At 43.7% G+C, this 70,911-nt stretch overlaps 3 protein-coding genes across 7 annotated transcripts; 1 reads left to right on the forward strand and 2 right to left on the reverse strand.

Annotated features, from left to right (window-relative positions):
* Window positions 1-21,831: 21,831 nt before the first annotated feature.
* ZNF181 (zinc finger protein 181) lies at window positions 21,832-38,298 on the reverse strand. Of its 5 annotated transcripts, none has more exons than XM_043600644.1 (5): window positions 37,243-38,298; window positions 36,513-36,587; window positions 31,498-31,618; window positions 31,174-31,260; window positions 21,832-29,974 (listed from the first exon to the last, which is right to left on the reverse strand). In XM_043600644.1, exons 2-5 carry the CDS (start codon window positions 36,519-36,521, stop codon window positions 28,497-28,499), a joined length of 1,695 nt encoding a protein of 564 aa, XP_043456579.1. In that variant the 5' UTR covers window positions 36,522-36,587; window positions 37,243-38,298; the 3' UTR covers window positions 21,832-28,496. The 5 variants fall into 5 exon arrangements, with proteins under 5 accessions (XP_043456579.1, XP_043456580.1, XP_043456581.1 ...); XM_043600645.1 differs by having other exon boundaries at window positions 37,249-38,011; XM_043600646.1 differs by having other exon boundaries at window positions 31,174-31,257; window positions 37,249-37,990.
* Window positions 38,299-41,117: 2,819 nt separating this feature from the next.
* LOC122494117 (major allergen I polypeptide chain 2) lies at window positions 41,118-43,392 on the reverse strand. Its single transcript, XM_043599055.1, has 3 exons — window positions 43,283-43,392; window positions 42,588-42,769; window positions 41,118-41,341 (listed from the first exon to the last, which is right to left on the reverse strand). Exons 1-3 carry the CDS (start codon window positions 43,341-43,343, stop codon window positions 41,255-41,257), a joined length of 330 nt encoding a protein of 109 aa, XP_043454990.1. The 5' UTR covers window positions 43,344-43,392; the 3' UTR covers window positions 41,118-41,254.
* Window positions 43,393-47,001: 3,609 nt separating this feature from the next.
* LOC122494118 (major allergen I polypeptide chain 1) lies at window positions 47,002-48,796 on the forward strand. The gene is made up of 3 exons (XM_043599057.1): window positions 47,002-47,110; window positions 47,267-47,454; window positions 48,646-48,796. The coding sequence occupies exons 1-3, from the start codon at window positions 47,050-47,052 to the stop codon at window positions 48,673-48,675; spliced, it is 279 nt and encodes a 92-aa protein (XP_043454992.1). The 5' UTR covers window positions 47,002-47,049; the 3' UTR covers window positions 48,676-48,796.
* Window positions 48,797-70,911: the final 22,115 nt, after the last annotated feature.

The following is a 70,911-nucleotide window of genomic DNA, read 5'->3' on the forward strand; positions in this document are numbered from 1 at the left end:
TTGACCATTTGCTTCGGACCTGAACATTTCACATCATTACCACCAGCAAGGAAAGCGTCTTCATGACAATGATGGCCACTTCCTAAATAAAGCCCGAGAACGTAATCTAACTCAGCAAAAAAAGAAAGCCACTTAAAAGTGAAATGAGAATGGTGGAATATTGAAAATGTTTTTAAGAGCATTTAAAGACATTAAACATACATATAAAATGAAAGGTAAAATTTTAAAAAGAATGTGAATCTCTTATTGTTCTTGTAATGTGTCTAAAAAGGAATATATATATATATATATATATATATATATATGAGATGGGGGAGCATAAGGCAGGATGAGGGCAACATACAAGCTCGCACACCCCACCCCCACAGGTGGGATCTGTGTGATATCCCTTAGTCACTGCTGGCTGCCCCAGACCAAAGGAAAGGAAAGAAAACAAATGGTTAACTGATAGAGATCACGGTCCTGCAGGACGGAGGGGGGGGGGGGGGGTCTTCCTTAGTTTACACATATCTTAGTAAATTACAAGAAAAAGGCAATCTTATCAACGGCCAGCCAGCGGATCTCCAGAGCCCTATAGACTCAGTTTCCTGGAGCCCCAACCTCACCCTCCCCTCCAGAGTGATGTAGGGAACAAAGGCAAGAAGGGAATGGCAGACAGTGTTGAATTTCCTTATAACCTGGGGCCCGTTGACAAATACTTGAGGCTGGCAGAGGAAAACATTTCTCCGGGGACTCTCTACCTACTTGATGTTAATGCTTTGCTAGAGGAAAAACCACCTTAGCTTGGCAACAGCAGGCCTGCACTGATCTCTGAGTCTTTAGCATTTGAAAGTCCTTGGAAACTTCCCTTTTTTGACTTTTATGAAAGTCCTTGGAAACTTCCCTTTTGTGACTTTACCTCCCTCAAGTCCATGGTATATATAACCAGCCTTTCTACACAATCCCACCGCAGCCCTTCCTGCCAACACGGGCCCGGTCCTGTGCTTTAATAAAATCACCTTTTTGCACCAAAGGTGTCTTCTAGAATTCTTCCTTGGCTGTCATCTCCGGACATGTGATGAGGTTTTGGAGGGTCCGGAGATGACACATATACCTGACCCATGGTCTGGAATTCATCTACCCTTACCACAGAGTATTCTTAGAAATGGAGGTTTCCCTAAAGCCAGGAGTTCACCAGAAAGATGTGGTCTCGGGGCGCCTGGGTGGCGCAGTCGGTTAAGCGTCCGACTTCAGCCAGGTCATGATCTCGCGGTCCGTGAGTTCGAGCCCCGCATCGGGCTCTGGGCTGATGGCACAGAGCCTGGAGCCTGTTTCCGATTCTGTGTCTCCCTCTCTCTGCCCCTCCCCCGTTCATGCTCTGTCTCTCTCTGTCCCAAAAAAATAAATAAATGTTGAAAAAAAATTAAAAAAAAAAAAAAGAAAGAAAGAAAGATGTGGTCTCCAAGGACTTAGAGGTGGATGGGATGCGCTCCAGCTCTGGTGTGGCCCCTCTCTCATCATCCTGCCACTGCCACTGCCACTGCCACTTTTCATCCTTGTCCTCGCCCTTCCAGGTGTCTCTCAGGTCAGCCTCCTTTGGAAGAGGGTCTGGGAGAGTGACTGGGACAGCAGAGCTTCATAGAAGTTCCTCTCCCCCGGTGGGGCAGGAGGGCTGGCCGAGGAGAGTATTTGCGCCCTTGGGGAAGGATCTTTATCCTTCCTGAGCGGCGAACACACTGGAGGTGCCAGCAGACACAGTGGCTTCTCTCTGGGAGTCCCGCCTGCTCACCGAGCAGGGACCCCGAGGGGAGCCGCGGGGCCGCGGGGTCAGATACGGCCTCTGGGGGGCGACCCAACAGCGAGGGGTGCAGGCCCAGGAGGCTGCAAGCATCCGAGGTGAGGGGCGGGGCAGGGGTGACCCAGGATCCATGGGGACACTGGGGGGCACCGGCGGGCGGGGGAGCTGCCTGCACAAGGTGTCACGAAGAGCCGTCCGCTTGCGGGCGAATCCCTGGACTCTGTAGAAAAGTCAGCGGGGTGTCCTAGCTTGCGACCCCTCGGCGGCCAGCGCGCCCTTCGCCCCAGGCTCGCGAGGGCCACCGGGACGGGTGACAGAGAACGGGCGCGCAGCGGGCCACGCACGGGCACCAGAAAAGTGGACGAGGGCAAAGGGCGAGGCCAACGGTCTGGCCCCGCGGGACTCGCTAGCCTCTGGCCGCGCGCACCGGGCTGCAGTTGGAGGGACCAGGCGTCGCCTCGCTCGGTGGGACCGGCCACGACCGCGGCGTGGGCGCCCAACCGCCGCCTCAGCGCCCTGGGTCCTCCGCCCTTTCCCTTGGGTCCCCGAGGGCGGCGCCTGTCGCACGCGAGTCCCGGCAGCCGGGACCCTCCGATGGGGGACCGGGCTCAGCGGCGGGGCCAGCCAGGTTCGGCCGGATGAGGGGGACGTGGGGGAGCTGGCCCCGGGAGGGAGAGCCCCAGGTCGCCGGGCAGGCGGCTGCGGGGCCAGCGTCCAGGTGCTGAGCGACACGGGACAGAGCGGCCCCGGGCGCCAGAGCCCCCGGGCGCGTCTCTCCAAGCGTCGCCGCAGAGGACAGCAGTTAGGCCGGCGCCCCGCCGCCGTGTGCGGGTGGCCCAGGGCCCGGGACAGCCACCTCCAGATGCTTCACGGGGTGGCCCGGCATCCCGGAGCCGGCGGCGGCGCGGCCGCCCGGGGAAGCTGAGCCCGCGGCACCCGCAGCTGGGCCGCCGGGATCCTGCGGTGGCACCCAGGTGCCCCGACCTGCCTGCCCGCCGCCCCCACGTCAGCCGGTCCGGGAGGGCAGGGCCTCTTCACTTAGCTCTACGCATGTGGGCACACGGTCTTCAAGGCCCGGAACTTGCCTCGGCTCGCCCAGGTGGTGGCGGCCCTGCCAGGGCTTGACCAGGGCTGCCTGGCACACCTGGAACCATCAGATCCTGGCGAGTCCTCGTCATGCGCACGTCACGAATGACTTCGTTGTGTTCTGTTTCGATGGTCCTTAGGGCGCTCGGCGCCGGGGCACACGAGTGATGGATGAGCGCCCCGGAGGGCCAACTCGGGGGCACTTGCAAGTGCGCCTTGGGCACACCGGGCCTCCGTCTCTCAGATGAGGGCGGGGCCACGCGTGGTCAGAACATCTCGGTGGCAGGTTGCTCCCGGAACTGAGTCGCGCAGCAAACCCCGCGGCTGTCAGTGAGGCGTCTTCTCCCAGGTGCAGGGACTGGGGTGCACATGGGGGAGGGGGAGGGGCCCAGGGTCCCCTGCCCCGGGAACTCCTGCCCGGAAGGCACCGACAGTTCTTAGAATCAGTCCATAGACCAGGCTTCGGAATCCTAGTCCGACTGGGCAGTTTACTAACGCTAATTTATCCAGGCGGCAAAGATGCTCTGTATCTCCATCTATTCAGGGCTTTGGAATTTTCTCTCGGCAATATTTGGTACTAGGATAACACTGAGGCCTGTGGGCTAGATTCCACACATGGCCTGTGTTTGTAAGACCCCAGAGCTAAGAACCGTGCTGGCAACTTTAGTTGTAACACCCCTGCACGCGCGCACGCACGCGCGCACACACGCACACACACACACACACACAGAGAGAGAGAGAGAGAGAGAGAGAGAGAGAGAGAGAGAGAGAGACAAATATGTGACAGAGATCTGTCATCCACAAAGCTATAATATATATTTATTATCGGGCTTTTTTTCGAGAAAGTTTGAAGCCACTGCTCTATGGTTTTGGGACTGTAGGTCTTCCACGGCTTTTGCCAATTTGTTTGTAAGTACTCGATGGGGTTTGTGCATCAGTAGAGGTTAAATCTGGAGCTTGTACTGGGACTGCCAGATTGCCCATAGGGTGAGAGCTAGCAAATCTATCGGGGGGGGGGGGGGGGGGCGGGGCATGTCACATGGACCCTGGGAGGGGCTTTGTGGCCATATCAGTTTCATCAGAGGCAAAGGCAGGCTTGCTTGGAAGCCCAGGTGGCTGAGGTCCTGACCGCTGGAAAGCAGGTAACTGCGAAACCAGTTACGGATCGACTGGTACAGACAGACACTGGGGAGAGTGCCTCTCTGCTACTGCCCATCAGGGCCTCCGAATGTGACTGAGGGGTGGCTCCTAGGCTCAAGGAAAGGCTCAGAATTGGGGGTAGGGCTCCTGGTCGTAAATGCAGTGGACTAGTAGAGACTGGACGTGTTGCACACTGAATTTTCCTGCATCAGGAGGAGATAACTCACAGCGGATCCCGGGGGAATCAGGAGGTGAATGCCTGGAAATGGGGAGCCGAGCTCATTATGTTCAATATATGTTCAATAGTTATGTCAATTATATGTATAATATAAAAGCTTTTAACTTTCTCCAATATAAGCTTTTAATTTTATTTGTTTTTGAAATTGTTTCTTTTTATGTAAGGAAACCCAAAAACATCTCATTTTCTGCTTCTTTAGAAAAGAAGTTGCAAAATGGAAAGACTGTAGTGGAGCATATTAACAACTCCCACTCCTCTTCCTCCTCCTCCTCCTCCTTCATCTTTTTCTTCTTTCTCTTCTCCCCCTGCCCATCTCCTGCTTTTATAATGGCTTGAAATTACTGTACTGAGCAGTACACTGTATGAATGAGGCTTTGTTCATTCAGCAGACTCCCTGTTGTTGAACATTTCAGTGGTTTATAGTTTATTTCACTTTAGAGATATTACTTCAATGAGTAAGTGTTTGCATGGTTCAGGACAGATTATCAATGTTAATTTTAAATGGGAAACGTGGGTTAAGTATTAAGGGAATAAGGAAGATGTTAGTATGATATTGTGATTTTCCTCTAGATTTCAATGAGTAAAATTAAAATCCATACTCCCTAGATATTAATGTGATGGATTTGACCATTTTAGAAACGTGGATTATTTTCCTCACTTAGATGAAAGCTGGAATCCTGAGAAACTTCACTCTTCTTTTTATAACATGAGTGTGTTTACTAGAGACAACCTGAGACCCACAGACAATATTGTTAATCAGCTGGTCTTGGCTGTTCTCCATAGGGATCCTTCAGACAATGGAAACTTTGGGAATGAAACACTTTCTGGTTGATGTCAACTTGGCTTCTATTGACAGAGAGGGATGGGAGTTTTTCCTCAGAAGGGGACAGTATGGATCCATTCTCAAAGAATTGTGGTTGTGTGTTTTGACCCCCCTGAAGCTCTCAGAGGGTTTGACACAGGGGTTTATTTGCCTTTCTTTTGGCAGACTTGGGATTTTCTCAGGGCTGGAACAGCCTTCCAAGCAACACTTGCCAAAAACAACTAAAAGCATATACTAGCCACTGTTGCCATGGATAGAGAGAACAGACATTGGAAGCAGTAGACAGACCAGAATTTCTAGGAAGAAGCCAGTTGGAGAAGGAGGTACAAGGAGTACTAAGGGCTTTGAAAAGTTCCCACATATACGAGAGAATCTAGAAGGCCATGTACATTCCCAGGGCAAGTGCATGCTTAGAAAATACCCGAAAAGACCCCAAGCTTTCGCTTCTGGGTGATATTTAGGCTCCACACAAAGGAAATGCAGGCTGAGGCAGGAATGTAAAAGGCATAGCCAAGCATATTAGCACTGCTTGAGCATAAAATAGTTGAAAGCTTTTAAAATACTTGACTTTGGAAAACATGATTCTATTAAAAGAGAATATTCACTGGTATCAAGATCATAACTAAAGTATTCAAATTGGGAAGTGCTTAGTTTATTAGGTTGGGCAAAATGAAATTGCAGATATTTGGCTCTTTTTGACCTAAATGAATGATAATTTCATGTGGTTCACCTAAAATAAAGTGTGAAGAAAGTAGTATGCTATCCTATTATTTCAGTAGAAACGTGTGATATGTTTTTACACGAGCTTTTGAAGCAAAGCAGAATGAGAATTAGCAAAATGTCTGATATTTGATATGGTTTCTTACCAACAAAAATGCGTTTTCCATTTAAAAAGATGCTTATTGGGGCGCCTGGGTGGCGCAGTCGGTTAAGCGTCCGACTTCAGCCAGGTCACGATCTCGCGGTCCATGTGTTCGAGCCCCGCGTCGCGCTCTGGGCTGATGGCTCAGAGCCTGGAGCCTGTTTCCGATTCTGTGTCTCCCTCTCTCTCTGCCCCTCCCCCGCTCATGCTCTGTCTCTCTCTGTCCCAAAAAATAAATAAATGTTGAAAAAAAAATTAAAAAAAAAAGATGCTTATTACTTAACTGCTATTTGGAAAGATTAACATTCCAATTTGACATAAGGTCAGAGAGCAAAGTCCACAGCTGAGAGTGTTGACGCACTGGAGGAATAAAAAAATGACTCTCTGATGACTACACTGATGGCTTGTCCTACAAACTGACAAAATGCCCCCCACCCCCCCCACCGTCCCATTTTCTCTTTTCGGATGCTCAGGACACACATTCCAGCTTCTCTTACACATGATATGGAGCCATGTGAAAGAGTTGTGGCTAATAAAAGATTGTGAAGTGTTATCTTCACTACATTTTCTCTTTTGTGCTCGAGTTTGCTTCCTTGACCCTAGTAGTTTTGTTTTTTTCACTTTAACATGATTTAGTGCTCCCTTGGGGAATGTAGTTTCCGGTCATGCTGATGGGGTCTCGATGAGGAATGGGACCCACTGCCCCTGAGCTGGACGTCTGGGCTATATCACATTCACACATTTGTAACTGTGCCTGACTATCCTGAAGCCAGCAGGAAGACAGGAGAAAGAGTGAGGCCCTGGTTCCTGGGAATTAGAAATAAATAATGACCTATCAGCTTATCCCACAAACTTGGAAACCATGTCAACTTCCCTGTTTACTTGGGCCTCTGGGCACTTAGTCCTGATCTTCCCAAGTATTGAATCATATGGTTCTGAATGACTGAGGAACAAGCAACAGGGCCAACAAGTAAGGGTTTCATGCCATTATTCATGGCTAGCCTTGACAGTGGGAGCCATTGAAGGTCTGGAATGGTACTGAATCCTGCTTATATTTGCCAAGCACAACCTTGATGTCATGTGGTGAATAACACATAGAGAGGCCAAGGAGAGATTTATGGCATGAGGCAGGGAGGTGGTGGTGGTGGCTGTGGGTCTGGAAATATGAGAGAGGTGCCATCTGAATGTGTGTGTGGAGAGAGAATAAACTGATGTTACCAGGGCCTGGGCATTGGGGAATTAAAGGTGAAGAAGGGACCCAAGTGTGGTTGGATTTAGGAGGCACCATCTTGAAGACCTTCTGGGAATTGCCTGGCAGGATGGGTGGAGCCCTGCATGGCAGGCCCAAAGCTTAAATGATGTCTATGTGCCCACCTGCCTAATGTTGCTGAGGGCCAGACATAGGAATTAATGATGCATGAGGTCTCATTGGCACCAGGGTGATAACTCATGTGAGTTGTGCAGCTTGGGAGAATGTTGAGCATGGTGTCAATATGTGGGGAGATGGATTGGGGGTCTTTGGGAGAGATACTGTTCATGGCTTCAGCTCTCCCATCATGGCAGGCAGTGTAACCTGTGAGGACATGGCTGTGTATTTTTCCTGGAGGAATAGGCTCCCCCAGAGGAGGCTTAGAAAATCATATATTGCAGTGTGATGATGCTGAAAAACTTGGCACTTATGGCCTCTCTAGGTAAGACTCAGATCCACCCCAGTGCTTCAGGCCAGGCTCTGCCTTTCCCTTTTCCCTGTGGGACAGATTAGTCAGAACCATGCACAGTGCTTCCTTCCCCAGTTCCCTGGGTAGGTGCTCTGGTTGTTGGGGAGTTATTTGCACTGCCCTATCCTCTTCTCATGCAGCCCCATTACCGGCTGCCACAAAGCCTTGCAGGAGGGAAGGGGTCAGGAATCTTGCAGTCAACCTTTTGGATCCCACCTTGCTTTCCCTCTCTGGCCAGGTGGCCTCTCTGCCCCAGGTTTTGATCCCCTTTTTTAGCTGATATATTCCTATATCTGCCTAGTCTAGGAATTATAGTTACTGACATCGTTGTTAATACTTACGTAGCTCATGGGCTATTCTTGAAATGTCCTCCTCTGAGGTTCTTTTTGTAATATTTAGTTTTCTTTCCTATGGTCTGTTGCTCTGAGTTGCTCTGGGACAGCCCTGGACACTCACCTGTCACCAATACGAGGGTCCTGTTGACATTATTTCATATTCTCTCTGCATGTGCACATTGTTTTTTAACCTGTGCCTCTCTCATATGTCAGACCCCACAGCCACTACCACCACCTCCCTGCCTTAGAACTTGCATCATCCACAGAGAAAGAGGATCTCTTTTGCACTGCTGGTGGGAATGCCAACTGGTGTAGCCACTCTGGAAAATGGTATGGAGGTTCCTCAAAAAACTCAAAATAGAACTACCCTACAACCCAGCAATTGCACTACTAGGTATTTAGCCAAGGGTTACAGGTGTGCTGTTTCGAAGGGGCACGTGCACCTGAATGTTTATAGCAGAGCTATCGACAATAGCCAAAGTATGCAAAGAGCCCAAATATCTATCGACAGATGAATGGATAAAGAAGATGTGGTGTATATATACAATGGAGTATTACTAGGCAATCAAAAAGAATGAAATCTTGCCATTTGCAACAATGTGGATGGAACTAGAGAGTATTATGCTAGGTGAAATTTAGTCAGAGAAAGACAAATATCATATGACTTCACTCATATGAAGAATTTAAGATACAAAACAGATGAGCATAAGGGAAGGGAAGCAAAAATAATATAAAAATCGAGAGGGGGACAAAACTTAAAAGACTCTTAAATATAGAGAACAGAGGGTTGCTGGAGGGATTGTGGGAAGGGCGGATGGGCTAAATGGGTAAGGGGTGTTAAGGAATTTACTCCTGAAATCATTGTTGCACTATATGCTAACTTGGATGTAAATTTAAAAATTAATTTTTTTTTCGGGGCGCCTGGGTGGCTCAGTCAGTTGAGCGTCCGACTTCGGCTCAGGTCATGATCTCGTGGTCCGTGAGTTTGAGCCCCACATCGGAGCCTGGAGCCTGTTTCAGATTCTGCGTCTCCTTCTCTCTCTGACCCTCCCCCATTCATGCTCTGTCTCTCTCTGTCTCAAAAATAAATGTTTTAAAAAAAATTTTTTTAAGAGAAAAAAAAAGTGCACTCATTTTCTCCACATCCTCACCAAAGCCTGTTGTTTCTTGTGTTGTTGAGGTGATATTTCAGTGTAATTTTGATTTGCATTTCCCTGATAAGTGAAGATATCCATCTTTTCATGTGTCTATTAGCCACCTGTATGTCTTCTTTGCAGAAATGTCTGTTCATGTCTTCTTCCCATTTCTTAATTGGATGATTTGTTCTTTGGGTGTTGAGTTTTATAAGTTCTTTATGTATTTTGGATATGTCATATGCAGATATCTTCTCCCACTTCGAAAGCTGCCTTTCAGTTTTGTTGATTGTTTCCTTTGCTGTGCTTTTTATTTTGATGTAGTCCCAGTAGTGTATTTTTTCCTTTTATTTCCTTTGCCTCAGAGACATATCTAGAAAGAAGTTGCCATGGCTGATGTCAAAAGAAGTTACTTGTGTTCTCTTCTTGGATTCTCTCCTCACATTTAGGTATTGAATCCATTTTGGTTTTATTTTTGTGTATAGTGTGAGAAAGTGGTCTAGTTTCTTTGTTTTGCATGTTGCTGTCCAGTTTTCCTAACACCATTTGTTAAAGAGACCATCTTTTTCCCATTGGATATTCTCTCCTTCTTTGTTTAAAACTGACCATATAATTGTGGGTTTATATCTGGATTTTCTATTCTGTTCCATTGATCTATGTGTCTATTTTTGTGCCAGCCATACTGTTTTGTTGACTAGAGCTTTGTAATGGAAATTGAAGTCTGGAATTGTGATGCCTCCAGCTTTGTCTTTCTTTTTCAAGATTGGTTTGTCTATTTGGAGTCTTTTGTAATTCCATACAAATCTTAGGATTGTTTGTTCTACTTCCATGAAAAATGCTGTTAGTATTCTGATGGGGTTACCTAAAATGTGTGGATTACTTACGGTAGCACGGACACTTTAACAATATTTGTTCTATCAACCCATGAGCATGGAATGTCTTTCCATGTCTGTGTGTCATCTTCAGTTTTTTAAATCAGGGTTTTATAGTTTTCAGAGGACAGGTATTTCACCTCTTTGGTTAGGTTTATTCCTAAGCATCTAATTATTTGGGGTGCAATTGTAAATGGGATTGTTTTCTCAATTTCTCTTTCTGATGCTTCATTATTGTACAGAAATGCAACAGATTTCTGTAAATTGATTTATGCCCTGCAGCTTTACTGAATTCATTTCTCAGTTCTAGCTGTTTTTCAGTGGAGACTTTCAGGTTTTCTATAGTATCATATCATCTGCAAATAGTGAAAATTTTACTTCTTCCTTACCTATTTTGATTCCTTTTATTTCTTTTTGTTGTCTGATTGCTGTGGCTAGGACTTCCAGTACTGTGTTGAACAAAAGTGGTGAGAGTGGACATCCTTGTCTTGTCCTAATATTATGGGAAAGGCTCTCAGTTTTTCCCCATTAAGGATGGTATAAGCTGTGGGTTTTTCATATATGGCCTTTATTATGTTGGTGTATGTTCTCTTTAAACCTATTTTGTTGAGGGTTTTTATCATGAATGGATGTTGAACTTTGTCAAATGCATTTTCTGCATCTATTGAAATGATCGTATGTTTCTTATCCTTTCTCTTATTGATGTGATGTATCACATTGATTGATTTACAAATGTTAAACCACCCTTGCAACCTAGGAATAAATCCCACTTGGTCATGGTGAACTTTTTTTTAATAAGAGAATGAATTAGTAATTTATTTTTAATTTTTTTCTAAGTTTTAATTTAAATTCCAGTTAGTTAACATATAGTGTAATATTAGCTTCAGGTGTAGAATTTAGTGATTCGTCACTTGCATACAACACCCACTGTTCATCACAAGTACCCTCTTTAACACTCATCACCTGTTTAACCCATCCCCCGACCACCTCCCCTCCATCAGTTTGTTCTCAGTAACCATCAGTTTGTTCTCTATAGTTAAGAGTCTGTTTCTTGGTTTGCCTCTCTTTCCCCCCACTATATCCACTTGTTTTCTTTCCTTAATTCCACATATGAGGGAAATCATATGATATTTGTCTTTATCTGACTTACTTTATTTAGCATAATGCTCTAGCTTCATCCACATCTTTGCAGATGGTAAAATTTTATTCTTTTTTATGGCTGAGTAATATTCCATTGTATATATGTGTGGATATATACATATGTATATACATATATGTATATGTATATATATGTGTGTGTGTGTGTATATATGTGTGTGTGGGGATATATATATATATCCCCATCTTCTTTATCCATTCAACAGTCAAGGGACACTTGGGCTGTTTCCATAATTTGTCTATTGTTGATAATGCTGCTATAAATGTTGGGGTATTTTGTTTGTTTGTTTTTTTAATTTTTTTTTAACGTTTATTTATTTTTGAGACAGAGAGAGACAGAGCATGAACGTGAGGGGCAGAGAGAGAGGGAGACACAGAATCTGAAACAGGCTCCAGGCTCTGAGCTGTCAGCACAGAGCCCGACGCGGGGCTCGAACTCACGGACCGTGAGATCATGACCTGAGCCGAAGTCGGACGCCCAACCGACCAAGCCACCCAGGCGCCCCATTGAATCAATATTTTGTATCCTTTGGGTAAATACCTAATAGTGCGATTGCTGGGTCATAGGGTAGTTCTATTTTTAACTTTTTGAAGAACCTTCATACTGTTTTCCAGAATGGCTGCACCAGTTTGCATTCCCACCAGCAGACTAAGAGGGTTCCCCTTTCTCTACATCCTTGCCAACACCCATTGTTTCCTGTGTTGTTAATTTTAGCCATCCTGACAGGTGTGACATCTCATTGTAATTTTGATTTGTATTTCCGGATGATGAGTCGTATGATTCTTTAAATGTATTATTGGATTCTGTTTGCTAGTATTATATTGAGAATTTGTGCATTGGCCTGTACTCTTTTTTAGCGGTGTGTGTATCTGGTTTTTGTATCAGGGTAATGCCTCAGAAAGAATATGAAAGTATTATTTCCTTTTCTACTTTTGGGAATAGTTCAGAAGAATAGATATTAATCCTTCTTTAAATGTTTGGTAGATTTGACCTGTGAAGCCATCTAGTCTTGGACTTTTGTTTATTGGAAGTTTTTTTGATTTACTGACTCATTTTCTTTGCTGGTTATCAATCTGCTCAGATTTTCTATTTCCTCCTGTTTCAGTTTTGGTAGTTTATGTTTCTAGGAATTTATCCATTTCTTCTAGATTGTCCAATTTGTTGGCATATAGTTTTTCATAATAATTCTCTTATGATTGTTTGTATTTTTGTGATGGTGTTTTTTTACTCTTCTCTCATTTGTAATTTTATTTATTTGAGTTCTTCCTCTTCTTGATAAGTCTGGCTAAAGGCTTATCAATTTTATTGATTTTTTTTTCAAAGAACCAACTCCTGGTTTTATTGATGTTCTCTTTTTTCTCTGCTCTAATCTATATTAGTTCCTTCCTTCTGTGGGTTTTATACGTTGTTTGTTGTTCCCTTCTAGATGCTTTGGTTGCAAGGTTAGGTTGTTTGAGATTTTTCTTGCTTCTTGAAGTAGGCCTATATTCCTATAATTTCCATCTTAGAACCACTTTTGCTGCATCCCAGCAGTTTTGGACCAGTGTATTTTCACTTTCATTTGTTTCCATGTACTTTTTAATTTCTTTGATTTCTTGATTGACCCATTCATTATTTAGTAGCATGTTCTTTAACTTCCATGTATTTGTGGTCTTTCCAGATTTTTTCTTGTGGGTAACTTCTAGTTTCATAGTACTGCAGTCAGAAAAAATGCATGGTATGGTTTCTATCTTGAATTCATTGAGGTTTATTTTGGGGGCTAAATATGTGATCTATTCTAGAGAATTTCCACGTGCACTTGAAAAGAATTGCGTATTCTTCTGTTTTAGGATGGAATCTTCCGAGAATACCTGTTAAATCCATCTGTTCCAGTCTGTCATTCAAAGCCATTGTTTCCTTTCTGATGCTCTGTTTAGAATAACTGTCCATTCATGTAAGTGAGGTGTTAAAGTCCCCTATTGTTGTTGTATTATTGTCAATTAGTTCCTTTATGTTTGTTATAAACTCTTTTATGTATTTGGGTGCTGCTATGTTGAGTGCATAAATATTCACAACTATTATATCTTCTTGTTGGATTGTCCTCTTTATTATAGTGTCCTTGTCACTTGTTACAGTCTTTGTTTTAAAGTTTCCAAAATAGGGGCGCTTGGGTGGCTCAGTCAATTAAGCGTCTGACTTCAGCTCAGGTCATGATCTTGCATTTCATGAGTTCAAGCCCCACATCAGGCTCTGTGCTGACAGCTCAGAGCCTGGAGCCTGCTTCAGGTTCTGTGTCTCTCCCTCTCTGCCCCTCCCCTGTTTGTGCTCTCTGTCTCTCAAAAAATGAATAAATGTTAAAAATAAAATTTTTTAATAAAAAAATAAAGTTTCCAAAATAAGCATTGCTGCTCTGGCTTTGACATCTGTTTGCACTTTACATGTTTTTCCATCCTCTCACTTTCAATCTGCAGGTGTGTTTAGGTCTAAAATGGGTCTCTTGTAGGCAATATATAGGTGAGTCTTGTTTTTATATCCATTCTGTCAACCTATATCTTTTGATGGCAGCATTTAGCCCATTTACATTCAGAATAATTATTGATAAATATGTACTTATTGACATATTATTACTTGTTTTGTGGTTGTTTCTGTAGATTTTCTCTGATCCTTTCTTGGTTTTCTCTTTCATGTTTTGCTGATTTTCTTTAGTGATATATTTGGATTTTTAAAAAAATTTTTTCATATTTGTTAGTGTTTTTTGACATATGGTTACCACTAGGCTTGTATATAACTTCTTCTGCATATAGTAGTCTATATTAAATTGATAGTTGTTTAAGTTCAAACTGATTCTTTCCTCCTCTCCTCCCCACATTTCAGGTATATGTTATTATATTTTATATTCTTTTTTGTGATTTCCTTGACTGACTTGTGACAGAAATACTCATTTTTACTCCTTTTGTTTCCTACCTCTGTACTGTCAGTTTTGGTCTCTCCTTTCCCCTCAAAGCATCCCTTTTAATATTTCTTGCAGAGCTGATTTGGCTATCACAAACTCCTCTAATTTTTGTTTTTCTAGGAAACTCTTCTATCTCTCCTTCTATCCCAAATAATAGCCTTGCTGGATAGAGCATTTCTTGGCAGAAGATTTTCCCCATTCAGCGCTTTGAATATATCCTGCCACTCCCTTCTGGCTTGGAAAGTTTCTGCTGACGAATCCCCTGTTAATCTTATGGGGTTCTCTGTGCCTCCTGGATCTGGATATCTGTTTCCTTCCCCAGATTAAAAAAGTTTTCAACTACTCTTTCTTCCTATAAATTTTCTGCCCCCTTCTCCCTTCTTCTGGGACTCCTATAATGTAAATGTTATCATGTTTGATGGAGTCACTGAGTTCCCTAAGTCTATCCTCATTTTACAGAATTCTTTTCTCTTTCTTTTGTTCAGCTTACTTTCCATTACTCTGTCTTCCAGATCACTAATTCATTCCTCAGCTTCTTCCATTCTGCTCTTCATTCCATCAGGTGTGTCTCTCATTTCATTTATTGTGTCCTTTATCTCTGCTTTGTTATTCCTTATCTCTGTGTTATGGGTCTCACTCATGTCTTCCACTCTTTTCTCAAGTCCAGTGAGTATCCTTATCTTTGGTTTAAATTCTCTATCAGGCATTTACTTATTCTGTTTTGCTTAGATCTCTGGCTATAGATAGCCATGTCTTATTCTTTCATTTGGGATAAATTTGTCTCCTCATTTTGCCTGCTTCTGTGTTTCTGTTCCTGTGTGTTAAGAAAGTCAGATAAAGGGGTACCAGGGTGGCTCAGTTGGTTAAGTGTCTGACATCGGCTCAGGTCATGATCTCGTGGTTTGTGAGTTCAAGCCTCTCATCAGGCTCTCTGCTCTCAGCACAGAGCCTGCTTCAGAACTTCTGTCTCCCTCTCTCCCTGCCCCTCCCCACCCCCTCTCTTTCAAAATTAAATAAACATTTAAAAAAAAGAAAGCTAAAAAAATGTCAGCTGTGTCTTCTGCTCTTGAAAGTATGACTTTATTCATCCGACTTCAGCTCAGGTCGTGATCTCACGGTTCGTGAGTTCAAGCCCCGCGTCAGGCTCTGGGCTGATGGCTCAGAGCCTGGAGCCTGCTTCTGATTCTGTGTCTCCCTCTCTCTCTGCCCCTCCCCCATTCATGCTCTGTCTCTCTCTGTCTCAAAAATAAATAAACATTAAAAAAAAAAAGAAAGTATGACTTTATGAAGAAGAGGTCCTGGAGTGCCCTACAGTGCAATGTCTCCTGTTCAGAACCTGGCACTTCAGGAGAGTATCCTACATGCGTTGCTTATGCCCTGCTGCTGTGTCTGAGTCAGTTTTCTTTTCAGTGCAGCTGTCTACACTGACTTTGCCTGTTGTGGGCTGTGCTTGTTCTCTGTGATGTTAGTGGGACCCAGTCAGGCCACCTCTTGGGGGTAGTACCTGCCTAGGAACTTGGGAGCAAATTAGCTAAATTTGCACTGGGCCGCTAGTGCCCCTAATGCAGGATCTCCCTAATCACTGTGGTGGCTCGATGTGCCAGTCTGAGCATGGTGCACAACATTGGCTGGGGTGGGAAGCTAGGTGGAGTGCAGTGGTTGGGCCTGGCATGGTGGCTGGGTGCAGCAGGTGGCAGCACCTGTGCACCTGGTGGCTCGGCACAGTGCACACTGGTGACAGGGTGCATGACTGGTCACAACCCACAAAGGTGGTCAGGGCACATGACTGGGTGGGCCATCTGATGGTTCCTGGTGGGGCATGAGTTGTGGCTGGGCACAGAATGGGACACTTCCCTGGCATGTGTGATTGGGTAAAACATGGGGGTGGCTGGAGCACACAACTGGGTGTGGCATGGTGGATGTGCACTTGAAGTCTGGGCAGGGTGCTCATGGCTTTAACAAATTTAAACCCCTGAGCCCAGGGCCTAGGCTAGTAAGCTTGGAATGGGCAAGTCCTCAGGAGAATCCATGGGTGTGGCACACTGCTAGTGGGTTAGGTAACAAGTTCTGTGCAGCCCTGCTCCCTGCAGGTGTCTCTGTGCTTATGCTAGGGGGACAGGGAGGAAAATGGCATGTGCCAGCTCCCTTGTTTTAGGAGAAGTCCCCCTAACACACTCCAAAATCAATATGAACAGATCTGTCTCCTATTTGCCCCCAGCATTGTGTAAACTGCCATTTTTATGTTGTCTCTCCATGCAGGCTGATGCCCTTTTAAGGGCAGGAACCCAGTTATCACTCACCTTCCTGGCTCCCCCAATGCTGAGTTAGCTGACCTCCAAACCTCCAGGTTCCAAGTCCCACTGGTTTTACAAACTCACAGAATTCAGCCCCTCTGGTTTTTATTGTTTTATTTTTTTTATTTGAGAGAGAGAGAGAGAGAGAGAGTGCACGCGCACACAAGTGGGGAAGGGCAGGAAGAGAGGAAGAGAGAGAGAGAGAGAGAGAGAGAGAGAGAGAGAGAGAGAATCTTAAGCAGGCTCCATGCTCAGCATGGAGTCCAACATAGGGCTCAATTCCACGACCCTGGGTTCATGACCCGAGCTAAAATAAAAAGTCAGATGCTCAACTGACTGATACACCCAGGCTCACCTCAGCCCCTCTGTTTTTTAAAGCCAAATGCTATGGGGCTTAGTTTTCCCCCATGTGAGCTCCCTGGTGTGAGGGCCTGTTTCTCAGCCCTCTTTGCAAGTGCAGCTCCTTCCCTCCTTCAGGCAGCCTCCCTTCACCTTTCTGACCTTTCTAACCTTTGAGATACAGCTTCTTCCCTGTATTTAGTTGTGGAGTTTTCCTGCCAGTCTTTGGATCCAAGTTGAAAATGTGGGACAGGATGAGCTCAGCTTCCTCCTGTTCCACCATTTTCCCAAGCTCCAGCCTTGGTGAAATTTTCTTGTGCTCCTTTGTTCTGTAGGTTTATAGTTTCCACCAATTTGGAAATATTTCAGTCATTATTTCTTCCAATGATTTTCTGTCCCTCTACTTCTCTTTCAGGGCCTTCAGTTATATATGTGTAGTAGTTCTTTTGAAGTTGTCTCACTGCTCATTGATGATTTTTTCTTTTTGAGTATTTTCTGTTTCATTTTGAATAGTTTCTACTGCTACATCTTCCAGTTTCCTGATCTTTTCTTCTGCAATGTCCACTTTGCCCTTAGTGACATCATTTCATACCATAATTTATAGTTTTTATCTCTTTTAGTTAGATTAGGGTCTTCCTTAAATCTTTCATGTCTCTACTTAACATATTCAGTCTTCTTGATTCTTGGACATATGGAACACGTTTTGTTTTTGTTTTTTTAGAGGAAGAGAGAGGGGGTGAGTGGGGAAGAGGGGCAGAGGGAGAGATAAAGGGAATCCCAAGCAGGCTCCACACTCAGCACTGACGCAGGACTTGATCCCACAACCTCAAGATCATGACCTGAGCCGAAATCAAGAATCAGACACTCAACTGACTGAGCCACCCAGACACCCCTACATTTTTCTATTTTAATGTCTTCCACTTTGTCATTCTGTGCTTATTTCGAATGATTTGTTTTTCTCCTCAGTTGGGTTATATTTTGTTTCTGTGTATCACCACTTATTTTTTATTAGATTTCAGACATGATCTGTGAATATGTTTGTATTTCTGTAAATATTCCAGTGGGAAGACTGGCGTCTTTGCAAAAATTACTTAAACAAATGTAAACTGACAACTCTGGAAGTACCTTTGAAAGGTGGGTCCTCAGAAGGGCCATGAAGACGTCTCTCTATTCTCTGCACTTATGCACCTGTAAGTCTGTCTTCTAGTATGTCTCCTGGCGGCTCAGGTGATTGCTGATTAGCATTTATGTTTTAGTAAAAGGAAACCTTTCAAATGTATAGCATTTGTATAGTCATGAGTAATCTATTCATACTCCTTCTATTTGCACTGAGTGTATGTGTATCTGATATATGGAAGTGTAACTAAATGGCTTAGAGGACCAAACTCTGCTCTGTCTCCAACCAGGTTATTTCTTAGGAGTCCACCTTCAGCCTAGAGGGGTAGGTTGAGTCTCCCCAGACAGTTTGTGAACAAACAACTAGTGTGAATCAGTTTCCACTGTGGAGAATCTGGGTAATTTTAAAATAGCTCTGGGCCTGTTCTCCTGTGGAAAAACTAGAAGACCCTCCTATAGAGGCTGGAAGTCTGCAAGAGGGCCTTCTAGAGGTCGTCCATTCTTCAGTATACCATAGCCATACCCAGCATTTTTTCCCCTTATTAATGACCCAGTCTGTCCCTGGGGCATGAAGAGGGTTCTCTTTTATTTCTAGATTCTCCATTGCTCTTGGGATGAAATCCAAACCCCTAATATATCACGAAAAATAGTTTAAGCTCCAACCCCTCCCCTCTCTACCTTGATGAATGCTGTCCCAACCACCCCGAACTATATCTTCCCAACAGACCTTCTTTCCCTCCCTAAATCCCAGTCTGTCCAGCTATCAGGCTTTTGTTCAGGTGTTTCTCTCTGCCAGGAACAATGTTCTGATAATTTGCATTTACCCCAGGTTTCAAGGTGATGCTAATGTTGCAGGTCCAGGGACCATACTATAAACTACTGATTCATTCAATTATTACCAGAATTCACATATTCTCTGAACATTTCCCACGTCTATGTCTTAGGCCTTATTTCAATGCCTCAATTCTCCCAAGATTTACAATGAGGAAATGGGCTTGTATGTTCCGTATCAATTCCAAAATTTAAATAATTACATAATTAGCAACCTAAGGTCATCAACAAATGGTTGCACACTTCGTTATTTTCGTGCATAAGTACTGACTGATTATCAATGAGAAATCCTGTATGAGACTATTATTCCTACAAAAATAATGTTTAAAGGAGAAATAAAACTCCAAATAACTAAGCAATGTGTTTACATGTTAGAACCTGCCACCCTTCCAAAAATCAGGTTCTTCTCAGTGTAATTGGTGAGTACTTACAGACTTAGTTCTGTATTTTCTTGACATGTTCCATTCCAGTCTTAGTGTGTAATTTCCATTAACTTGTCTACTACTGAATTCCCTCAGAGATAAGTTAGCTCAGTTCCAAAAGAGACAAAAGCTAGCAGGTACGGTTTGTGGCACTCTGAAAATTACCATGAAATATATATTATCTTATAGAAGATTTGGATCATTTGCTTAAGTTTTTCCCTTTTACCTTACTTCTGTTGGAATCAAGACAAAGCACTGAACTTCCCAAGAACAAGAAGGCTATGTTATTATGCATTGAGTTTTTTTTTCTTTTTATTGTAGGATATATACCATTTTAGTCATTTTTAAATTTACAACTTATTAGTATGAAGTACATTCACAGTGCTGTGCATCCATCAGCACTATCCATTTCCAGAACTTTTTCATCATCCCAAACAGTAACTGTTCAATTAAACAACAACTTCCCCTTCCACACTGCCCTGAGCGGCTGGTAACCTCTATATCTCTATGAATTTCCCTACTCTAGGTACCTCATATAAATGGAATCATGCAATATTTGTCCTTTTGTGTATGGTTTATCTCACTTAGCATGTTTCCAAGGTTCATAAATATTGTAGCATGCATCAGAAATCTATTCCTTCTAAAGCTGAATAATATTCCATTGCATGTATATGCCACAATTTGTCTATCAGTTCATGTGTTGATGGATATCTAGGTTGTTTTTCATCCTTTTCACCTAATGTAAATAATGCTGTCACCATACATGTTGGTGATCAATTATCTAAGTCCCTGCTTTCAATGCTTTAGAGTATATATCTAGAAGTGAAACTGCTGAAATATATGGTCGTTCTATATTTAACCTCTTCAGGAATCACAATAGTGTTTTCCACAAGGGCCATACCATTTTACATTCCCATAAGCATTGCACAAAGGATTCCATTTTCCCCACAATGTCACTAACACTTATTTTCCCTGTTTAAAATATTCCTCATAGTCATCCTGGCAGTGATATCTCATTGTGGTTTTGGTTTGCATTTCTCTAATGACTAATTATATTGACCATTTTTCATGTGTTTATTAGCCATTTATAGATCTTCTTTGGAGAAATGTTTGTTGCTAGTCTTTTCAGTATGTTTGCATCCGTATTTGTAAGGGACACTGGTCTGTAGTTTTCCTTTCTTACTTCCTTTCTTTCTCTTTTTCCTTTTCTTTTCTCTTTCTTCTTTCTTTCTTTCTTTCTTCTTTCCCTTCCTTCCGTCCCTCCCTCCTTCCCTTCCCTTCTTTCTGTCTTATAGTATCTTTGTCTGATTTTGGTATCAGGACAATTCTGGCATCATAAAATGAGTTAGGAAATGTTGCCTGCTCTTCAACTTTTTCAGAGTGTCCCTCCCCTTAAAAGGTCTTGGCATCTTGTTGAAAATTAATTGACCATATGTGTGAGGGTTTATTTCTGGGCTCTCTATTCTATTCCACTGGTCTGTATGTCTGTCCTTATGTCACTGCCATACTGCTGTAATTAATGTAGCACTGTAATAAATTGTGAAGTTGGGTAACTTTATTCTTTATTCTTCTTAGGATTGTTTTGGCTATTTGGGGCCCTTTATAATTCTGTATGAATTTGGGGATTGACTTTACCTTTTCTAAAAAAAAAAAAAGGCAGCTGGAATTTTAATAGCATTGAATCTATGTATCTCTTTGGGTAGTATTAACATCTTAACAGTGTTAAGTCTTTCTGGGTTTTTCTGAACATGAGATATCTTTCCATTTATTTGGGTCATCTTTGATTTTGTCCAGCATTTTTGTTTTGTTTTGTTTTAAGCATACAAATCTTTCACCTTGATTAGACTTACTACCAAATATTTTCCTCTTGTAGGTACTATTATAAATGGAAGGAATTTCCTAATTTCCTTTTTGTATCATTCATTGCTGTTCCATGGATATACAATTGACTTGGGTATCGATTTTTCCTTGCAACTTTGCTGAATTCATCTATTAGCCTTATTAGTTTTGGGGAATTCTTTTGTGAATCCTTTCTATGTACGGGATCATTTCAACAGCAAAAAGATAGTTTTACAACTTCCTTTCCATTTTGGGTACCTTTTATTTCCTTTTCTTGCCTTATAGCTCTGGGATAAAACTCTGAGAACAATGATGAATAGTAACTGTGAAAGTAGGTCTACTTGTCTTTTTCTGACCTTAGAGGAAAAGCTTTCAGTCTTTCACCACTGAAGATGATTTTAGCTGTGGGTTTTACACATAGCCTTCATCATATTGAGGAGTTTCTCCTCTATTCCTAGTTTTCTGAGCATTTTTATCATGAAGGTTATTGAGTTTTGTCAAATGCCTTTTCTGCATAAATTGAGATGATCATGTGAGTTTTCTCCTTCATTTTATTAATGGAATGGATTACATTGGTTGATTTTCTTCTCACTCTTGCATTACTGGGGTAAATTGTACTTGGTCATGGTGAATAAATCTTTTAATATACTCGTGGATTCTATTTGCTAATATTTTGTTGAGGATTTTTGCATCTATATCCACAAAGAATACTGCTCTGTAATTTTCTTTTCATGTGATTTCTTTATCTGGCTTTGGTATGAGAACAATGTTCTCATAGAGAATTTTTTTCCTCTAATTGTTTAGAAGCTTGAGAAGAATGATTGGTGTTAAATCTGCATTAAATATTTGGTAGAATTCACTTGTACAGCCATTTGGTACAGCACTTTTCTTTGTTGGGAGGTTTCTGATTACTGACTCAATCTCTTTACTTTTTATAGAGTAAATCTAGTTTTTTTTAACTTTTATAAAGCAGATCTGTTGAAATATTCTATTTCCTCGAGTCAGTTTAGGTAATCTTTGTGTTTCAAGGAATTTGACCACTTCTTGATTATATAATTTGTTGGTGCACCAATATTACACTGTATGTTAACTGGAATCTAAATAAAAATGTAGAGAAAGAAAATAATTTGTTGGTGTACAGTTATTCTTAATATTGTCTTATAATCCTTTTTACCTCTGTAAAGTTGGTAGCAAGATCTCCATTTTCATTTCTGGTTATTTGTGTTTTCTTTTTTTTGTGTCAGTCTAGGTAACGTTCTGTCAATTCTGTTGATTTTTTTCAAAGACCCAACTTTTGGTTTCACTGATTTTCTCTGTGTTTTTCTATTTGGTTTATCCCCACTTTGTTTTTTATTATTTCCTTCTTCCATACCTTTTTGGTGTAAAGTTAGGTTATGGATTCTCAGATCTTTTCTCATATAGGCAATTTATGTTACAAATTTCCCTCCTAGCACTGCTTTTGCTATACGACATTAATTTTGGTATGCTGTGTTTTCATTAGTCTTTAAGTATTTTCTGATTTAATTTGTGATTTATTCGTTGACTCATTGGTTATTTTCTTAGTCCATTCAGGCTACTATAACAAGATACCAGAGATTGGATAGCTTGTAAGCAGGATAAATCTATTTTTCACAGTTCTTGAGGGTGGAAGTCAGAGATCAAGGTGCCAGCATTGTCAGGTTTTCAGGTTGCAGGATTTGTTTTGTATCCTCACAGGGCAGAAGGAACAAGAGAGTTCTGTGGGATCTCTTTTCTAAAAGCACCCATCCCATTCATGAGGGTTCTACCATTATGACCTAAGCATCTCTAAGAAGCCCCACCTTTTAATACCAACACATCACACAGTAGGACTTCAACATAGGAACTTGGGGGAAGACACATTCAGGCCATAACAGTTATTTATGACTGTATAGCTTAATTTTTGTATATTTGTGAATTGTCCACTTTTCCTTAATTTCTAACTTCCTCCTGTTATGATCAACAAAGTTACTTTATATATGTTAAAGCTACTGATATTTGTTTTATGGGCTAATACATAAATCCATCATGAAAAATATGCCATGTGCAATTGAGAAGAATGTGTATTGTGCAGTTTTGAGGTGGAATGTTATTTGTCTGTTAGGTGTAGTTGGCTTGTTGTTTATGTCCTTTATTCCTTTATTTATCTTTTGTGTGGTGATCCACCCATTATTTAAAGTGGAGTATTGACTCCACTTATTAATTATAGACTATTAATACAACAGTCTATTTCTCCCTTCAATTCTGTCAACTTTGCCTCACATATTTTTATGGGCCTGTTATTAGATGTGCAAATGCTTATAATTGGTATATATTTTTCCTGTGTTGAACATTTTAGTAATATACAGTGACCCTGTCACTTGAAATCTTTCAGATTTAAAGTCTATTTTGTCTGATATTAATATAGGCGCCAGAGCTCTGTTTTGGTTACTCTTTGCATAAAAGAGCTTTTCCCACTCTTTTAACATATTTGTGTCTTTGGGCCTACTGTGACTCACTTGTAGACAGCATCTGGTTGGAACATTTTTCTAATCCATTCTGCCAATCTCTTATCAGAGAACTTAATCTATTTACATTAAAAGTAATTACTGGAGAGCAGGAACTTCTGCCTTTTTGCTCTTGGTTTTCCATATGACCTACAGCATTTTTATCCCTCATTTCCTCCATTAGTGCCTGAGGAAGCCTGGGTGACAACTGAAGTGAACTTTGCAAGGTGAACAGTAGTCCCTCTGACAGATGAGCATGGTAAAAGGGGGGATAAGAAGGGCATTCTAGGCTGAAGGAACAGCATGCTAAAGAGAATATTTTTGTTTGTTTGTTTGTTCAAAAAGGCATAAGAGGACCTGTGTGGTTGCAAAAGAAACCTTAATCTTCTGAGACACAATACCGTCATGGGGCAGTTGCATGGTCTCTTGGGAGGGTGTTCAAATTTAGCCTGTTTGAGATGTGTGACTCTGGGAAACTTGCTAGAGCTGTCGAATCTCAGGTTGCTGACAATGCCATGGAGATGATTATGACGCTCACCTCATAGTCAGTGGGAGGATTAATAAAAGTAAGAAAAACACACCAAGCAACTCACATGTACCAGCACTCCACTGTTTGCTTTAGGAGTATTTTCTCTTCAATTCTCAAAAACACCTGGTAAAACAGGAATTAATCTTGGTTCGATGTAGAAATCAAGGCTTGAGAAATGAAAGGACTTCCCCGAGGTTATACAGGCATACCTCATTTTCTTGCACTTCACTTTACTGTGGTCTGCGGATATTGCATTTTTTACAAACTGATGAAGGTTGGTGGCAATCCTGCATCAAACAAATGTCAACATCATTTTTCAAACAGCATTTGCCTTTTCATGTCTCTGTCACATTTTGGTAATTCTCACAATATTCTTTTTTCTTTATTATTATATTTGTTATGGTGACCTGTGATCAGTGATCTTTGATGTTATAGTTGTCATGGTTTTGGGGTGCCAGAAACTGCACACATATAAGACCATGAACTTAACCAATAGTGCGTTCTGACTGCTCCACTAACCACCTGCTCATCTCTGTCTGGTCCTTAGGCCTCCCTGTTCCCTGAGACACAATATTGAAATTAGGCCAACAGATAACCCTACAATGGCCTCTAAGTGTTCAAGTGAAAGGAAGAGTTACACATCTGTCACTTGAAATCAAAAGCTATGATTAAGCTTAGTGAGGAAGGTGGTCAAAAGCCAAGTTAGGCTGAAAGCAGCTAGGCCTCTTGCACCAAACAGCCAAGTTGTAAACGCAAAGGAAAATTTCTTGAAGAAAATTAAAAGTGCTACTCCAGTGAACACAGAAATGTGTGAACAGAAGTCACAATATTCCCATAAACCAAAGCCTGATCCAGAGTGCGAACTCTTCAGTTCTTGGTAGGCTGGGAGAGGCGAGGAAGCTACAGAGAGGAAATGGGGCTAACGGAGGTTGATTCGTGCAGTTTAAGAAGCCATCTCTGTACAAGGTGAAGTAGTAAGTTCTGATGTGGAAGCTGCAGCAAGCCGTCCAGAAGATGTGGCTAAAATAATTACTGAAGATGGCTACACTAAGCAAAAGATCTTCAATGGAAAAAGATGTCATCTAGGACTTTCATAGCTAGAGAAAAGTCAATGCCTGGCTTCAGTTTCAAAGGACAAGCTGACTCTTATTAAGGGCAAATGCAGCTGATGACTTTAAGCAGAAACCAGTGTTCATTTACCATTCTGAAAATCCTAGGACCCTTAAGAATTATGCTAATTCTGCTCTGCCTGTGCTCTATAAATGGAACAACAAAACCTGATGACAGCACATCTGTTTACAACATGGTTTACTGAGTATTTTAGGTCCACAGTTAAGACGTACTGCTGAAGAAAAGAAGGAAGGGAGGGAGGGAGGGAGGGAGGAAGGAAGGAAGGAAGGAAGGAAGGAAGGAAGGAAGGAAGGAAGAAAAAAGAAAAGATTATTTTCAAAATATTACTGTTTAATTGACAATGTCTCCCTTATTCTGACTTTTCTCCAAAACCATCTTTAGGGCACCATTCTTCCTTCCTGCAGCCCAGGTGGATTTTTGTCTCATCTTCTTTTATCTGGTGCTCTTTGTGTCTCCTTGGGAGTATTACAGGGTAATAAACATATTCCCTCTGGAAATGGCTCAAATATGAAAGGTGGATGTGTTGGAAGGAAATGGGAGTGTCTTATAAGGACCCCCCGAAAAGTGAAACAGTAAGTAGATAAGAGTGATGAAATTAATAGCTAATACTCACTGAATGCTTTTGAGGTGCAAGACACTGCAAACATTTCATACAAATTAACTCATTTATCTTCCTAAAATCCTGTGAGGTATTACTATCACCATTTATAGATGTTGAAGTAATTTGTCCAAGATCATATAAAGCCACTAGACACGCAACTTGGATTTATAGTCGGGTGACATGACTTCTGGGCATAGTCTTCACACACATGCACACATACACTTTTGAGCTCTTGAAAGGTATAGAGTGTCTTTTATTTACCTGGCCCACAGATGCTCAAGAAATGGTTAACAGAAATGATGGAGTAGGATTCTCCATCAGTGACACTGTAACATCATGATCTTAGCCCAATCCGCAACAAGGTAATACACTCTCACCACTTTAAGTCCTCACCGTCTTGATTTAACTCTGGCTTTCTTTTCCTAGTTCAGTATCACTGTGAAGAGAGGGGCCAAGATGGCAGAACAGCATGGAAGTTTTTTTGTGTGTGTCTCGTCCCTGAAGTGCAGCCAGATCAACATTAAACTATCTTGCTAGAAAACCGGTATGAGGATTAACACAACAATCTGCACAACCTGAACCACAGTATCACTGTGAAGGCACTTTAAACCAAGAATTGTAAAACGTTATCATGCGCATGCTTATGCTTTTTAATTGTATGTGTTTAATTCATTCAAAGTTTGAATATTTGGATGAATCCTCTCGTAACAAAATAACAAGGTAACATCATGTAGTGAAAGCAAATAAAATCTGGGGATTAAAGTGCTACTTCAACTGTGTGGTACCAGTGCTCGAGACAGGAGGAAGGACAAAGAATGGGAGAAACAGAACACTTGCCATTATCCCACAACTGTACATATATAGTGGCCAATCTATCCATAATTGTAACAGTTCTTAATCCTTGACACCATGCTGTGCTTAAGTCTCTCAAAGATCCTTCAACATTCCTTAGAATTTTACAATGTCTTAAATAAAACTAAATCAAAGGAAAGATAAATGTCTGCTTTTTAAAAACTCACCATCCCATTCCAAATCTACTATCTCTATTGAGAATTGCTATGGAATGTGCCTTCATCTCTTGGCTTTGTTAGGGTTGCACAAATACTAGAGTATTTTGTCTAAAGTGGAAACCCTATCACTCATTCCACATCACGATTACATGTGATATAGTACTCCTTTTTAAAATAATGTCTTTCTTATGACACGAAACACCATAGAGAGCATAACCTGAAATATAAGCTATATGAGTGCCGTTTACTCCCAAGTGTCCAGACAGTCCTAATCCAACCCAGACAGGATTCTGTACTATCCTTCTCGTCACAAGATAGGAAACCATGAGACAAGTAAGACTATTCCATTTATCTAAAACTTAAGACTACTTGAAGCCAGCCCCTTTACAAACCATAATTACCTGTCAAGGTTCAGTGTAGAAAATAAAATGCCTCTCAAGCATTTCAAGAAGGCACATATTACAAGTAGCTGTTTTCAAACTTGGTAGGCAGGCTGGAGGAAGGGTAATGGGGACAGCTCTGTACTATTAATTTCAATGTAAACTCCCGTAACTATGATCCAGGATGGAGAAATGACTGTTGCTGTTATCAGTCATGCTCCCAGCAGGGATACCTTAAAGCCACAAAGCATGAAACTCGACTCTGGATCATGGAGTCCAGATAGAGTTAACATGACAGAACAGGCCTGTGTACTTTGCCTAGAACGACTCCCAGAGTGTATGTGCCCACACACAGGTAATTAGTACTCATCCTTTAAGATTCAGATTGAAAAGCACATCCACCATTAAGCCTGCTCTGATCTTTCATAGTTTGTTGTTTCTTGGCTATGTTCTCACTGCACTGGTAAAAATTAAAATGTGTGAATTAAGCCAACTGGAAATGGACTGTGAATTATCTTCACGAAAATATGGATATTCTTAGCACAGAGATCAAGCCATTTTTCTCTAGCTTAGCTAGTCTCCCGCTAAAGCACACAGCAAGGCTTAATGCTTCAAGAGGAAAGTAAAAAACTTTGCAAGAAATATCAGTGTCACAGTGAAAGAGTTCATTATATACAAACTGATTTTATTAGAGACCAAAAACTTTATTCACACCACCTTTTACTTCTTTTGCAGCTTTAATTTTTAACTTTAAAACATTTCCTGGATCCACTGGGTGACTAAATTATCTTCACATGCCCATTAGCTAAAGAAACTTCTATGCAGGACTCGAGTAAAATTGTTTGCTATTGCTATAAGAAATGCATATTCATTTATAATCTACTCATTTGCTCTCCTGTAGAACTGCTTACAAATAACATCATTGTAAAGAAAGATTTACACATAACTCCTACGTCCTTCAGGCTGTTCTAGCATTAATCTTGTGAGGTCTAGCAAGATAACGCAATGAACAGTTTGCTACATTTCTCATACAAGCTTTCTCTCCAGTGTGAATTGAGACAGAATAAGGGATACACTTTCACTGAAGGACTTCCCACAATTTTTATATTCATATTGCTTCTCTCCTGTGTTCAATAAGAGATTCATATTGCCTCATGTCTTTCCCATATGCTACATATATAGGGTTTTTCTCCTGTGTGTACTTACTTCTGTCAATTAAGGGATTAACAGTGGCTAATGGCTTTCCCGTATTTATTGCCTTTATGAAGGCAATAAACATTCTCTCTACAGTGTGAACTGTGATAGACAGTAAGGCTTGTATTACTGCTAAAGACCTTCCCACATTCATTACATTCAAAAGACTTTTCTCCAGTATAAATTTTCAGGAAGGATCTATGGCTAAGTGTATTATGACAAATATCGCATTCATACAGTTTCTCGCTTATATGATTTTTCACACGTAGAAAGATTCATATGGCCTAAAGGCTTTTCCACACTTATTGCACTACTGGGTTTCTCTCCATTATGGATTTTCTGATGGGCAGTAAGATTTGAACCTTTGCTAAAAGCCTTCCCACACTCATTACATTTATATGGCTTTTCTCCAGTATGAATTCTCTGATGTACAGTAAGGTTTGAACTACAGCTGAAGGTCTTCCCACATTTAATACATTCATAGGGCTTCTCTCCAGTGTGAATTCTGTGATGTTGAAGCAGGGATGACCTATGACTGAACGCTTTCCCACATATACTGCATTCATAAGGTTTCAATCTAGTGTGATTTCTTAAATGCATGTTCAGTGATTCTGGCTGGTTGAAGGATTTCCTGCATTTCTGACATTCAAAAGGTTTTTCTTCATTATGAATACTCTGATGCTGAATAAGAAATGACAAGCTGCTAAAGACTTTCAGACATTTGTTGCATTCGAACTGTTTCTCTACAGTGTGAATTCTCTGATGTCGAGTAAGGTGTGAGCTACAGCAAAAGGCTTTTCCACATTCACTACATTCATAAGGTTTCTCTCCAGTGTGAATCTTCTGATGGTGGATGAGAGATGACCTATGAATGAAGGCCTTCTCACATATTCGACACTCATAGAGTTTTTCTTGAGTATGAATTCTCAGATGTTCAATGAGATGTGAAACACGACTGAACGACTTTCCACAGTTCATACATTCATACGGTTTCTCTCCAGTGTGAGTACTCTGATGATTAGTAAGTGATGACACGTGGCTAAAGGCCTTCCCACATTCAATACATTTGTAAGGTTTCTCTCCACTGTGACTTATCTGATGCCGAGTTAGGGATGAGCCATGGCTAAACGTCTTCCCACATTCATGACATTCGTATGGTTTCTCTCCGGTATGAATTCTCCAATGGCGATTAAGGATGGATTGCTTGCCAAAGGCTTTCCCACATTCATTGCATGTATAGACTTTCTCTCTATTATAAGAATGGTTAAGGGTAAGAGATTTGCTCTGGCTGAAGGCTGCCACACTTTCTTTAGGATTCAAAAGTTTCTTTCCACCATTGATATCGTCATTTTTTATAACAGGTTTTTTTTGTAAGCTCTTCTTAAATATATCACGTTTATGTGATTTCCCTTCAGCAGAAATTCTTTGTGGTTCAGAAAGAATAGACTTTAAATGGAGGATGCTTCTAAATTTGTGAATACTTTCCCCAGTGGGACTTTCTCTAAAGGTGAGGGTCACAGGTCTGAAATGTTCTACCTGATTTTCACGCTTCCCCTCCAACGCCTCTATAAATTCCCAGTCCTTGTTAAAATTTGAAAATTCATGACCTTGTTTTGTAATTTTTTCTATTATTACCATCTGGGGTGAATCTTCATCATAAATATCCTCCTTCATTAATAATTCCTTGTTTTCCCATCTTGATTCCCAATCTGAAATATATCAAGAAAGCAAAACACTGCTTTTTCTGTACTTCTTAAAAAGAAACTTCTATGGAAGGATTAGAGAACTAGAGGAAAAATACAGCACATCTTCATCCCCAGAAAGCACGTAACTGACAATTCTCATGTATTCAATCATTTCTGAACAAAGTTCAAATGGAGCAGAAAACAGAGACAGCTTACAGAGACGGGAACAGAGAGTAATAAGGAAAATGAGTTAAATACAGGCAAACAGTCTATGGAAAAAAAGTGAAACTGTAAGGAAAAAAAGGCACACAAGGTATTCTGGATTCCAAGCCAACATTCTATTCTGTACCTACATTTATGTGAAAGACCACATTTTGGTCTCACAGCCTTGGTTCTCCAACCTTCAGTTATTCTCAATTTACTGTCAGTTAGTATGCTTAAAATGCACAATTTATTTTCTTAAGTTTATTTATTTATTTTGAGACAGGGGAGGGGCAGAGAGAGGGAAAGCGAGAATCCCAAGCAGGCTCGATGCTGAGTCCGGAGTCCAACATGGGGTTTGATCCCACAAACCACGAGATCATGCATGACCTTAGCCAAAATCAAGAGCTGGATGCCCAACCGACTGAGCCACCCAATCTCCCCAAAATGCACAATTTACAGTACTGCGTTACACAGTTAACAACGAACAAAATAAATATTCTTTATCGCTCTAAAAGATTTAGGCTTTGTTTGTGTAGGATCTGTGTAAAATCGTATCATTTATTGGACATTAGAAAACATTGTTCCTAGAAACGTTTTTATACATTCTTTACTTCCTCTATCACTCATGTCCACATTTGACCCTCGAAGCTCAGCCTTAGGGGAAAACTCATTTGCCATCTAACTGACAGCCTTTCTTTGCCTAAAACCATTTGTATATTTTTCCTTAAGTGGACTTAAAGAGAATAATTTGCTTTATTTTGTTGCAAATAAAATAACAATCTGAATTATAATGATGGCAAAACCTCCATTTTTGATTAGATAACATAAGTAATGCAGAAAGATAATAACCCGGGGTGGAGGAATGGCTGTTTTGAAATCTAAGGATCCCTCATATGTTACATTTGGGATCTCTGAAGAGAGTACCCCTAAAATATGCAAAAATGCCTCCCTACTTTCCACAAGCATGTTTAACAAAGACTTCTTTTGCCTGATTCTCCACGACTCAGCTGGAAACATACCTTTTGACAGTTTCTTCTCCACCATCCAAGGTTCTTTCCCATCCTCCAATAAACTGATCACATACGGCTTAGGTATGGAAAGACCTGCTTACAGGAAAAATACAGAACCTGTTTAAACTGTGGTCCTCGTGAAGGAGAGGCCATCATCATAAAAGGAACGAAAGGAAGTTTCACTGAAATGGGAAGATAAGCTTCAGGCAGGGCACAACAGAACTCTACACATCGTTGGGAATCTGAAACAAAATTTCAGTCATTTACTCAAGAGGATCTCCAGTAATTGACAGAAAATCTCCCCCAATGGGGTAGAGAAGGAGCTATGCTTACCTAGAGAAACCAGGTTCTCATAATTCTGGACCATCACATCCTTGTATAAATCCCTCTGAGCAGAATCTAGCCATCCCCACTCTTCATGAGAGAAGTCTATGGCCACATCACTAAATGTCACCTGAAAGAGCAAACATATTTAGGCTCAGTCATAGCCAGGGCCACTTCTCTCACTGACTAAGGGACAAAATTACCCTAGTTGTAGAAGAAAGGGAACAAGATTCAATAGTTATAGCAATGATCAGGGATCTAAGTTACATAGTAATTGGATAATTATGTGTTTGGCATTGTTTTACAATAAGGGTAAGAAATATGAGAGTTTTTGCTTCAGGAGAGTTTTTTCTGCCAAAGGGAAGAAAATTCTAAAATTTTTAAAATCAGCATTCAACATGTGACAGCATACAGTCAAGTACTTAGTTGTATTTTTTTTATAGCTTACATGACAGGTAAATAAAAAATGATGATCCAATAAGGTTCAAAAGAATGATCCAGTATGTTCAGAAAAAAGACATCTTTATATTAAAGAAAGATACATATATAACTAGTTTATAAACAAAAACCATTTATGGTATATAATTAAACCTTGTATTGATGATCTGTAATTTAAAAAAATTGAGACCCATGGGCAAGAAAACTAAAGAACAGTTTCATGCCATAGGCAGTCCTTGAATTGGACCTTAAAGTACAGGCAAAGAAGGGCACCTGGGTGGCTCAGTCGGTTAAACATCCGACTTGGGCTCAGATCATGATCTCAGGGTTTGTGGGCTCCAGCCCCACGTCAGGCTCTGTGCTGACAGCTCAGAGCCTGGAGCCTGCTTTGGATTCTGTGTCTCCCTGTCTCTCTGTTCCTCCCCAACTTGTGCACTCTCTCTCTCTCTCAAAAATAAACACTAAAATTAAAAAAAAAAAATTTTGAAAAGTACAGGCAAAGAATCAGAGAATACATTTCAAGGAAAATATTCTAAGAAAATAGTACCCATTCATGATATTATTTAAAATAGCAAACCTTTAGAAAAAGCTTAAATGTTCAGTAACAGCTTACTCATTAGTCAAACTATAATATGTGCAAAAAATGTATACATTTAAAATGGCATTATTATTATCTTTCATTGAAGACATGGACATCGTTTGGCTATGATACATTTTTCACTCCAAGTGGCTGATTCAATATTCTATTATTTTATTTGGATATTCGGCCTGTATATTCATTAGTGATACTGGTCTTTGGTTTTATTTATTTAAGTGTATTTATTTACTTTAAAAAAATTTTTGTTAACATTTCTTCACTTTTTGAGAGACAGAGACAGAGTGTGAACAGGGCAGGGGGCAGAGAGTGAGGCAGACACAGAATCAGAAGCAGGCTCCAGGCTCCGAGCTGCCAGCACAGAGCCCAACGGAGGGCTTGAACTCACGAACCGTGAGATCATGACCCGAGCTGAAGTCACAGTTCAAGTACATTGGTCTATTGACCAATGTCAATAGACATTTCAGGCTGGATTATCGTGGTGGGAGCTGTCCTGTGCATTGCAGAGTGTTTAGTTAGTAGCACCCTTAGCCTCTACCCATTCCCCTGCACCCCAGGGCTGTGACAACCAAAAATGTTTCCTCCAGACATTATCAAATGTCCCCTATGGGTAGGGCTAAAGGAGACAAAATCACCCCTGTTGGAGAACCACCACTTTAGAAAATTTTCACAGTTCCTTGAAAGATTCTTAGCCCTATCTACCTGTGCTCAAGATGTTCTCTCAGGGTATAACTTCACTTCTATCTCTGCCTCCCTGGTACCCTGGGTCACCAAAACCAGTTCCAGCCTTGCCTCCTCAGGGATGCTTCAACTCTTCCTGCCCCTTCAGTTGCCTGGGCAGCCTGGGATGTTCATTCATCTTTGTCCCCAGAAGAACTTAGGATATTTATTCCAGCACCTATCTTAATTTCTTGTGCTTTCTTACTTTTCTACCAGCCCTGTACTGGCTCAAAACAGTAGCCACTAGCCACATTTGGCTATGTACGTTTAAATTAATAAAAATTAAAAATTAAGTAAAGTTTAAAATTTAGTTCCTGAGTCACTTTAGTCACAGTTCAAGTACTCAATAGTCACACAGGGCCGGTGGCTCCATACTGGACAGTACACAAAAAGAACATTTCCACCACAGTTCTCTTAGGGGGTGCCTGGGTGGCTCAGTCAGTTAAGTGTCCAATTCTTGATTCTGGCTCTGGTCATGACCTCATGGCTCACAAGTTCAAGGCCCACATCAGGCTCCACGCTGACAGTGAGGAACCTGCTTGGGATTCCCTCTCTCTCCTCTCTCTGCCCTTCCTGTGCTCTAATTAAGTAAAACAAATGAAAGGAAGGAAGGAAGGAAGGAAGGAAAGAAAAGAAAGAAAAAAAAGAAAGAAAAAAAGAAAGGAAAAAAGAAAAGAAAAGAGAAAAGAAAAGAAGAGAAAAGAAAAGAAAAGAAAAGAAAAGTTCTCTTAGTATTGCACTAGATTACAAAGTCCTGTATGTCACGGGATAGGACGCTCAAACCTATGTAAGATTCTTCCCAACAGATAGTTCACAAGTGTTCACAAAATGTATCAATGAATGATTTTGGCAATTAGTTCACTTTAGCTTTTACTTAAAAAAAAAAAAGTTTTTTCCCCTAGTTATCTAACATTCCCAAGAAACCCAGACTCTGCCCAACGTGCACATATGCCACTAACACTATGGCACCAACATATGCCAGGCTTCACCTTCCACCTGATGATCCTACCCTTTTTTTTCAAGGATCCTAACCGTTTTTTTCAAAGTTCATTCACTCAACAACGATTTACTAATGTTCCGTGTAAAGCTGTTCATGTGACTCGTTACACATTTCTGCCCAGAGCCACACATACACAATCATGGGGGCTTAGTCAGCTTGTATGCCGTATCTGGCCTCAAGATCAAAACTGGCCCTTCTGTTCCTGACGCCAAGAGGGATTAATGTGCCTCATGTTCCTCCTTGAGCCAAATCAGGCTGGCCTCCTAGAATGGATCAGGAAGGGAAAAGGACTATGCAGATGCCAGGCTCCTGGGTGAGATATGATAAGAGAAACAAAAAACAGCTTGCTCAGCACTGCACTTAGGCAAACTTAATGACTAACCATAAATCACACAAGGGCAGTATATGTATATATTGCCCTGGCAGGATAGCTACTCAGAAGTCTCACCTGAGGGGAGGAGGCTCCTTCCAGGACCCTTGGGACTCCAACTGGGCTGGTCACCGCAGGGTTTCCCGAGCCAGAAGGTCAGATGTTTTAAGTACCTGATTTGCTGTATTAAGCCTTCTCTGTTCTTCTCTATACTTCTCTCCCTCTTTATGTTTACTATAATTGTTTAATTCCTTATATTCCCATTCCCTTATAATTAATAAAGTCTTCCTCCATGAAACCAAAAGTGCGGCTATGGTGAAAACTTATTATTTTGAACAACCAAGCATCAGTTTTGTGCCAGATGCCACTCTGGGTCCTGAAAACAGTCCAGACAGGGGGAAAAAAAAATCCCTCCTAGAGGGAGGAGACCAACAACGAGCATATGCACTTACTAAATAGCGTGTTATCTAGTGAGTGATAATCACTTCGGAAAACAACAAAGCAGTGAGGAGAAGTAGAAGTGATTGTTAGAAAAGTTGACTGCAGGTGTTAGCAAAAGCTTTCCTGAGAAAGTAACCACTGAGCAAAGCTATGAAGGAGGTTAAGAATCAAGCTTCTACATATCTGGGGAAAGAATATTCCAAGCAGACGGTACAGCAATTTCCAAGGCCTGGAAGCCGTAGCCAGTGGGGCTAGAGCTCACGGGAACAAGGAGACAGAGCAGTAAGATGAGATCGGGGGATAAAAGCGTAATTGCACAAAGCATTTTGGTTTCTTTCTTCCTTTCTTTCTTTCCTTTTTTTTCTTTTTTTTTTTTTTTTTTTTTTTTTGAGAGAGAGAGAGAGAGAGAGAACACATGCAAGAAACCAGCAGGGGAGGCACAGAGAAAGAAGGAAAGACAGACTCTTAGGTTCTTAGGTTTCAACAAGGATCCCGATGCAGGGCTCGATCTAACAAATGTGAGGTCATGACCCGAGCCGAAATCAAGAGTTGGACGCTTAACCCACGGAGCCACCCAGGCGCCCCTGCACAAAGCATTTTAAGTCACTATAGAACTCTGACTTGAGTTAGGGTCACTGAAGAGTTTTAAGCTGAGGAATGACAGGATGGTGGTGGCGGTGGTGGCGGTGGTGGCGACGGTGATGTTGCAACCATTGGTGAGATTCTGTAGATATCCGGGATGTATTTCAGATTCAACTAGGGCGTCTGAATGTGTTACAAGAGAAAGGAAAGAATCAAAGATGACTCCAAACATCTCTTGACTTGAACAACTGGAAGGACTGGCATACCATTAACTGAGACCACATGATACTGCTTTGACAACTGTAAAGCAAATAGCCTAAAATTCTAAACATGAATTCTGAATTGTAATTAAAAAAATTTTTTAGGGGCGCCTGGGTGGCGCAGTCGGTTAAGCGTCCGACTTCAGCCAGGTCACGATCTCGCGGTCCGGGAGTTCGAGCCCCGCGTCGGGCTCTGGGCTGATGGCTCAGAGCCTGGAGCCTGTTTCCGATTCTGTGTCTCCCTCTCTCTCTGCCCCTCCCCCGTTCATGCTCTGTCTCTCTCTGTCCCAAAAATGAATAAACGTTGGAAAAAAAAAAAAATTAAAAAAAAAAAGAAAAAAAAATTAAAAAAAAAATTATTAAAAAAATTTTTTTTTTTTTTTTGCTCAAGATTCTACAGAGGCTTCAAGCAGAAAAATGGCAGAAGAGGAGCACTGAGAGTAGACAGTACTTTGGGAGTTCTTCTGTGGGCTCCATCCTTTGCTATAATGAAAGGAATCATATAGATCCAGTCCCTAAATGGACTTCGTTAGGTAGGAACTGGTAAGAGAAGCAAAGCAAACACTCAAGAGTTCTGCTAAGGTGTTTCAGGAAGATCCGGGGACCTTACCGACTTACCTGCAACATGGCTTTGCAATTTCCAAGTCAACACAGTCCTCTTTTCAGGCTCTTGTCTTAAAGAAGAGTAGTGTCCTGAGAAGGCAGATCAACACAAAAAAGAAGCCATGAAAAATGAGGCTTATCTTGCAGCTCTGTAACACACTTGCAAGGAAAAGTACACTGGGAATCACTTTCTCAGACTCCATTCTTCCCCCGAACTAGCAGAGTGTTCCTTAGCACGAGGTAATCATTCACCAGGCGCCAACGGTGTGTAAATCTACTATATATATGTGTGTGTGTATATTTATGTATATATATATATGTATATAAGTATACACTTATTTTATACACACACACACACGAGACAGGCTCACAGAACAAGAGTAATCATGTGAAGAGCTCGTTCAATCTTCACAACTATGCATGGTGGACATTCACATTATTCCATATTTCTCTTCTAAAGGGTGAGAAAACTGAAACTTAGCGACACTGAACCCATCTGCTGAAGGCTGCACACGTGAAAAGCGTCAGTTTCATGACCGGATTGGCTAAAAACCACTGCGGATGGGGTTTTCTTTCAGTGCGTACCCTGCACACTCACTCGCCCGTTTCCTTGTCACAACTCCAGGAGGTAAGCGATACCCCTTTTACAGAGAGGTCCAGGAGGCTAAGGCCCAGGCGGTGCTCCCCCCGCGGGGTAGACTAGGCAGCAGCGTGCCCGGCGCCCCGCCGCCCTGCTGGGACTCACACTTGCCTGAGTTCCGGCGGGCCCTCCCTGGCCCCGAGGCCCGGGCCGGGCGGACCAGAGCCCGCACCTCCGCGGACCAGGGCCGCCGCCGTCGCGAGAACCGCACTATCCCTGGAAAATTCGGCCGCTTTCCCGACACTACCGCGGGGTGGACGGGAGACGGAGCCCACGCCAGCTCGGCATTTCCCAGACGCCTCCGCGTCGGGGACAAGTTACCGGCGCTTCGCACGTCCCCCCGTAAAACCACACTTCCCAGAAGGCTGCGCGGCCGTGCGAGCTCCGGGCGCCCGGCGAGAAAAACGGCCGCGCGGTCTGAGGAACGCCCCGGCGGATGGCTCTCGTCGCAGAGCTGCTCCACCGGGAAGCGCACGCGAAGTATCCAGGGGACAACAGGATCGCCCTCTGCTTGCTTCTTAAGTACAATGGCGCCCGAACCACGAAACTACACTTCCCAGAAAATTAGGCGGCCGCGAAAGGTCTTCCGGGTCGCCGGTCTGCTCACGCGTACGTCCTCCTGCCGGGACGTGGGCCGCCCTTGCTTGGTGCCGGCGGAGAGCTGGCCTCTGCCAGCGGAAGGTCTCCTCTCGTACAAAAGCCTGGGCCACTGTGGTCAGCACGTGAGGGTCTTGAGTGTTCGGCGTCCGCTTGCCCAGTCCTGTCGTTCCCTAAAATGCCCTGTGTCCGGGCTTTCATGGCAACAGTTGTCAGCGCACAGACGCCACTTCCCGGAAATGTGTGCGGTCGCGTCGCGGCTCTGACACTGACTGCCGCCGTCACGTGTACAGGTCCTCGAAGGACTCAGAAATGACAGGCTCGAGCGAACGCTTTGAGGAAAAAGACCATCACTCCTCCGATGACGGGCAGAGCCTCCCCCACCTCTGTCCCCAGAAGCGCTGACCTCGCCCCGCCCACCCAAACGCGCGCCACCTGCAGATGTCCGCCGGCCAAAGCAGCCTACTGCGGGTGTATCTGTGGGTTTATCCTTTACTTTCTTTTAATTTATAATTGTTGATTTCAATTGTATTTATTTTTAAATGATAAATTGTGTGGCTATGAATTTTCTTGTATATTTCAAGTACTTACGTGTATCAGATTCATCAGTGTGCCTCCACCTCGGTATGTATCTTGTAGGTGTGGTGCTTAATTCCTATAGCAAGAGTAGTTTGCAAAAACACTGTGACACCACCTAGATTCTTCTTAAGGCTTACAATATGTAAGAGGAAAAGATTTGCCAATGCAAAATATAGTCCCATCCACGTCTTTATTATACAATGACAAATTGTATTCCAAAATTGTACCAATTTGCACTCCCAGCATGGTTGATAGTTATTTTGGTTGCCAGCTATTACTGCCAGCACTTGATTTTGTGAAATTTTCAGATTTTGCCAGTCTGCTAGGTGTGAAATTGTGGCTCAGTGTGGCCTAAATTTGCATATCTTTTGTCGTTAATAAGGTTGAGAATCTTTTCATGTGTCTGTTGGCTTTAATATTTCCTTCTCTGAGAATTGCACATCTCTTGGTCATTGTTCTTTTAGAGCAAAAGCCTTTTCGATATTAAAATACATACCCTACGACCCAGCAATTGCACTGCTAGGTATCTATCCAAGGGACACAGGTGTGCTATTTCGAAGGGGCACATGCACTCCAATGTTTATAGCAGTCCTATCGACAATAGCCAGAGTGTGGAAAGAGCCTAAAAGACCATTGACAGATGAATGGATAAAGAAGATGGTGTGTGTGTGTGTGTGCGCGCGCGCGCGTGCTCACACCCAGCTGAGCCATCCAGGTGCCCCAGACAAGTTCTGGACAAGTTCAGACAAGTTCTGGGATTACTACCAGTCTGCAAACACTTTAAACTACATTTAGATATAACAGTCCCTGCGTGGTCCATCCAGTAAATTTTACGTACGGATTCTGCATTGTTGCTGCTTTTTCTCATAACCTTCCTGAGAGAATTATGAAGTCTTCCCATTATGAGCCTTCAGATATTTGGCACATAAATTAAGTTCACGGTGGGGTGAGGGGAGTGGCTAACCTTAAAAGACTAGATGGGGCTGGGGCAGAGGTGAGAAGTTTAAATAGAGGGCTAGTCCTTTTGTTTCAGTAGCTCTTTATGTCCAGCTCTTAAAGAACTTGCTTCAAAGCTGAAACCCTAACATGTGAGCACTCCAAAAAGGATAGAGGCACTCTAATGAGTAGAGAATAAAGAGAAATCCAGAGGCAGGTGGAGCGGGAAGTCACAGGCGTAATAAGCAAGCTGGTTTTAAATATGCCAGTCAGGGGCGCCTGGGTGGCGCAGTCGGTTAAGCGTCCGACTTCAGCCAGGTCACGATCTCGCGGTCCGGGAGTTCGAGCCCCGCGTCGCGCTCTGGGCTGATGGCTCAGAGCCTGGAGCCCGTTTCCGATTCTGTGTCTCCCTCTCTCTCTCTGCCCCTCCCCCGTTCATGCTCTGTCTCTCTCTGTCCCAAAAATAAATAAACGTTGAAAAAAAAATTTTTTTTTAAAAAGAATTTATTCTTTTGGAGGAACTTTAAATCAATCTTCATTAGAACCAAGATTAATTTAGATGGCTTTGGGAATAGTTGACATTTCTATAGTGTCAATTTATCCCCTACATATACGGGATATGATTTAGCCCCTTATCAATTCAAATTCTATTTTGTACTTCTCAGTAAAATTGTAGACCTTTAGTCTGACCTGAACAGTTAACGTTAGGTCTAGCAGACTTGGTAGGTGTGAAACCCAGATGTAAAATGAGTAAACAGGTGAATTGAAATGCTTAAGTTCAACCACTAGGCCAGAGAAGAGCCAGATCTCCCCCATGACAGCCATTCCCTCTGGGTTAGTTTCTTCCATCCACTTCTTTTCTCCCTTCCTCCTGAGCCAAGACTGCATAGGGGTCATGGTTCCGCTGGCAGAACCCAAGAACAGCAGTGGAACTGAGAGTTTCTGCAGAAAGGTTGGCCTCCTCAGAAGACATCTACCAAAGAAGCAGAAAATGGTGGGGTGCCTGGGTGGCTCAGTCGGTTAAAGTGTCCAACTTCGGCTCAGGTCATGATCGCACAGTTTGTGGGTCTGAGACCCGTGTCAGGCTCTGCACTGACAGCTCAGAACCTGGAGCCTGCTTTGGATTCTCTCTCTCTCTCTCTCTCTCTCTGCCCCTTCCCACTTGTGTGCACTCTCTCTCTTTCTCTCAAAAATAAACATTAAGAAATTTTTTAAAAACGAAGCAGAAAATGGCAAATGCCACTGAGACACAGAGAGGATTTGTGATAAACCCACTCAGGTCATCACCTGAGTCACCTTTAAATTGCCAGGGTGACATTTTTTTTTAACGTTTATTTTTAAGAGAGAGGGTGAGCGCTTGCACACGTGCAAGTGGGGGAGGGGCAGAGAGAGGGAGACACAGACTCCAAAGCAGGATTCAGGCCCTGAGCTGTCAGCACAGGGCCTGATGCCCCGCTCGAACTCACAAACCTTGAGATCATGACCTGAGCTGAAGTCGGTCACCTAACCGACTGAGCCACCCAGGCGCCCCTGCCAGGATGACATTTAAGGGACTAGAGGCTCTGCTGCTGTGACAAATGCCAGAGTTGGAAATATGCTACATGGACAACATTTTTATCCTTCCATGGTGATGAATCCTGGGGTTACATGTATGTGATTTCATTTAATCCTCACACTTAATCCCCATTTTGCAGATGAGAGAATAGCCCGAGGAAGAGGATACCGCTCACATGTGCTCCTCATTCAGCCTGCCTCCAGTCCCCATGCCCTCAATGAGCACATGTCACCTCCCTTTGCCATGTCCCAGGATCTCCTGCCAGGCCTCCCACGCTTCCCGCACAGAACACAGACACGGGGCCCCCCGGGGGTGCTAAGATGCAGTTTTTTTATTCTAGTCTGCCTGATTGAGAGTGAATTAGGTGAGGACAGGTGTCTGGATTCCAGCTTTAGGTGTAAAGAACAGGGCAGGAGGATGGGGCTCAGGAGGGGCATCAGCGGCAAAGATTCATCTCCCCAAAGTGTTCAGCTTGAGATCTTCTACGGTGTTCTGAACTGCTTCAACGATGCAATCTTTGCTGGAGCTGATGGTTATCTGGGAGAGAGTAAGACGAGCAGGGACAGAAGACCTGAGCACATGGCAGCGCTATCCATTCCCCCAGGATCACCTCATGCCTCATCCCCAGTCCTTCCGCTCCGTCCCTAGCAAGAACCTCTAGCCCACAGACCGATTTCTGGAGAGAGGGCCGCGATCCGTCAGACCAGGATGGAGACGGCTCCCCCGTCACCCACGCACCTGTGCCAGGAGGGAGTCTGAACAACCAGTGGGGGAGGCAAGAAGAGGAGAAGATTCTGGAGGGCGCGGTGGGGGCTGGGCCTGGGTGAGGGGCAAGGGAGCTGAGTCTGGGTCCATGCGATGTCTCCCTCACCCGAGACTCATCTGTCAGGTGTGCTGGATGTATGGAATGGGGATGTGGGTGTTGTGAACAATCCCATGCGCCCTGGGTGCCCGTAGTCGTGCAAGAAATTCCACTTCTTCACAAAGCTCTCATTTTACAGAATCAGCACTTAAGGGCAAGTAGAGGTAAGAGGCAGACTAGCCAAAACCGACCTAACTGTGCAACAAGAAAAATAACAGAAAAAGATAGTTCACCAGAAACACACTGACTAGCGCTGGGGTGCAGCTGCACGTAGCTAGGAGCTGCCTCGAGGGCCTCAGGCACCAGAACAACAGAGTGGAAAATCTGACTTTAGACCCTGAAATGATACAGATGGAAGTGAGACTCTGAACCAAAGGAATAGCGGCCATCAAGGTGGGCACAAGGGGAAGTAAAACAGAAGCCAAAAACCAGAAGCTTCCCAAAGCCAGGGAGTCCCTTCCTGGGAAGAGAGTCTGAGGGCAGGTGCCTTCGTTTCAATATTCCTCAACTAGAACTGACAAGGCTCCTACATGTGCAGGAGCTGAATGAAGAACTTTCTCTTTCCTGTGGAAGGCTAAAATCCTACTCCTGCAATTCTGACACCCCTAACCTAGAAAGAAAAAAATCCTATGAGTCAACACGCTTTCTATGCCACACCGATATTAGTCCCCTATTGTCCAACTGTGCGTAAGGTAATTCGCACACAAGGGACACGTGTGGTAGAAGAACAGGCTGGGTGTGCACATGGCGTGAGGTTGCGTATTCTATGTGCTGTAGAGCGGAGCAAAGGTTTATGTGCTTGATTGTTTATAGCTCTTACCTGCCATGTAGCCCCTGACTGCATGGTCTGTATGTGGAATATTACAATCTGCTGCACGCGCAGCGTGAAGGTTGGGGAGGCGGGGAAGGATAGGAAATTACCATGACTAGTGCATCCAAGGCCTTGGATATGAGTCCGTTCTCCACGTAGCAATCCTGGATTTTTTTCATGGCTGTTCTCTCTGGTTCAGTAGCATTGACTTTTGTGAGGGAGAAGTCCAACAGTAATTCATTTCCACTGGCCACCGCAGTAAAGACGTCATAAAAAATGGGGCAAGTTTCCGCTGAAGACACAAACAGAAAACACCTTAACAAAAGAATCAGCAGAGTAGGAGGTTCCTGTTTGCCCACCACTTGGAAGCAACTCACATATGTCCAGGGTCTTCTGACTCACCTTCCGCAGAGACCTGCCCACTCCCAGGACTGCTTACATCCCAGACAGACAGAACATTTTCTATGAGGCACTCTCAGCAGAAGAGAGCAGCCGGAGAGACCCCTGACCGGTGCCTCCGGGCATCCCAGCCTGCCTGTTTCTGCCTTTCAAATAAGCACCACTACCCCCAACTAACTATCCCCTATTGTGTGCACAACTAATGACCCCTCCATCTCCAAACCTCTCCCTCCATTCAATGACTAAAAACATCAGGGGGGTTCTGCAGGACTCCTGGACAATGATCTCCCAGCTGCCGCCTAACTTTGTGGCTAGAACCTGTTTGGAGATCACCATGGGAGGTAAAGGAGTGAGATAGAGCAGGGCAAGGATCAGGAAGGTCATCTGTCCCTCCATCTGCTCTCACCCATCTTGACGCCCAGCTCTTGGGTCACCAGCAATGCCAGCACAAGCAGTGCCCCCCTCATCGTGTCAGCTGCTAGAATGCTCTGCTCAGGACAGGATTTCTGCTGCTTTATAAACTACTAGCACCCTAAGCCCAGCCCACACCCCCCCTAGAAGCTCCAAAGGCCTGTGGGCAGGGACCTGGCACATGTGGCTCCCTCAGCCTTTGGGCTGTTAAGAGTGGGAAGCCCTTCCTACTCTTGAGGGCAAAGCTCTTGGAGAGGATGTGGTTTCTTCTTTGCCAAAGACCAACTGGAGGTGATGTGTCTAAGTGATTCCATGCTGAGCCAACTGCTCTGTTGTCCCAGCTCCAACTGTCACCCCTGTTTCCTGCTACTCCTTCCCTCAAACTATCCTGGCTCCCAAGTGCGATACCCTCCCAAGACAAAGAGATGAAAATCACAGGAGGGGTCAAGGACAGGTCTACACCACTACAGGTAGACAAAAGAGCATCCAAAAACCTTACTTGTGCCCAAGTTTAAGTCCTGGAGATAAGTATGGGGTGCTAGTCCCAACTCAAGCCTCTTGAACACCTTAACTGCTGCAGTCTGTGGATCAAGCCCTGAGAATGGGTGGACACCATCCTTGGGCTACAAATCACTCCCTACTAGGGGAGTCTCAGGACCCTTGGGCAGGTAGGCCTCCTCAAGGGCTGGTAATGCTCTAAATTAGGATCATGTCACCTGCTTCCCTCTCACCCTTAAGGAAGCAAATGCCTGGGCACCTTCTTGACTCCCAGTAGCTCCAGCTTTGGCCCTGTCTCACCCTCCTCCATCAGTAAACTTAATCCCAAGAGGAGGTTGGACTTACTAGCCCATCCAGAAACATTAGTGAATAGTTGTGGGGTTGTAAAGTTTGTCTCTTATGTCCATTGTGAGTTGGAGTTCCACATACCAAGGTGCCAGGTCAACCAAAGGTGCTTAAACGCTCTCAAGAGCTAAACTCAACCTTCTAATCTAGGAAAGTAGTTTATTGGCACAAACATGATGAGATAGTCCATGAAAATTGTAGAAGGAAACTCCCAGTGGCCAAATCTGAAACAATTTGAGCAAACAAAAGAAATAACATTGTATTGGTTGATAACCCAAAGTATACAATTAAATGTGTGAGTCCATACTGATATAAATGTTTAAATAAATAAATAAGGAGATAAGAGACAGATATTCTTTACAAAAGCATTCTAGATAATACACATAGGTACTCTCCCTTAAGGAGGTGGAGCTTATTGCCTGCCCTCCTTGTGAGTGGGTTAGACTTAATAATTCATTTCCAAAGAGTAGGTAGGAGAAGGGGAAAAACCATGCAGAAACCTGGCCAAGCCAACATTAATCAAATGATCAAGGCTAACGTAACCAGGGATGATACATATTACCACGTGACAATACGACACGTCACCTCTTTGGTGTCTCCCTAAACCCCATACCTAAAGTTCAGACTCTTAAACTATGAGAAAAACAGCAGACAAAGTCAGCTTAGTGGACATTCTGTAATACCTGGTCCTCAAGACTATCAAGGCCATGACAAACAAGGAAAGACTAAGAAACTATCACGGACCAGAAGAGACTGGGAAAACATGACAATTAATGCAGTGTGTGTAGGATGTGGACGGGATTCTAGAACACAAAGAGGATATTAATGAACAAACTGGTAAAATCCGAATAAAGTCTGGAATTTAGTTAGTAGTAATATGCCAATGTCAGTTTTGACAAATCTTTGCAACTTTTCTGTAAGTCTAGAACTATCCCCAAATAAAAATGCATTTAAAAAAAAACAAACCAAACACTTGCATTAGGAAAGGATTGCATATACTGGCAAGACTTCAGCCAGCAAGTGCCCCTGACCTCGGCGAATGTCTCCACATGAAGAGATATCTCAGACGGACTTGTGGCACCCAGTGGGTCTGCACAGACATCAGCATCCTGACTGTGTTGCTCCAGCACTCCAAAATCTGGCTTCACCATCTCACAAAGCTGGGGAGAACTTGAAGGAAGGGCCTAGTGAAGGACAGCAGACGTGTGATCCTTGCCCAAGTGCCCTGACCACCCTGAAATTCTGTCCCAGTAAAGAAAGAGCAAGCATGGCCAGTCTGGGGCACATGAAGCTTGTGTTCCCAGGCGGATAGTTGCCCAGGAACCTCTGAGGAACATCTGCAGTGACCTGAGCTCGTCATGAGGTGACCATCATAGGTATGACCTTGGGGCCTCATGACTGGAGTGGCTCCATGGTGGCTGACAGCTGGAGTTCAGGACTCGGTTCCTCTTAGCCAAGAGCAGTTACCGGATGTGAATCCTGTTTGGCATAGAGTTCTGACTGGAACCAGAAAACTTTTGTCTTACCTTCAGCTCTGGGCTCCAGCAAACCTCCTTCTGTCACAGAGACTCAGAGAAAAGGCCCAGCAGGTACCTCCAGCAAGCAAGCATTAAGTACAAATGTTCTCGGTTATCAACTCCACAGAAATGAGATATTCCTTTCTTCCATCTAACAAACATTCGTGAAGTCCCTGCTACATTTTGGCCCCTCTCCTCATCCTGGGGATGCAGCAGCACACACGGCAGAGCCCTCACTCTCCTGGAGCTCATTATGCATCTAAGGGGGAGGGGAAGATGATCAACAAATGACAAGGAGTGCTATGGAGGGAGACGAAGTGGGAGAGAACAGCATGTGCTGCTGGGGGAGGTGGAGGGCCCTGACATAAGGGATCAAGCATGTGGGAAAGTCTCTCTGATAAGGCAGCGTTTGAGGAGCCCTGAGCAATTATGCCATGAATCATATACTTGTTAGGAAGAGCATCCTGGGCAGTGGCAACAGCTCGTGCAAAGGCCCTGGCGTGGTCAAGAAGCAGAAAGGAGACCCATGAGGGAGGAGAGAATGGCAGGAGTAGATTCAGAAAAGCAGCAGGTCTTTGGTGGGGCGCTGGCTACGCAGAGCACACGGCGGTCCCAGGCCACAGAAGCAGTCTGGCTTTTCCTCGGATTGTATCTCCAGAGAGATAATGGTGTGAATACTATGAACAGTATAGAGAAACTCAAAGGAAGAAGCCAGTTGGGGGGAAATGATATTTCTGTGTCTGCCTGAGGTGCTATTAAAGTGACCAGGTGACAGGACTCGGTCAAGAGACGACTAGAACCTGGGCACCAGCATGTAGGGGAGGGTTCAGGGCTCCAGAATCAGATTCAGGAGACTGGCTCAAGGGAGGCCACTGAGCAGGTCAAGGACACAGATTATGATGAAGGCAGGGCAGGAGCCACCAGAGACCGGCCTTCTTTTGGTACTTGCTAGCTGTGAGTCCACTAGCTAAGCACTGGGTTTCCTGAAAAATCCGTTAAGTTGAGACCAGACCATCTTCAAGGTCACATGTAATGACAGGCTGACATTGGCCATCATTCGGGAGGCCTGACTTGGGAGACTCCCTTGCCCCTTTCCCCAGTCAACCTAGAAAATTTCAGTTCTGAAATTACTGGTGTCAGCTGACACTTGGACAGAGCCCTCAAGACGGGGAAGGGGAGCCAAGGTAGTGTCATCTGTTGACTCGGGGACTTAGGATCCTGCCCACACATACATCTCCTCCCTCCACAGCCCCCAGGCAATTCTGAGAAGCAGCCCAGAGAGGCCTGGCGGTGCCTCCTGGAAAAGGATGTCAGACGCAGCCCTCCCACCCTGCCCTACTGTTGCGGCCACAGCAGGTACAAAAGGGTTCCAGGCTGGGGAGGGAGCACCTGCCACTGCATCATGAAGGGGGCTTGTGTTCTCGTGCTTCTCTGGGCTGCCTTGCTCTTGATCTCGGGTGGAAGTAGGTGTCTGGGACATGAGTGTCTGGGGACACAGATTCTCCAGGGGTTCTAACACCTTCCCAGGGCACTTCTGAGCATGGCGGGAAGGGGAAGGGAAGAATGTGTCCTGATGAAGGTCTTTCAAAAGGGAGGGTCAGCTTGTCTTTGTGTTCCAGATTGTGAAATTTGCCCAGCCGTGAAGAGGGATGTTGACCTATTCCTGACGGGAACCCCTGACGAATATGTTGAGCAAGTGGCACAATACAATACAGAATCTGAAGTATTGGAAAATGCCAGAATACTGAAGAACTGCGTTGATGCGAAAATGACAGAAGAGGATAAGGAGAATGCTCTCAGCTTGCTGGTGGGTCTAGCTCTGTGTCTGTGCCTCTGACGCCTGTCTGGGGGGTCTGCTCAGGGCAGTGCAGGAGGGGGGTTGCTCATGTTTCTTCTCCACCATGGCCCTTCCCTGGGAATCTGGGAGGAGAAAGACGCCATGGCTGGGGAAGTAGAGGGGATCATGTGGGGAAGATTCAGCCTACCCCTCAAGCTTTGGGGCTGGCCCAGGCTGCTCAACGCTGCTTGGCCACCAGCTTGGGAGTCTGCAGGCCCTTCTGTGTCCCTGGCATCACTTGGCCTCAGTGTCAGGCCCTCAGCTCTGGCCTTCCTGACTCCAGCCTCTCCAGCACGTGAGACTGGATCTTCAAACTGTTTGCACTAGGTGCTTCCTATCTCCAAACATCAGTTCCTTTTCTCTTAACTCCTCAAGTTCCATATTCCACCCCCCCCCAAAAAAAACCCCTCATCTGTCTTCATTCCCTGGGTCCCAGAGGGCCATTCTGTGCCTCAAATACTGAGAGAGAGGAGGAGGGGAGGGGAGAAGAGGGGCGGGGCAGGGAGGGGCGAGGGGAGGTGAGATGAGGCAGCTTCCAAAAGCCCTCCTCCTGCCCTGCCATTCTGTGCCTCACATACCAAGAGAGAGGATGATGGAAGGGGAGGGGAGGGGAGGGGAGGGGAGGGGAGAGGCGAGGCGAGGCGAGGCGAGGAGAGGCAGCTTCCAAAAAGTTCTCCTCCTGCCCTGCCCAGGCCTGGGATGCCCTGAGTGGAGAATTCCAGTGAATCCTCTCTCTGCTGTCCCAAAAGTAGGAACAAGCTACTGCTTCAGCAACAAGTGTCCAAAGGACAGAAGGAGGAAGCAGGCTGGACCAGCTCATTCCTGGAGTCTCCCAGATGCATCTGGAGCCCTGCCAGGACCTTCTTGCCAGCCTCTTTCTATCCAAGTCTACCACTTCTATCCGAGACTGCACTCCATCCCATCATAGTCACCCCTCTTCTTCACTCTGTTTCATTGGAGGAAGCTTCTAGGCACACCCTGGGATTCTCTTGTTGTGCAGTAGATTGGGAAGAACCACCTTGGCCTGCTCAGATCCAGAAGCCACCCTCCAAACAAGCCTGCAGGCTCCTCCCCACAAAGTGTCCAGTGCGTGCTCAGTAGAGCTTGATGTCTCGCATACCCCTCAAGGTCTCACCAGGTCTCCTGACTTTCTCTTTGCAGGACAGAATATACACAAGTCCTCTGTGTTAATGGAGCCATCACTGCCAGGAGCCCTAAGGAAGCCACTGAACTGATCACTAAGTAGTCTCAGCAGCCTGCCATGTCCAGGTGTCTTACTAGAGGATTCCAGCAATAAAAGCCTTGCAATTCATGGAGAGTGCTTGCTCCTTGGGCTGGGCTTGGGGGGGGGGGGTGGAGGGGTGTTGCAGCGGGGGGACCACCAGTGTGCCTTCCAACCGTGGCTAGATTTGAATGCAGTCAGATGTCCTTCCTCCCCTGAATCCCAGAGGTGGGGGGAGGGGTGATGACCATTAGAACAGGTGGCATGTCTGAGCACTTCCGTGGACCAGGACCCACACCTCACATGCATTATCTATCAAATTTCAGCCTCCCAGTGACCTCAAGAGACGGGAGTAATCATCCCAGTCTTACAAGCGAGGAGACTGGGGCTCGGAGAGGTAAAGTGTCTGCCAAAGATTACAGGCTCCCGGGCGTCAGAACCTGCTGCATCTGTGTGCCCACTGCCAGAGACGGCTCAGCTCACCGTGTGGCTGTGCACGTGTTAGTCCTTCTCTGGGCCTCTGATTCCCACCTATAAAATGGAAATACCTCCCCTCTCCAGGGCCTCTTTGGTGGGGCCACAGAAAATCATGGGTGAGAAACAGCTCCTGTCCCAAGCACCTGGACGGAGAGAAAGAACAAGGGTCAAGGCGCGAGTGGTGAACCCCGTCACCTCCTGCACCTCAGTTTACCCTAGTGCCGAGCACCCGACTGTGGATTCGGCTGCCCCCTTGTACTTACACACTACAAGTTGGGTCTAATGCTCAGAGTGGATGTCCAGGGTCCTGGAGCTTCAGAACTCCTCTTGTGGCTCTGCTCTATGGCCATGATTCCGGAGGCTTCTCAGGCCCTGCTGCCCTCATCTGTCTCCTCTTGGCCAGGATCCTTGCCTCCTCTCTTACGCTTCCATCCCCACCACCTGAGCACTCCCCCAGAAAAGAGTCTGCTGAACTTACACCGCAGGGCTTCCCCCAGGAGGGGTATCTCTGTGATCATTTTGGTGAAGAGGCTGAGGAGAGGTTCCCAGAGGGGATCTCTCTCTCTCTCTCTCTCTCTCTCTCTGTGGGGCACATCATGGGGACAGGAGAGGAAGGCCTCCTTGCCCAGAGTGAGACCTGGCTCTTGGCCTATGGCCCACCACTCTGACCCCCAGGGTCTGGCTGGGGGCTACTTCTGAAATGGAGCGCTGCCCCCATGGTAGCAAGGGGAGTCCAGAGGTCATAAGCAGGTTGTGGGGCAGAGACCCTTCTCATCACCCTCCCATATGTGACCCAGGGTGTGTATTCCACCACTCCCCCACCATACATACTGAAAAGTTCTTGGGCTTACAGAAGGAGAGCTGTCACCCAGATGAGTGGGCCGGGTCTTCCAATATCATAGATGAAGACTCACCCTGGTCCACAGCAAGTGTAGGGAGTGAGGGGCACCCCACTCAAAGGTGAGAAGGTGATGAGCAACGGGCAGTTTATCCTCACCAAGACACAACCAGTCCCCCAACTGCTGCTAGACTCGCACAGATCTCCCTGGGGACTGCTGGCACCTACGACATCTGGGACATCTGGACGCTTTCTGTGTAATCCCTCCCCTCTGGCTGCCTTCCTGCAACCTATGGAGTCTTTATCTAATCTGTGGCCAAGGATATCTGGTGCAAGATAAAGGGCCTGATTTCATTCTTTCACATGTGGAGATCCAGTTTTTCTAGCACCATTTATTCTTTCCCCATTGAGCTCCCTTGTCAAATATTAGTTGATCATATATTTACAGAGTTATTTCTGAGATCTCTATTCTGTGCCATTGGTTTGTGTATCTGTTTTTAATGCCAGTACCATACTGTTTAGATTACTAAAGCTATGTAATATAGTTTGAAATCAGGAAGTGTGATGCCTTCAGCTTTGTTCTTTTCAAGATTGCTTTAGCTATTACGGTATTTAGTGATTCTATACAAATTTGAAGATTGTTTTTTCTACTTCTGTGAAAAATGCTATCAGAATTTTGATAGAGATTACATTAAATCTCCAGATGGCTTTGGGTCATATGAACATTTAAACAATATTAACTCTTCTGACTCATGAACACAGGATAGCTTTCATTTATTTGTGTCTTCTTCGATTTATTTCATCAGCGTCTGATAGTTTTAAATGCACAGGTATTTTGAACTTATGAACTGCGAGATCATGACCTGAGCTGAAGTCAGATGCTTAACTGACTGAGCCACCCACATGCCCCTGTTATTTCTTGTATTTTTTATAATAGCCATTCTGACAGGTGTGAGTGCCTTGGGTAAATTTATTTCTAAGTATTTTATTGTTTTTGGTGCTATTGTAAATAATGGAAATTGGGAGGGCAGGAATATTTTCTTTTGAAAAATTTTTTTACTTGAGTATAGTTGAAAACAATGTTACATGAGTTTCAGATGTATAACACAGAGATTCAATGAATTTATACATCATGCTATGCTCACAAGTGTAGCTACCGTCGGTCACCATACAACGTTATTACAATTACACTCACGATACTCCTTATGCTGTGCCTTTTATTCCCATGACTTATTCATTCTAAACTGGAAGCCTGTATCTCCCATTCCCCTTCACCCATTTTACCATCCCCAAGCCCCCTTCCATCTAGCAACCATCAGTCTGCTCTCTGTATTTACAGGTCTGATTCTTCTTTTTGTTTGTTTATTCATTTGATTTTTTTTTTTTAGGTCCCACATATGAGTGAAATTATGTGGTACTTGTCTTTCTCAGTCTGATTTATTTCACTTAGCACAATACCCACTAGGTTTATCCATGTGGTCACAAATGGCATAATCTCATCCTTTTCATAGCTATGTAATATTCCATTATGTATATATGTCACATTTTCCTCATCCAGTCATCTATCAACGGACACTTGTAAATAACGCTATTGTAAATAATGCTTCAACAAACACAGGGGCACATATATCTTTTTAAATTAGTGTTTTCATTTTCTTTGGGTAAATACCCAATAGTGGAATTATTACATCATATTGTATTTCTATTTTTAATTTTTTGAGGACACTCTGTACTGTTTTCCATAGTGGCTGCACCAGTTTGCATTCCCACCAATGGTGTACAAGCGTTCTTTTTTCTCCACATACTTGCCAACACTTGTTTCTTGTGTTTTTTATTTTAACCATTTTGATAGGTGTAATATTATGGTTTTTATTTGCATTTCCCTGACAATTAGTGATATTGAGCATATTTTCATGTGTCTGTTGGTCATCTGTAGGTCTTCTTTGGAAAAATGTCTATTCAGGTCCTCTGCCCATTTTTTAAATTGGATTATTTGTTTTGTCATATTGAGTTGCATAAGTTCTTTATATATTGGATATTAACCCCTTATCAGGGGCGCCTGGGTGACTCAGTCACTTAAGTGTCCGACTCTTGATTTTGGCTGAGGTCATGATCTAATGGTTAGTGAGTTCGAGCCCTGCATTGTCAGCACAGAGCCAGCTTAAGATTCTCTCTCTTTCGGCCTCTCCCTTACTCATGCTCTCTCTCCCTCTCTCTCTGTCTCTCTCTCTCTGTCTCTCAAAATAAATAAGTAAACATTTTTTTAATCCCTTATCAGATATGTCACTTGCAAATATCTTCTCCCAGTCAGTATATCAGCTTTTCATTTTATTGATGGCTTCCTTTGCTATGCAAAAGTTTTTTTATTTCAGTACATGGGACTGTTTTCTTTATTTCTTGTTCAGGTAGTTCATCGTTAGTGCATAGAAATGCACTGGTTGCCTGGGTGGCTCAGTTGGTTGAACGTCCAACACTTGATTTTGGCTCAGGTCATGATCCTAGGGTAGTGGGATTAAGCCCCATGTTAGGCTCAGCACTGAGTGTGGAGCCTGCTTCAGATTCTCCCTCTCTCTCTCTCTCTCTCTCTCTCTCTCTCTCTCTCTCTTTTTGCCTTTTTCCCCTGCTCATGTTCCCTCTCTAAAAAATAAAAATAAAATAATAATTTTTTTTTTAAGAAAGAAATACAACTGGTTTCTGTATGTTGATTTTGCATCCTGCAATTTTCCTAAATTCGTTTGTTAGGTCCAACTTTTTTTGGTAGAGCCTTTAGGGTTTTATTTATAAAAGGTCATGTCATCAGCAAACAAAGACAGTTTTACCTTTTACTTGTCTTTTTTTTAAGTTTATTTATTTATTCTGAGAGAGAGAGAGAGAGAGCATAAGCAGGGGAGGGGTAGCGAGAGATGGAGAGAATCCCAAGCAGGCTCCATGCTCTCAGTGTAGAGCCAGATGTGGGGCTCAAACTCAAGAACCGTGAGATCGTGACCTGAACCGAAATCAAGAGTCAGATGCCCAACTGACTGAGCCACTGAGGCACCCTTACCTTTTCCTTTTCAATTTGGATGCCTTTTATTTCTATTTCTTGCCTAATTGTTCTGGAAAGGACTTCTAGTACTCTGTTGAATCAGAGTGGTGAGGGTGAACACCCTTGTCTTGTTCCTGATCTTAGAGGGAAAGTTTTCAACCTTTCACCACTTAGTGTGACATTAGCTGTGATATGTTTATCATGTGTGGCATTTATTATGTTGAGATGTGCTCCTTCTATACAGACTATGTTGAGAGTTTTCTTTTTAGAGAGAAAAGGGGTGGGGGAAGGGCAGAGGGAGAGAGAAAGAAAGAGAAAGAGAGAGAGAGAAAGAGAGAGAGAGAATCCCAAGCAGGCTCCACACCCAGCACAGAGCTTGACAAGGTGCTCAATCCCACTACCCTGGGATCATGACCCGAGCTGAAATCAAGAGTCGGACACTCAACTGAGCCACCCAGGTGCCCCGAGAGTTTTAATCATGAAAGGATATTGACTTTGTCAAATGCTTTGTCTGCATCTATTGAGAAGATCATATGATTTTTATTTTTCCATTCTATTAATGTGGTGGGCAATAGAGTCAAAAGACAACAATGAAGGAAGACCAGCTAATGGTTCTGCAGTATAGCTGTGAAGATAATGAGAGATACCCAGATGTTGGATGAAGCAGACAGGGTCTGCTGTTGAATGAAATATGGACAGGGAATCAAGGATGACTCTAACACATTTTGAGCTTGAGCAACTGGGTAGATGGTGATGCTTTTGCTGAGAAAGGGAAGCAAATTTGGGGCAGGGAGCAGGAGCTCCACAGTGGCCTTGTTACATTTAAGTTGTCTATTAGAAATCCAAGAAGATGGGGCGCCTGGGTGGCGCAGTCGGTTAAGCGTCCGACTTCAGCCAGGTCACGATCTCGCGGTCCGGGAGTTCGAGCCCCGCGTCGGGCTCTGGGCTGATGGCTCAGAGCCTGGAGCCTGTTTCCGATTCTGTGTCTCCCTCTCTCTGCCCCTCCCCTGTTCATGCTCTGTCTCTCTCTGTCCCAAAAATAAATAAAAAGTTGAAAAAAAAAATTAAAAAAAAAAAAGAAATCCAAGAAGAGATTACAAAGGGGTCATGATATGTTCTAATCTGGAGCTCACAGGAAAGTCAGGCTAGAGATAAAAATATATTAATTTCAGCATATTAGTTGGAGCTGCTCAAATAAAAAGCCATGAGTTATGTAATCGAGTTGCAATTAAAATTTGAGTCTTAACAAAGACTCTAAGTTTCAACTAGAAGTCAATGAAAAAAATGAGAATTGTCCTGAACTTTTAGGCAAAGAAGCTTTTGATATAAGTATTTGGGGAATGCAAAAGCATTTACCATTTGTTTGAAGAGATAAGGAAAATGCTAGAAAATGTTTGTCAGTTACCATATGACTACCATTGATCTTTAAGTTGTCATGAAACCGAGTAATTTTTTAAAAATTATAATGTCCCATGAGAGCCCAGTTTAACTGCAATGGTTACTACCCTATTACTCATAACAATATTCTGATGTTCACTTTTCTTGTGGGTAGAGGGAATTTTATTCACTCATTGTAAGTTTCAGAGAAAATTGGATAAGCAATACTTTTACAATATTTACCTTATCACTAGCTACAGTTCCTATGGTGCACACAGAAATGCATCATCCATATCCCCCTCAAGGAAGGTCTTATCCCTCAACTCTGTGAATGGCTTTTCAACATATAGCCTTTATTTGTCAGTATCTTCAGAGATTACCCTACCTATACAGAGCCTTGCTGTCCAAGGTCATGGTCTTCCATTGGATTACCCACTGGAATGACTAATCAAACAAGGTATAAAGGTCCTGCCATTTCATTCCAAAGCAGGACAACTGTGATGGGTCATTTCAGCTTTAGGGCTTCTCCATGGTGTGAGCTGAGTCTGTAAGGCCTGAAATCGCCACCTCTTCCTCTACTCAATTTTATTTCTGCCTCTCCCTTACATAGGCACTTCCTAATAAATATTCAGAATGCTAAATTCTGTCTCAGTCAGTTTAGTAGAGTTCCCAAACTGCAACAGATGGTACCAGGCAATAAAATGGAATTTTGATGATAAATCATCAACTGCCAGGCTAACAATGAGGGCCCACCACTGGTGGGAGGTGGAGCAAAGATAATCTCTGAAACAATTGTTAAAACTTTCACTGATTGTGAATTGGATGCTATGCCAGTAGAAGGGAATGCACTAGTTGGTGCCAAGTATCAAGAGTTTGAAAACTCTAGGGGAAGTAATAACTATAAGGTAATGGGATTAGATGGCTATTGCTAAGCTCTTTTATATCGCAAGGAAAATATAAGGAAAGGCTGAAAGTGATTAACGGCCAACTGAATGCCAAATATGAAAGCCAGAGGGCCTCTCTGGTAGTTGTGGTGGGAGAACAGAGAAAGCTGAAGACCAGGACCAAAACTTAACCATCAGAGTGGCCAAGCTCCAAAGAAAGTTAAACAACCAAGTAAGGCAGATCTGCTATGCCAAGGCCAGAATATGAGAAAAGAGGGGGCCCTGAACCCTGAAATTACGGGGACATCTACATTAATCCATTCCCAAATCTGGAAATCTCAGGGTTTTTTTAAATGTTTTATTTATTTTTGAGAGAGTGCATGAGTGGGGGGTGGGGCAGCAGACACAGAGGGGGAACAGAGGATTCGAAGCAGGCTCTGCACTGACTCTGCACTGACAGCAGTGAGCCCGATGGGGGACTCAAACTCACAAACCATGAGACCATGACCTGAGCCAAAGTCGGGCACTCAACTGACTAAGCTACCCAGGCGCCCCTGGAACTCTCAGGTTTTCCCGAGCCCTCTGAGCCCAGAGAGTGGGCCACTCCCCTTTATTAAGAGCTGCCCCCTTTCTTAAAGACAATAAAGCAGTCTCTTCTCTGCAAGGCAAAATATGTATCCCTCAGGATCTGCCTCACCTTCCCTCCTGGCCACTAGACTTAGGTTACAACATAACCCAGCCAGGGATGTGCTGTGTGTGACAAGGTAGGAAAAGTGCTGTACTCCAAAGGACTTATCAAACAACTTATCAGCCAACATGTACTGGAAGGAGCCAGAAAATCCACATGGACTATATTCTAAGGGTGGATGATCAAGGGAGCCAGAACAGAAGATCATGGTCCAGGTCATGGTCTTCCATTGGATTACCCACTGGAATGACTAATTGGATTGGATAAGGAAGAATTCACTAATTTGGGAGCCCTCTCCAGATATACAGGATTGAATACTCGACAAGGACAACACCAATGAAAGCTGACACACTATTATGATGACTCTTAGAAGGATGGAAAAAGGAATAGCCCAAGCTAAATTAGAGTTCCAGTATTGCCATGGAAGATGCTAGACTCAGGAAAGTGGACATGCTGGAGTGGATTATACTAAGTCTAGATATGCAAGGCTAGAAAATGCACCAGATGATCGTATTCCATGGGACAGGTCATAGGAATCCACCATTCACTAAGGCCAAAGGAATAAGTTTGTGAAAGGGGCGCTAGCATCACTGAAATGTTAAATGATGCCTCTCCTATCTAGAAGCCAGAGTTGACAGGAGAGACCTTTACAGAACTAAGCTCACTGAGAGAAGTGAGTTAATACAAAAGAAGACAGGTGAAGTCACCAAACTATCAGAAGTGAGGTGGATGTAATTACCCTAATAAGCAGCAAGGTCGGAAAGGCAGCCAGTGGATCTTGATCCACAAAAAGGTACAGAGATGGCAAATAGAACATAGCCACTCCTAAGGGTGAAATGAATGGGATGTTGACAAAAGTACTATTCAACTTCTACCAGCAGAAGAAATCAAAGATAGATGTTCAGGCATCTGACAACAGTCACCTAAATAAAAAACCATAATCATTTACACTGTTTCTCAGTCTGAGCCAGTCTTCTGGTCCAGATCCCCAAAAGGAAAGATCCTACAATTATAATCCAGCAATTATATACAGTAATAATTCCTCAACTTCTTCCCAAAAGAGATCTATGACATTTATTCTGGTAACTGTACCCTGCGGGAAAGAGAAACATCCAAATATTTCAAGGACTATTAGACACCGAATCTGAGTTGACATTGATACCTGAGACTCAGAGTGTCATGGGAATGCCCTATTCGAGTGGAACCATATGAAAAACAAGGAATAATTGGAGTTCTGGTTCTGGTCCAGCCCACAATGGCTCCACTGGATCTATAAAACCACCTGATGGACAGTTTCCAGCCCGAGAGTGTATCCTTGAGATAAGATACTTGATAGTTGCTGCAACCCTCACTTTGGGTCCTTGATCTGTGAGATAAAAGCTGTAATATGAGAGAAGACCAAGAAGATGCTGATAGAACATTGGAACAGTCTGCCGAATGCACAGCTAAAGTGCCAGCTCCAGGATGATAGGTGAAAAAAATAGTATTCCATCCTCCAGGACGCACTATGCACATTAAATAAGAAATCCTTGTATGGTACTATGTCTCTGTATTGGTCTCCTATTGCTGCTATGACAAACTGTCACAAATTCAGTGACTTAAAACAAGACAATTTTATTATTATCTGATAGTTCTGGAGGTCAGAAATCCAAACTGGGTCTCACTGGGTTCATTTATTTATTTTTTAATGTTTATTTTTGAGGGGGGGGGGGAATGGAGTGCTAGTGGGGGAGGGGCAGAGATACAGGGAGACAGAATCTGAAGCAGTCTCCAGGCTCTGAGCTGTCATTACAGAGCCCAGTGCAGGGCCCAAATTCACAAACAAGATCATGACCTGAGCTGAAATTGGACGCTTAACCAACTGAGCCACCCAGGTGCCCTTAACACCTATTCTTTTGAAGTTGTTCCAAAAAATAGAAATAGAAGGAAAACTTTCAAATTCATTCTATGAGGCCAGCATTACCTTAATTCCAAAACCAGACAAATCCCCACTAAAAAGGAGAACTACAGACCAATTTCCTTGATGAATGTAGATGCAACAATTCTCAACAAGATACTAGCCAACCAGATCCAACAATACATTAAAAGAATTATTCACCACAACCAAGTGAGCTTTAGACCTGGGATGCAGAGCTGGTTCAATATCCGCAAATCAATCAATCTGATACATCACGTTAATAAAAGAAAGGACAGGAACCACATGATCTGCTCAACAGATGTAGAGAGGAGCACCTGGGTGGCTCATTCAGTTGAGTATCTGACTTTGGCTTAGGTCATGATCTCACGGTTCACAAGTTTGAGCCCAACTTCGGGCTCTGTGCTGACAGCTCAGAGACTAGAGCCTGCTTCGGATTCTGTGTCTCACTCTCTCTATCTGCTCCTCCCCTGTTCTTGCTCTCTCTCTCTCTCTCTCTCAAAAGTAAATGAATAAACATTAAAAATTTAAAAAAAAAACAGATGCAGAGAAAGCATTTGACAAAATACAGCCATCTTTCTTGATAAAAACCCTCAAGAAAGTAGGGATAGAAGAATCATACCTCAAGATCATAAAAGCCATATACGAAAGATTCACCACTAATATCATCCATCCTCAATGGGGAAAAACTAAGAGATTTTCCCCTAAGGTCAGGAACACGACAGGGTTGTCCACTCTCGCCACTGTTATTCAACATCGTATTGGAAGTTCTAACCTCAGCAATCAGACAAAACAAAGGAATAAAAGCCATCCAAATTGGCCAGGAGGAAGTCAAACTTACACTCTTCACAGACAACATGATACTCTATACGGAAAACCCAAAAGATTCCACAAAAAAACTGCTAGAACTGATTCATGAATTCAGCAAAGTCACAGGAGATAAAATCAGTGCACAAAAATTGGTTGCATTCCTATTCACCAACAATGAAGCAACAGAAAGAGAAATCAAGGAATTGATCCCGTTTATAATTGCACCAAAACCCATAAAATACCTAGGAATAAATCCAGCCAAACAGGTGAAAAATCTATACACTTAAAACTATAGAGAGCTTATGAAAGAAATTGAAGAAAACATTTTAAAAAATGGAAAAATATTCCATGTTCATGGATCGGAAGAACAAATATTGTTAAAATGTTGATACTACCCAAAGCAATCCACATATTCAATGTAATCCCTATCAAAATAACACCAGCATTCTTCACAGAGCTAGAACAAACAATCCTAAAATGTGTATGGAACCAGAAATGACCCCAACTAGCCAAAGCAATCCTGAAAAAGAAAACCAAAGCTGGAGGCATCACAATCCCAGACTTCAAGATATATTACAAAGCTGTAATCATCAAGACAGTATGCCACTGGCACAAAAACAGACGCTTAGGTCAACGGAACAGAATAGAGAACCCAGAAATGGACCCACAAATGTATGGCCAACTAATTATTGACAAAGCAGGAAAGAATATCCAGTGGAATACAGTATCTTCAGCAAGTGGTGTTGGGTGGAAAGCGACATGCAAAAAAATGAACCTGGACCACTGACTTACACCTTACACAAAAATAAACACAAAATGGATGAGAGACCTCAATGTGAGACAGGAAGCCATCAAAATCCTTGAGGAGAAAGCAGACAAAAACCTCTTTGATCTTGGCCGCAGCAACTTCTTACTCAATACATCTCCAGAGGCAAGGGAAACAAAAGCAAAAATGAACTATTGGGACCTCATCAAGATAAAACCTTCTGCACAGCAAAGGAAACAATCAGCAAAATTAAAAGGCAACTGACAGAACAGGAGAAGAGTTGTCAGCGCAGAGTCTGATGCAGGACTCAAACCCATGAGCTGTGAGATCAGGACTTGAGCTGAAGTTGGACACCTAACTGACTGAGTTACCCAGGTGCCCCAAGGAATCAGTATTTTCAAATGACCAATGCATGATCTATTCAAAGGGCAAGGTATTCCAAAATACTTTAATGGAACAGAGTATGAAAAGTTCATTGATATGATTTCAGAATCCACATTCCAATTAATCTTTAAGAAACCACTTGTAGGGGCGCCTGGGTGGCGCAGTCGGTTAAGCGTCCGACTTCAGCCAGGTCACGATCTCGCGGTCCGGGAGTTCGAGCCCCGCGTCAGGCTCTGGGCTAATGGCTCAGAGCCTGGAGCCAGTTTCCGATTCTGTGTCTCCCTCTCTCTCTGCCCCTCCCCCGTTCATGCTCTGCCTCTCTCTGTCCCAAAAATAAATAAACGTTGAAAAAAAAAAATTAAAAAAAAAAAAAAAAAAAGAAACCACTTGTTCAGTTTCAGTGTACTATCAAAGAACACCCAAAGTTATGTTTAAAAATACTACTAAAGGGGTGCCTGGGTGGCTCAGTTGGTTAAACATCTGACTCTTGATTTCAGCTTGTCATGATTTCACCATTCATTGGTTGGACCAACACATTGGGCTCCACACTGTGAGTGTGGAGCCTGCTTCAGATTCTCTTTCTCCCTCTCTCTCTCTCTGCCCCTCCCCCTGCTCACACATTCTCTCTCTCAAAATAAAGAAACTTAAGAAAATTTTTTAAATACTACTAAAATACTCCTCCTTAAATATCCAAAGGAGGCCCGATTTCTTCATATACTTCTATCAAAACAGCATATGAAAACAGATTGAAGAAGTAACACAAGAGAATCTGGCTTTCTTCTATTAGCCAGGCATTAAAGAGACTTGCAAAATATACAATGCCACTCTTATTTTTCGTCAAAAACTATAGTTTTTCACAAAACCATGTCATTTATGCCAAATGTAATTGGTTATATTTAAATTAATTAACAAATAAAGATTCTTTCATTCTTAGTTTTAATTTCTAATTTGGTATATATCTAAGGAGATAACCCATAAAACAAAAGTTTTTGGGTCCTCAAGTTTTTTTTTTTTTTTTTTTTTTGGGACAGAGAGAGACAGAGCATGAACGGGGGAGGGGCAGAGAGAGAGGGAGACACAGAATTGGAAACAGGCTCCAGGCTCTGAGCCATCAGCCCAGAGCCTGATGCGGGGCTCGAACTCACGGACCACGAGATCGTGACCTGGCTGAAGTTGGACGCTTAACCGACTGCGCCACCTAGGCGCCCCCCTCAAGTTTTAAGAGTGTAAAGGGGTCTTGAGGCAAAAAAGTAGGAGAACCACTTACCTAAGGAGTAAGGGTAGAGAAGCAAATCTGGAACCATAATTTTATTTCACCTATAGCAGTTGCAGTTTAGGATTATATGCTATACACTCTTAAATAGATGAAAGCATGGAAGGAAGGGAGGAAGGAAGGAAGGGAGAAAGGGAAGAAGGAAGGACAGTAGGTAAACAGAATCATACCTGAGATTCATATTGCATTTCAAAGATGGCTGAATGGAAGTGATCACACTTGGGGCTTCATCCAGGATCTGTGCTCTTGGTCTGTGCAGAACCTTGGGGGGAAGGACACTTTGTCCCTCTGAATTTCAGTCCCCTCCTGTGTAATGAGAGAGACCTAACAAGGCCATGCCCTCTTGGATATGGCCTAGGGACCACCTGTGACTTTCAGGGTTATGATGAGGTCTTAATTACATTCCTACCAGGCTTGGATCCAAGGACATGCTCAGAATATTTTTGATGAAAAATGAGCAAACAAAGAGTGAATGATTTTTCATCCCTGTTGATAATGACCTCAATTATGGCAATTACTTCCTTCCTCCGGGCTCAACTCTTTACAACCACTCACCACAGCTGCTAGTGTGACTTTTTTAAAACTCACATCTGAGCAACCTATTCTCCACTCAAACTCCTTAGGGACTCCTGATTGCCCTTCCTTGGGATGAAATGCAGACTCTTTGCAGATCATTCAAGACCCACAATTTCTGTCACACCCCACCTGCCTCTGGCTACTTTTCTCATCCATCAAAACCACCCAGAGTTTTTGGAACATGACCAATAGTTTCATCCCTGCAGGCCACAGCACATCCTGGCTCCTGCCTACAACTCCCTTCTTCACCTGACCTGCCTGGCAAAACCCTGGCCCATCCTGCCAGGTCCTGCTTCTCCTCCACCTCCCTCCAATTCACTGTGGAGCACCTGTCTCTGCATATCTCCCCTGGACTATAAGAACCAGTTCTCCTCTGGTTCCCTGGGCCTAGCAAAATGGCAGGGAAGGCTGAGGGAGATTTTGGTGATTTGGTTGCAACTCAGGCCTCCCATGCTGGCCTGGGGCCTCCCAGGACCTCTAGGTTAAACCTCTGCCAGGCTCATCACCAGCTCAGAGCAGGCCTCCCACCCTCTCTCTGACCCACTCTCTGGCTTTACCAGCACTGACCAACACCTCCCTCAAGGCTCACCCCCATCCAATCCATCCTATTTGAGATTCAACCTCCTGGCCCCAACACACCCACCTCACAGAGGTCATTCCCCTCAGATGTTTGGGACTCCCAACTGCTGACCTTGGCACTAACATCTTTCTGGGATATGGCATCCTTCCTCCATAGTCACCCCTTCAGCCCCCTGCCTAGGACAACCAGAAGTGACCTCCTCCCAGAGTCCAAATCTCATCATGTTACCACCAAACCCTCAAAACCTCAGACTGAGGAATCCAGGCTATGGGGAAAAACCTTCAAGAAGACCCCAAGAAGTGCTGATGTGCCTCCTCCAGTCAGCTGATTGGTTATTCATACATTGGTTGCTGATTTAGAGCACACAATGCATCCTGGCCAGCAAGGTGTCACTGCCCAGCTAGCATCATATCTGAGTCTTCAAAAGGCCATGCAATCTACCATCAAACTGACTGCTTCTGGTTGATGGGGAACATAGTTAGACCAGTGACTTCAATGACCATGAGATAATCGGCATGGTTCATTTGCTATAAAATGTTGGTAAGCAAGGCATTTCCAAAGTCTAGGGATCATCTAAACTTTTATGGATCTGGTAAGTCCCACCAGTGGCCAGAGTAACAGGTGAGGCTGATATGATTCCAAGTGGTACATGAGGGTGGTTTGGTACCCACCCATTTCTTTTTCCTCTTACTCCCTGTCGCCACATCATCTCATGGATGTTCTTAAATTGAAACACCATCTTTATGGTATTAACTCTCAATTTTATATCTCCAGTCCAGATCTGATTTCCAAACTCATAGCTAACTGCCTACTTGAAATCTCCTATTGGATGTTCTCGAATATCTGTCCAAGGTCCAAAATGTAGGGGCACCTGGGTGGCTTAGTAGGTTAAGCTCCACCTTCAGCTCAGGTCATGATCTCATGGTTCATGGGTTCGAGTCACATGTCAGGCTCTGTGCTGACAGCTCAGAGCCTGAAGCCTGCTTCATATTGCGTGTCTCCCTCTCTCTCTGCCCTCCCCTACTCACACTCTGTCTCTCTCTCTCAAAAATAAACAAATATTTAAAAAATATATATGTATATATATGTGTGTATATATATATATATATATATATATATATATATATGACAGGGGCGCCTGGGTGGCTCAGTTGGTTAAGCATCCGACTTCAGCTCAGGTCACAATCTCACGGTCCATGAGTTCGAGCCCCGCACCAGTCTATGTGCTGATGGCTCTGTGCCTAGAGCCTCCTTCAAATTCTGTGTCTCCCTCCCTCTCCCTCCCCTGCTCATGCTGTCCCTCTCTGTTTCTCAAAAATGAATAAACATTAAAAAATTAAAAAAAAATAACGAAGTCCAAAATGTAATTCCTAATTTCCACCAAAATACCATGTATCCTCCTAACCATGGGAAGTCTTCCCCCATTGCAATAAATGGTACCTCTGGAACCTAGGTTTCCCCCTTTCCTTCACCATTCACAACCAATCCACCAGATTTCCTAATAAATCTATCTCTAAAACATATCATGTCTGTATTGTCTTCTCTCAGTATACTTCACCATGACCTTGGTGGAGAACTATCTCCCCAGACGAGGTCAAGGCAGTGCCCATCTGATAAATGGAGGCCAGCAGTGACCTCCTCAGGAGCCACTGCAGCAGGGATGTGGAATGAAAGCCAAATGGTAAAACGTGAGAGGCGCAAGAAGAGTCATATAGGAAGTTTTGCTGGGAAGGGAAACAGGGTCAGTGTAAGTGCCCCCCATCCCCAGGGAGGGAGTGCGGGAGTCAGGGTCAACCTTTGCTCCCACATTTGTTAAGACTATCCTCAGTTAGGGGCGCCTGGGTGGCTCAGTCGGTTAAGCCTCCGACTTCAGCTCAGGTCGTGATCTCACGGTCCATGGGTTCGAGCCCCACATCGACAGCTCTGCTGACAGCTCTGAGCCTGGAGCGTGCTTTGGATTCTGTCTCCCTCTCTCTTTGACCCTCCCCTGCTCCCACTCTGTCTCTCTCTCTCCTTCAAAAACAAATAAACATTTAAAAAAAAAAAAAGACTCAGTCAGAATTAGTCCTCTGCTTCATCATCCTTCACGTAAGATGACTTCAACCTGCCATCTTACTGGCAGGGTCGGTGTGACTCCTCCATCCCAGAGAACAGGCAAAGAAGTGGATACGCGAGAGGTAGAGCTGCGCAAAGCAGCGGCACAGAGAAACTGACCAGAGCAGGGCGGGAATGCCTCTGTCTGGCTTCAGGGAAAACAGTCCCTGCCTGAGACCCACACAACTGAGGAATCTAGCCAGCACCCAAGCCCCATGTCCAGAACTTGCACTGAGAACCAGATGGAGCCTGGCTGAGGGTGCTGTAAATCTTCATCCACTCTCAGCTCAACTCAAGTTCACCACCTTCCATAAAGTGGAATAAAAGGCAGATAATCTCAAGCACAGTGATTTCCCTTGCCTCCAGCCACCGCCACCCCCCAGGACCTCAGAGCTGAAGGCACAAACCCTCCTTTGCTCCAGGCACTGTCATAGAAAAGTGTGTCACCGGGCTCTGTCATGCAAGTGAAGTTACTCGTGCTGGCACTTAACTTCAGGCAAGTATAATGGGGTTCGTGAGGCAGTCGTGTGCCCAGTCATGTGCCAGGTGTGTGATCGACGTGTATGACATGGGCAGTTGTGGACAATGTGTGCATGTGGTGTGGGCTGATGGGAGACACATGAGGTTGGGCACAAACAGGTGAGTGCGTGCCAGGTACACAAACACCACCCTCCAAGGTGCTGAAGTCACCCAGACCATGCCATATCAGGAAGTGTGTCAGAGCCACAGTCCTCCAGCCCTGGGAGGCCCAGAGGGGCCTCATGTCCTAGGCAGCCTCCCAGCTCTCTCAGTCCTGCAGAGCGACCCTCCTGCTGCTGAGGACCTCCAGCTGTCACTGCCCCGTCAGCTTCGGGAGGACAGCCCAGCAATGCTCTCAGGGGCAGAGGAGGAGGGAGGACAGAAAGGGGAAAGCAACGATCCAGCCCCCTGGGGCTGTGCTCACTGGCCTGGACCACCCTGCACTCCTCCCTGATCCCACATTTACCTGCTACAGTCTTCCTCGAGTCTCTGTTGCAGAATGAAATCTGCTAAGCAAGTGCTCTGCCCTCAGATCTGCCCTCAGACCTTGGCCCCTTCTCTCTGCAGTCTGTTTGCAGTGCATTTCTTCCCTCTCTTTGAGTCACCCAGACCATGCCATATCAGGAAGTGTCCCCTACTCCTATGGTGCGGTCCCCACACCAGATCTCTCCTTCAGACACACACAGAGCAGAGTCACCCAGACAACCCATCACAACCCCACGATAACATTCACAAAATCAATCACCAAAAGCAGACTGACAGTGCAGCCTGAATGTCACCTGCCTCTGTGACCTTTCTGTTACAGCCAGAAGAAAAGCGAACAGGCCTCCATCTCCACTGTTGTTTATCATCATTTTGGAATTTGGACCGATGAAACAGAGCCAGAAAAAGACGCGAGGCATAGTAAGATCCTAATCCATAAAGTATTACTGATATACAATACCTTTTATAAATGAAAATAAAAATGTCATTATGCCCAAAATAATCAAGAATTTGAAACCATTTCAAGTCAAACCTCTACCACATATTTATTCTCTTATGTTATGTGATGAATTGATTCTTAAAGTTCTTCGAGAATAAACATTTCAGAACATTCAAACTGAAGAAAGGGTCATAAATAGGAAAGTCACAGGAGACCGAGGCACACGGCCATCACATAGCAAAGATGTCCATCCTCACAAATAGTCAAAAAATGCAAAGTAAGACATTCTCACCAAAACAGAACAGACTTTTTTTTTTTAATTGGCAAAATCCAGGGATAACGAGGGTGTCAGAAAGCAAGTGTTTTCATATGGTTGACAGAAATGCCCGTGGGCGCGAATGATGCAGTGGGTAAGTGGCAATGTGATCAACATCATTATAAATCTGAAAATCCCTCAAACTGTCATTTCTGCTTTTATGTCTTGACCCTAGGTAAATAGTTAAGGACAGACACAAGAATATTTCTTATCCCTACGTCGTTCACAAGAGCAATGTCTTAAATGTCCGCTAGGAAAACAGATGATGTCTTATAAGAAATAGATTATTTAAATTTCCCTAATGGGCTATGATGAACACACGATGTTTGTAGAAAAGCACTTTTAAAGCGAAGCTATAGTGACTTTTTTTCAAGTGGATGGTGAGGTTCTTCCACAGAAAGTGGTTGGAAACCACTACCAGAGTGTTGGTTTTGCTAGAAGCATCTCTCTGCATAAAACCCCCAATACAGACTGGGAGTGCTGGGGTATGTCTTGGGGCAGTAAATACCCCCTATCCAGTTCAGACCTTCAAGACCCGTGGGAACTGCAGGTCCTGGAATACACGTCGAAGGGGACAATTGCCAGGAGAAGGCAGATATCTTCTCACGGCCTCTCAGGCCAAGCCCCTTATCCTTCCACAATGCCAGTCCATACCTCCTCAGAATTGGCCGACCCAGCCTCGTCTCTAGGGTCCTGGCCACCCCAAGCTAACAGGAAGACGGCCCAAAGTGGAAACGTGTCCACACAAAAGAACACATGGCACCACTGGGATAAAACCATAGGGACTTCCAGTTACAGACGGTGGACTGGGCATCTTCATTCATGTCCTCTCTCACCAGTGACCAACCAGATGGAGGATGAAGAAATTTCAGAACTGATCACCTCACATACCAAAGTCAATTAGGAGGGGCTTGTTAGAGGGTTTGAGATTTCAACAAAATGGTGGAAAAGGAGAATAGTAGGAGGAGACCGAGGGTTGTTGAGTAGGACTCAAAGATCTAGTGTTCCAAAAAGGGGTAACACAGGGACACAGCTGATTTGCTCCCATAGACTGCCACACAGGCTGGGTCTGTTGTAAATGGGGGAGCAGGTCCCCCCACAGGGTCGTTAAGGATCACTTCAACACGGCTGTGGAACTTATATTCAAAGAGGCATACGGCATTAAAGCGTTATTGTTCTCACAGGGGACCAGATGGGAGAAGCACAAAGGGAACGGGCTCCACCAAGGAAGTGAAGAGTCAAGAGACACAGAGGACTCACAGGCAAGAGCCTTTGTCAGGGATGAGGACGGAGTCTGGAAGCAAAAGGCCTGAGGGGATTTCACTGGCACACTTTCATGTCACTAAGTTAGTCACAGGAAGGCAAGAAGGGGAACTTGTGGTAGGGACCAGCCTTTTCCCCAGCCCAGGGACCAGGGATAGACACTGCAACCTGTTTGTGAGGATGCAGAGGCAGCAGGAAAATATGAAGTTTTGAAAATTTACAACACAATAAACCCTGTTATGCCTCGGCATGAATAATACCAGTTGGATAGATAACACTTGTCTGGGTTGTGGAGATATTAAAGATGATTGGACAGCTTGACTTAACCACCAAAAGCAAAGTCTGACAAATGTGATGACCAGGAAGAGTCCTGTTAGGCAAATGGTGAGGCTCTGGAATCCTCAAATACAAGGGAATCTCCATAAGACCATCAGCAGATTAATCAGCAGACCCCTCCAGGCCAGGAATAATATATTCAGATGCTGAAGGGGGCGGGGGGGGGGAGGTTACTACCAACCAAGAATGTTTCACCCACCAAAGCTGTTCTGCAGAGACAAAGGAGACACAAAGACCTTCCTGGACAAACAGAAGCTGCAGGAATTCATCAGCACTACACCTGCCTTATAAGAAATGCTGAAAGGAGTTCTTTATGATAAAATAGCAGGGCACAACTTAGTAAAATGAAAACATATGACAATGTAAAACACACTGGTAAGGTAAGTATATAGTCATAGTCAGACTACTCTAATACTATAATGTGGTGGTATGTTAATAACCTAACTTTAATATAAAGGTTAAGGAACAACAGTATAAAAAACACTGTAGCTACAATGTATCATCAATGTATACACAATATAAAAATATGTAAGTTGTGACATCGAAACATAAAATGGAAAATAGATTAAAAGGCATCCAAATTGGAAAGGAAGAAGTAAAACAGCCACTATTTACAGGTGATGTAATACTATATGTAGAAAACCCTAAAGCTTCACCAAACAACAACAACAACAACAACTATTAGACCTAATAAATAAATTGAGTAAAGCCACAGGATACAAAATCAATATACAGAAATATATTGCATTTCTATACACTAATAACAGATTATTAGAAAAAGGAAGAAAATAATCCCATTCACAATTGCATCAAAAAGAATAAAATATCTAGTAATAAATGTAACCATGGAGGTGAAAGACCTGTACTCTGAAAACTAAAAGATACTGATGAAAGAAATTGAAGATGACACACAAAAAAATGGAAAGACATGCCATGGTCATAGATTGGAAGAATTAACGTTGTTAAAATGTCCACACCACCCAAAGCAATCTATAGACTCAAAGCAATTGCTACCAAAATTCCAATGGCATTTTTCACAGAACTAGAACAAATAATCTTAAAATGTATATGGAATTGGGGTGCCTGGCTGGCTTAGTAGGTAAAGCATGCGACTCTTAATCTCAAGGTTGTGAGTTCAAGCCCCATGTTGGGTATAACTATTACTTAAAATAAGGGGTGCCTGGGTGGCTTAGTTGATTAAGCGTCCAAATTTGGCTCAGGTCATGATCACACGATTTGTGGGTTCAAGTCCTGCGTCAGCTCTGTGCTGACAGCTCAGAGCCTGGGGCCTGCTTCAGATTCTGTGTTTCCCCCTCTCTCTGCCCCTCCCCTGTGTGCTCTCTCTCTCTCAAAAATAAACTTAAAAAAAAAAGTTAAATGTATATGGAATTGGGGGTGCCAAACTCTCTCTCAAAATACATAAATAAACTTAAAAAATGTATATGGAACCATAGAAGACCTCTAATAGCCAAAGCAATCTTGAGGAAAGACAAAACAAAACTAAACTAAACTAAAAGTCGTATGCTCCCAGATTTCAAACTATACTACAAAATTACAGTAATCAAAACACACAGTATTGGCACAAAAGCAGAATAGAGAGCTCAGAGCCCATGTTTGTATGTTCAAATAACCTAGGGAAAGGAGGCAAGGACATACAATGGGGAAAAGACAGTTTCTTCAACAAGTGGTACTGGGAAAACAGGACAGCTGTACACAACAGAATGAAAGATGGCCACTTTCTTACACCATATACAAAAATAAACTAAAAATCGATTAAAGGCTTATATGTAAGACCAGAAGCCATAAAACTCACAGAAGAAATAATACGCAGTAAGCTTTTTGACATCAGTCTTAGCAGTATTTTGGGGGATCTATCTCTTTAAGTAGGACAACAAAAGCAAAAATAAACAAACAGGACGGCATGAAACTAAAAAGCTTTTTGCAGAGTGATGCAAACCAACAATATTTTTAAAAAGGCAGCCTACTGAATGGGAAATGGTATCTGCAAACAATATATCCAATAAGGGGTTAACATCCAACATATGTAAAGAACTCATACAACTCAAAGGGGAGCTAAGATGGCTACATAGTAGGAGGAGCCTAGGCTTGCTTCATCCCTGGAACACAGCTAAATAACTATCAAATCATTCAGAATACTCAAGAAATTGGCCTGAGGACTGACAGAACAAAGTGCACAGCTGGAAGGAGAGCCCACTTTGAGGAAGGTAGGAAATGCAGAGATATGGTTTGGGGGAGAAACGGATTGCGAGTGCCATGAAGGGAAGGGAGCCCTGGTCATGGAGAAAAGGGAGAGACAGAGGAGCGCACAAGGATACGTACAAGCACACTTCCCCAAAGCATTTGGCTCTGAAAACGAGAAGGGCTGAATTTTGCCACTTTTGCAATCAGTGGGGTTCAAAGACTAGAGTTTCCAAGGTCCCCAGGTTTGGCTGGGATAGAGACCTGAGGATGCTGTCCTACTCCTGAAGCAGAGGCAGACAAAAAACCCTGGGGCAGACTGTGAGATCTCTCGATCGCCTAAGGGATACGGGGAGAGACTGCTCGTACTTTTTGGAGCGCATCTATGAGAGGTGGCATTGCCTCTGGTGGGGCAGGGGTGGAGGGAGGAGAACCAGCAGGTGCCATTTCCCTCCACCCCTCAGCATTGGCCTACAGATACCTGCTGAGGGCAGCTAACCGGAACACTGGCTGTTTAGCCTGTTTGCTCCAAATCTCATGGCCCTGAGCTCTGGCACGACTGCCCTTCTGAGTCAAACCTGCATCAGTCCCACCCTAGAGAGTCCCTTTCCCAGAGGACCGGTGCAGGTCCGTGCCACAGCAGGACCCAGAAATCTGGAATTTTAAAAAGCAGCAGGCCTGGCTAGGGTAGAGCCCAAGGTGTGCTGTGCTGCTCCAAGTAGACAAACAACCCAGAGACAGTGTGAAATCAGCAATGTGAAAAACACCTGTGATGCACCAGGGGAAATTGTTTGCTCTCAGAGAAACTGCTTCCCTGAGAGCAGCAAGCACAGACTCTCCTCTCCAGAGACAAAGGAGGGGTTGTACCATTCCCCTCCTCTGCCCTTCAGCATAAACCAACCTCAGTAAACAACACAGAGCCCACACTAGCTGCCTAACCCACTTACACCAAGTCCAACCCCG

Source organism: Prionailurus bengalensis, chromosome E2 (assembly GCF_016509475.1).
Source record: "Prionailurus bengalensis isolate Pbe53 chromosome E2, Fcat_Pben_1.1_paternal_pri, whole genome shotgun sequence".
Taxonomy (NCBI): Eukaryota; Metazoa; Chordata; class Mammalia; order Carnivora; family Felidae; genus Prionailurus; species Prionailurus bengalensis.

What these genes read in the sequence shown, in the direction of transcription:
- LOC122494118 (XM_043599057.1), top strand. Translation starts at nt 47,050, where the DNA reads ATGAAGGGGGCTTGTGTTCTCGTGCTTCTCTGGGCTGCCTTGCTCTTG. An exon ending in GCTCTTGATCTCGGGTGGAA is followed by an intron (nt 47,111 to 47,266) that starts GTAGGTGTCTGG and finishes TTTGTGTTCCAG; the next exon opens with ATTGTGAAATTTGCCCAGCC. An exon ending in AGAATGCTCTCAGCTTGCTG is followed by an intron (nt 47,455 to 48,645) that starts GTGGGTCTAGCT and finishes TTCTCTTTGCAG; the next exon opens with GACAGAATATACACAAGTCC.
- LOC122494117 (XM_043599055.1), bottom strand. Translation starts at nt 43,343, where the DNA reads ATGAGGGGGGCACTGCTTGTGCTGGCATTGCTGGTGACCCAAGAGCTG. An exon ending in AGAGCTGGGCGTCAAGATGG is followed by an intron (nt 42,770 to 43,282) that starts GTGAGAGCAGAT and finishes TTGTGTCTTCAG; the next exon opens with CGGAAACTTGCCCCATTTTT. An exon ending in CCTTGGATGCACTAGTCATG is followed by an intron (nt 41,342 to 42,587) that starts GTAATTTCCTAT and finishes ACTCTCTCCCAG; the next exon opens with ATAACCATCAGCTCCAGCAA.
- ZNF181 (XM_043600644.1), bottom strand. An exon ending in TGAGAACCTGGTTTCTCTAG is followed by an intron (nt 31,261 to 31,497) that starts GTAAGCATAGCT and finishes TTTTCCTGTAAG; the next exon opens with CAGGTCTTTCCATACCTAAG. An exon ending in GGAGAAGAAACTGTCAAAAG is followed by an intron (nt 29,975 to 31,173) that starts GTATGTTTCCAG and finishes GATATATTTCAG; the next exon opens with ATTGGGAATCAAGATGGGAA.